This window comes from Acomys russatus, chromosome 30 (assembly GCF_903995435.1).
Source record: "Acomys russatus chromosome 30, mAcoRus1.1, whole genome shotgun sequence".
NCBI classification, from domain to species: Eukaryota; Metazoa; Chordata; class Mammalia; order Rodentia; family Muridae; genus Acomys; species Acomys russatus.
In genome coordinates, this window is record NC_067166.1 from 11,773,089 (window position 1) to 11,845,177 (window position 72,089).

Consider the following 72,089-nt stretch of genomic DNA (forward strand, 5'->3'; position numbering starts at 1 on the left):
ATCAGAGGTAAGAGCAACCAGGAAGTTATCCGGTGGTACCACCTAAGTAGCACCCGCCCCATTTTCCCATCGCTCCTCGCACTATACCACACCAGAGGAAGAACTCAGAAAAAAGAACCTATGAGAAAAGGGGGAGAATTTTTAGTATAGGGTCCCCAACCTTATCTGGGGGAGCAGGTGAAGGTTAAAATATGCCTTATCCAAAGGCTGTGTTGAAAGCTTAGCCCTCAATTGGTTCTACTGGTTGAATCTTTAAGAGGTAGGGCTTGATGGGTGATTTTAGATCATTGGGAACTATGGACTCCTAGCCCCTTTGTGTTCCTCTCTTTTACTGCACCACCATGAAGTAGATATTTCTGCTCTGCCACAACCTCCCAACGTGAAATCAATGGGTCCACCCAGTAATGGGCTGGAACTTCTGAAAGTGAGTTTAAATAAACATTTCCTCCTTATAAGTTGCTTATCTTGGGCTACCAAGAAGAGACTTGATACCCTATGAGCATATACAGGGGGAGGAGGTCCCCCTCAGGAACAGTCATAGGGGAGGGGAGTAAGGGGAAAATGGGAGGGAGGGAGGAATGGGAGGATACAAGCGAAGGGATAACCATTGAGATGTAATATGAATAAATTAATAAATTTTTTAAAAAAAGAAAAAATAAGTTGCTTATCTTGGGCTTTCTACAGGAACTAGAGAGCTGGCATAGATAGGGCAGGAGTTTCACTGGAGTTTAGATAGCAGAAACTATTGAGAAAGTGGTAGGATCAAGCCACTGTATGGTTGAAATATTTAAAAAGGCAGGTCTTCCTGGAAAGTGTGAATGCTGTATTAGAGAAGAAAAAATATTGTTTATTTGTCCATATGAAGTTCAAGCCATTTGGTAAACTGGTTACATGTGTTTGAAGTCACGTCTTGACCCATTGAACTTGGGTTTTTTTTTTTTTTTCCTAAGAATTCCTGTATCACTTAAGTACTTGCATTGTAAAGATGATCTGTTGCCTTTAGCCTTGACTTTGCACAGACAATAAATTGTTTCTTTAAACGTTTTGCAGGCCTTCCTCCTATTTAATTTGGCCATTGTTGTGAAGAAGGACGTTGTTGTGAAGAAGGACAAAGCCAGACACACTTTTCTGGATTTGTAATTTAATTTCTTTTCTTCATACCCACAGAAACCTCTCTTTATGCCATGCTTAGCATCTTTCTGAAAATAGGGCCTGTTGTCCATCGTGTGGCCAGGCTTTGCTGAATTCTCCTGTTACTCTTCCCTGTGTTGAGTCAGGCTTTCAGTGTGAGATTGGTCAAGAAGAGGATGCCTTTTTTAAAAATTTATTTATTTTTATTATGTACACAGTGCTCTGCTTGGATGTGCACCTGCGCATCAGAAGAGGGCATCCATCAGGTTACAGAGCCACCATGTGGTTGCTGGGAATTGAACTCAGGACCTCTGGAAGAACATCTGAGCCATCCCTCTGAGCCATCTCTCCAGCCTGAAGTAGATGCCTTTTATTATTGAAATCATTTCTGTTCCATTTTTTTCCTCAAAAATATCAGGAAGTTTGTATTTCTTTGTTCTCCTTTATTTTCCTTCTGTATCCAGTGTTTTGTTTATAATCTTTTTATGTCATTCCTCCCACCCCCACCATTTCATTTTAGGTGATATCATCAAACCTACCACTCTACACATAGTTGTGGTTTTGGTTCAGCTTACTATTTCTAAACTGAGTTCCCTGCTGTTTCCTCTATGCTCATGCCCCCATCCTTTTCTATTACCTTTTCATTTTTCTCCAGACTTTTCTATTTCTTCTTTGAAATATGTTTTCTCTGACTATAATTTTTGCTATGGAAAACTTCACAAGACTGTATGGAAATTTTTTTTCTATAGGCAGTCTTTCCAATGGTATGGTTTACATCAGCTTTTTAGAAGGTCTCTTACCCATTCTACTCTGTTATGTATCATCGTCGTCGTCGTTGTCATCATCATCGTCGTCATCATCATGTGATCTATCGGTAACGATCAATTCTGATTATTCACTACCTTTGAAAGTCTTGCTGATTTATTGCTGAAAACCATGTGAGAGTTTGCTAGGAAATGCTGTGTAAGCCGCACACTCACATTAAACCTTTATTTCCTCTGCCTTGCAGCATTTCTTTCCCTGTTTCGGGCCCACAAACATGTCAGCTGAACATTATTCTCTTTTCTACCCCACCTCTGAGACTTCCCTTCAAGCTGGAGTTTAAAGAAGTCATTGAAGATCTTAGAGGATAGAATACTGAGAACTATCCTTTGGGGCTGGGTAGAGAAAATAGAAGAAAACAAAGCCTGGCCCTTTTGTGACGGTAATGCCTCCCGCCAGGCCTCACATTTCTCAATAACCCATAAAATGGAATTGTTTGCTTATTTTGGTATTTTATTTCCAAATATTTTTATTAATTTCTTTTTTACAATTCCATACATGTACATAATACACACTAACTATGCTTACCTCCCAGCCCCCTTCAATCTCCAACTATCCTGGTTTTCCTTTGCCCTTCGCTTCCACTCACTTTCTCAATTCGTGTCTGTTAGATTGTTTGTTTGTTTGTTTGTTTTTGTTTATTTGAGACAGGGTTTCTCTTGTAGTCCTGGCTATCCTGGACTTGCTCTATAGACCAGGGTGGCCTCAGACTCACAGAGATCTGCCTGCTTCTGCCTCTGCCTCCCTGAGTGCTGGGATTACAGGCATGTGCCACAATGCTCAGTTCATGTCTGTTAGTTTTAAAACTAAACTCTTATCCAAAATTTTAGTCTCTCTCCTCTCCTCTCCTCTCCTTCTCCTCCTCCTCCTCCTTCTTCTTCTCCTCTCTTTCTCTCTCTCTCTCTCTCTCTCTCTCTCTCTCTCTCTCTCTCTCTCTCTCTCTCTCTCTCTCTCCCTCTCCCTCTTCTCCCTCCCTCCCTTCTCCTCCTCCTTCTTCCTCTTCAGAATTAAGAAGTATAAAGTGAAAGAGTAAGAATGTTTATGTACAGACATTTCTGTGGGTGGACAGTACATCTCAGCCAATGAGTATGAGGTACACAGTGAGGGCCAACTTGCTGGCTTGGCTTAAGGGATAGCCCCATCAGGCCCCTCTGTAAACCACCACATCCTGCTTTTTCATGTTGGCTGTCTCCATTTCAAACACTCCCCAGTCTCCCTCTGGACCTTCTGCATCTTGCTTCCCTCATTTTTTTCAGACACTGGATGTATAATCAATTGCTACTTTCTAGAAAGACACTTTAGAACAGTGGTTCTCAACCTGTGGGTCACAACCCCTTTGGCAACCCTCTAGTTCCAAAAATACTTACATTACAACTCACAGCAGTAGCAAAATTACAATTATGAAGCAGGAACAAAAATAATTTTATGGTTGGGGGTTACCACAGTGTGAGGAACTGTCTTAAAGGGTTGCAGCATCAGGAAAGTTGAGAACCACTGCTTTTGAAAGGTCAGGGTGGACAGAGAGATGATGGAAGGTGTCTCCTGCGTTTTGTGACCAGTTTTCCACTTCATTGATGCAGTGGCACAGGAGTCAGTGCAGCTTCCTAACAACTAGTGAAGCATCTGACTGACTGGATGACTTTTCCCATAGAACAGTCACAATTTTCTAAACGGCAGTTCTGAAGGCGGTGTGGGCAGGGTGAAAGTTGTCACGTTCAACACTTTGATTTAGTAATAATCTGGACAAAGGTGCGAACCCAGCCCAACTCATCCCTGAGCTAGTAGACCTGAACAATGGCTCCTCCTCCCACACAAAGGAATGTGGCTAGACAGACAAGCTATCATCCTTAGTGAAGTCCACGGAAAGCACATTAGTAGATGACTTAGTACTTTTCCTATTACTGTGAAGACACCATGACCAAGGCAACTTATAAAAGAAAGAGCTTATTGGGGCTTATGGTTTTAGAGGAGAGTTGGAACCCATGGTCATTGTGATGGGGAGCAAGGCAGCAGCAGGAAGGCCTGGCACTGGAGAGTTCACATCTTGATCCACAAACTCGAGGCAGAGAGAGACACAGGGAATGGCTGGCGTAGGCTTTTGAAAACTTAAATCCAGCCCTTATGGACACACATCCTCTGACAAGGCCACACCTCCTAATCCTTCCCAAACAGCTCCACGAAAGGGGGACCAAATATCCAATATATGAGGCTATGGGGCCAGTCCCATTCAAACCACCGAGGCAGAGAAGCTCTTCCCAAGGTTTTAGTAAATAGCATCCTATTTCAATCAGGTGTCCCCCAGGGGAAGAGATGGGAGACAGACCATAGACTTCTCACACAGAGGTATGACCAACATGGGCACCTCTGCAGCTGCTTCAGGCTAGGCTGGGAACCTCTCAATGTTACTGCCTCTCTGAATCTTCAAGCTGTGATTAGCTCTCCTGTCTTTGGGCTTTGGAAGCATATTTACCCCTGTAGAGCAGCCTGTATCAGTGCTTGCCTAAACACATCTTATCTATGCATTTAGTGACACTACTACACCAATCTCTAAAAGACAGGAGCCATGCCAGTTTCCAAATGGCCATTAAGAGGTAGTGTATGCCTGTAGAGTGTTTTGCCTCTATGGGTTTTTTACTCTTCCTGTGCCATTTGGCAAGCTGGAAATGCTACAAATTCCTTTTTATAATAATGTATTTAAATAAATACAAAAAAAGCATGGAACACTAAAGAAAAGCAAGTTTTTAAAATGTTGGTAATATTCAAAAATTTTTTTAAAACATCTGCTATGTTTCTTTAGTAGTATATTGAATTGCATGTTTATATATTCTCAAACAAATTTAATAGCAGGTTTATGAACTATTAGAGTTTCTAAGCCATTGGGACCAGTGAGCTAGCTCAGCAGGTAAAGGCACTCACCATCAACCAGATGGCCGGAGTTTGATCCCTGTAACCCACATGGTGGAAGGAGAGAACAGAGAACAGACTCCTACAAGTTGTTCCCTGATCACCACATGCACACAAAATAGGCAAAGTAGTCATAAATGAAAATAACATTTTAAGATATTTACAACAAAATTATTTCTATTGGTGAAAAAGTCATAGATCCTGCTTAAGCCACCAGGCTGCTTTCTGCTCACATTTAAAACGGGAGAGAACATGATCCACTTTGATTAGGGGTCAATGAATACAGATGTGGTTCTTGTCTCCAAATGTATCAACGCTTGCCCTGGAATTCTGGCTCTGAAGCCTGGGTTAAGCACTCTGTACACAGTACCAAGCCAGCGGCTTCAGTGCAGGGTGCAGGAATGTAGCTCTCTATTGAAACAGCAAGCTGCTTGGGTGTCCTAGGTAGCTGAGGCAGGAGTTAATTATTGGGGGGGTAGGGGCTGGGAAGCAGGGAACTCCAGGGGCAGGGAACAGGAATCAGGCCTCTAGATTAAGAACTGAGAGTAGAAGGGCTGTAAAGGGGGATGGTGTTCCCAGAGGGTGACAGAAAAGTTGGTGACAGTGATGATAAGGAATTTCCCATCTGCTTCAAATTCTTCTTCTCTCTCCTCCCCTTGCCCATTGATTCCTCTCTTCCTGTAGTAGCAAGCATAGGAGAAAGGGCAGTAGACAAAATCTTTCCGAGGTTTCCCTCTAGTGGCTATTAAAGCAGTTCAGAAGGCCGGTCCTCTTTGGAATTCACTCAGAAGAAATGACAAAACATCGACAATGTTTTGTCAGGGTTGGGTTTCACAATTGTACTTCAAGCTATGAAATACTAGATAATTAAAGTGCTGCCAATAAGGAAATGATTATAAATTATATTATAAAGTGATTATAAATCATTATAAAGTGATTACAAATATATAAATGATTATAAATGAGATAGTAAAAGACACTACTACAAAGACGAGGTTGCCAAGTAAGACACATCCACTGGAGACCATATGCCTGATCCAAGCTACTATCATTTAGATGACGAACATAACAAGGAAACACAAACACAGGAGCTTGGGAAGGCCAGTGGTATGCCTTGGGACTTTTTCTCCCTGCATCAGAAGCGCTCTGGCCTGAGAAAATACATGAGTCTTCTCAAGAATGCTGTGTGGCCACCTAGTTGTCCAGAAGTAACTGGAGTTCAGGAAACATCTGAAAGATCTCCACTTTGTCCTCAGATATTTACATAATTTACAGGACATTTTCCAGAGATCTGTGTCTCGTAAACCAGGGGACTCCAGCTTTGTTTACCTAAGAAATCCTAGACACCAAAGTACACTCTGTTAAAAGCATTCCAGGGATAAGGACTCTCCTGCTAGGGAAAAAAAAAAACCAGTTAGTTCACCAGGAGGCCTGCCGTTAGTATCCTTACATGGTTCGATGGTTTGTTTACCATCTATCCCATGGAGGAATGTGCCCTCTCCCCAGGAAAGAGTGGACCATGAGTGGCTGTTTCCTAAGCACTCTACACGCACTAGATCCAGGTATTTTTGCTTTCTGTTGTGTTTGGTTTTAGGTATGCCGTCTTGCCGTGTATTCCAGGCTGCCTTTGAATTCATAGCAGCTCCCCTGCTTCAGCCTCTCAAGTACCGAGATTGTAGGCAGTGTCGCCAAGTCAGGTATACCTAGGTACTTTTAACCTTAAGAAGTAACATTGTCAAGTGTAAGATTTTGGAGTGACGGCAGCACAAGCCTCAAATGTGAATAATCTTGTCAACTACGTGAAAGAAATACAGAGAAACTACAGGGTTCCATGTTTAAAGGATGTTTTTTTTTTAGGATGAGTTCTCAATATGCAGCCCTAGCTAGCCTGGAACCCACTTTGTAGACAAGGCTAGCCTCAAACTTGTGATGCCCCCTGCTCCCTGCATCCCTGCCCCCATCTCTATCTCCTAAGTGCCAGGATGTATGTGCCACCACGCCTGGTTTAAGGGTATTTTTTTAAAAGTTGTTTCTGCATTCCCAGATTGGGGGTGGTTATTTTATGACTTACATTTTTCTACAGGAACCGTGTACATACTTTCAGTGAATCTTGTCCGTTTGCTTCCTGAAATTAAAGCATCCGAGGGAAGAGGGCCTGAATTAGACTGGTGTAGTCAAACTCTGACTTAGCCAGAGGCTGCTCTGAGATGTCGGACACATTAGCCTGTTCTCTCCACTGGAAACAGCTTAGTCCTCACATGTCAGAGTCCCTGGACATCACACACAGATCTATGGACCACACATCACACTTCTCTTGACCCTGATTAGTAGACTCTGGGATCAGGTAGCTGTCCCAGGACACCACCCAACTACCTGCTTTCAGAAGGCTCCTCACTCCTCAGGCATGTCTGCCAACTCTGCCTACTAGTCTCAGCCTGGAGCTGCCCAGGTGTCCTACCATTCCAGATTTGAAAGAAATAGAACAGCGCCTGGGCACCTCACATTCTAGCAACTAGGAATGTGCCAGGGAATTCACCCTCAATCAGAGAGGTTTTGGTCACCATCAAAAAAAAGGGAGGACTGAGGGACTGGAAAAAGGACTCAGTGGTTGAAAAGGGGGGTGCTGGAAGGATGTGGGCAAATAACATGCCTCGTGCTCTGCCCTCCAGTCAGGTAGCATGCATGAGGCATGGCATCTCCACTCCGTCTTTCTAGAAGAGCTATACATGGCCTTCTAGCGGAAGCGGGCTGCCTGGCTGTCATGAAGACCAGGCCAGTAGCTTCACATTGCTGCACACGTCCTGTGTCTTGACTTTTGCTGCCCTGAGTTTCAACATCCCAAATAAATGATCAAATTCCTTGTCCCAGGCCATGCTCAGCTGTTAGGGAAACCTTATCTAAATCAGCAGCTAATTTATACAGAGTCAACATGCCATCTCTCAGAACAGGCTCCACAGTATAAATTTATGAGGGGACATTCCTGGGCTCAATCTCCAGCACAACAAAAGCAATAGGCAAATAAAAACAAACATTCCTTCAAAAATACATGGGGTAGCCTCCCGGCCCCCCCCCAAACTGGGATGTGCTTCTCCTTCTGTAGAGTGGAATTTAGATACAATTTGTTATTTATTTTTTTATTTTTGTTGTTGGAACTGTGGCTCCCATTCCCACTCCTGGCACACTCCTTCCCATAAGATAAGAGTTCACCAAGTCATTTAATAGTAAAGCTGCCTCTTAATATTGGTTATCAATATAAAGGTATAAGTCACATGCCCACTGTGTAAGTTAGTCTGGAAATCCTGGCTGAGGTACAAGTTATAGCATCAAATAGACTTCAGTTAGGATCCACGTCTCTGGGATCAGGGGGAAATCAACCTTAGAGATTTTTTTCTGCATTTCAAAGCTCACCAAACTAATATCTTCCCCCCAGGTCAAATTAAATAATAAATATAAGCCTTTAACACAAGTCCTTTATATGATATATAAATAAAGTTCTTATTGTTGTTGTTGTTGTTATTATTATTATTATTATTATTATTATTACGACCACTATCTAAAGTACCATTTTAGCTTGGTATAGTGGTTCATGCCTGCAATTCCAGCATTTAGAATACTGGGACAGAAGGATCAAGGATATCCTAGACTACACAGAGACTGGCTCAAAAATATTAGCTATTTACTAATAACCTTTTATTAAAGGCATTTATAATACATATTTTAACTAAAAACCATACTAACACTTAGCAATATGGTCATGAAGATGTTAGTATGACATAGATGAATTCATTCAGGTAAAAGTTATGTTCCAACACTTGTGTGAGGCCCAGGGGAGGTTTTGTGTCCTGCATCACACAGGACAGAGCTGTCATTAGATGTGTGCCATGTTAATAAATCAACTCAAGAAGATGGACAGAAGTTGGCAACAAAAGTAGGTAGCAAGGCGGCCTGAGGCCTAGAGACATTGGCCCCAGCCTGTGCCTAGTTCTCTAAAACCAGCTATGGAGGCAGCACACAAATCAGAATCTACCATCCTCCACTGGGGCAGCAAGGCCTTGGCCAAATCCAGTAGGATTCAGAAGATCCTGTTCCTAGTTTATGCTGCATAGTATCAGGTAGGGAGACTAAGGCAGTCATACACTTTTCTAGGAGAAGCCATCATAACAATACTCAGAGGTGCCCTCTAATGTCCTTCTAGCCTACCAAGTGACATGTCTCAAAAAGAGTGTCTACTCACTGTCCCAAGAGGCCTGACGCCACTAAGGCACGTGCCTGGGTTGACTTGGATTAGAGGCTGAGGTTGAAGAAGAGGTAATCCCCCTCAGGAACAGTCATAGGGGAGGGGAATAATGGGAAAATGGGGGGGGGGGGAGGAATGGGAGGATACAAGGGATGGGATAAACATTGAGATGTAACAAGAATAAATTAATAAAAAAAATGAAAAAAAAAAAAAAGAAGAAGAGGATATATTTTGTGATTTAGATCAGATAATTAAGAGGCAGGGAAGATGATGAATGGACTTGTTTCAGGCGAGAGAAGCCAGTGCGCTTAATGGCCAGGGTAAAATAGGCCAGAGCCTGGGGACTCCCATGATCAAGTCACCTTGGAAAGCCTTTGTATCTCATGTTAAGTGAAAGATTGGGGCAAGTCATAGCAAAAACCCTGAGAGGTGGCCTCTGAGGACACTGGGTCCAATATATGCTAAGACCAATTTCCTGCCTATGGACATTTGAACTCACATCTTTACTGAATCATTTGTGTTCTGACTTAATCTCTTAGGAAACTGTGACCCAAGACAAAAGTCTCTGATAGTCTTCCTCTTCACACAGAAGTATATTTATTGCAGAGCAAAACGTCAGCTTCTCTGCACTCCAACAAATACTTCAAACCCAGTATCATCTGCATCTGTCCTCATAAGGAGCTCATCCATCTTGTGGCTTAACATGATGAGATGATGCTAGAAGACATTATTATTTCATGTTTCTATTCCGAGAAAGATGTCTCTCTTCAACTTAACTACTAGCTGACAAAAATAACGCCGAACATCTGCAAGAGATAAAACAACTTGAATCCAATTTCCTTTCACATAGATTAAGAGCGCCATTCTCCTGTCAGTTGTGTAGCATATAACTCAATTTTTTTGCAATATTTAAATGAGAGGCTAGTTTTTCAGGTCTGTCATGTGGATGACATAAATTTTTTAGTTTGTCCCTTCCACTGATGGTTGTGGATCTATGAGCCCCTGTCAGGATGTGGCAGATCACAAAAGAAAGGGGACTCACATAGGAAAAGACAGAAAGACCAATAAAAGCTGTTTTTTAAAAAAAATTCCTCTTTTGAGAAAACAAGCAAGTAAAACATACAAAGTGACAAGTCCTGCTGGGAAAAAGTGAGTGGAACCTAAGTCACCTGCCTGGTCTGTGATTTGTGATTGATTTGATAGTCCAGACCCCTCTACACAGAGGTAACAGTTAGAATTGAAACAAAAAAATTCTTCTATTGCTTCAAGTAAGTAAGTGGCTAAAAGTCAACCAGCAACAGATAGAGGTTGACCAAACGCTTGCTCAGAGTCACTAGGATCTGTTTCCTTAACTTTCGTATTTATTTCCTTTGTGTTGGTTTTATTCTTACATAGGCCTCATCCAAATAGGAGCAAATTTACTACAATATCTCCCAGCCCTTGGGTTCATTAAAGAAAATCGGCTTCTTGGACCATTTTCAGGGGTAAGTCATAAAAATACCAAAGGCTCTTAGGTCTTTAAATCAGTGAAATTTTAAATCTGGGAATTGTCTGCATGGGTGATAGAATAACTAAGGATGGAGGAGGAAAAAAAGAAAGAATGAAGAACTTAAGACAGTGGGAGAGGGCCACCCTCACTCTTGGGCTGACAAGATGGAGGAAGAGGGCAAAGATGCTGGTTTTATTGTCAGATTGCTGGAGCATAAGTCTGTATCAGAATCTAGAAATAACCACTCGTGGTGACGCTGCCCAAAGCATAGCTTCCACCTGCTCTCCTAGCTCTTCCCTGTTTCTCTCCTTGGACAAGTCCAGCTGGAAGTCAACGAGTGAAGCAGCCTTGGAGACATGATTACTTATAAGCATGCCAATAGGCAAGAGAGAATCTGCACATGAGGCCACTGGTGCTTATCTCTCATGGTCATCTTCAACCAGGATCTGTTGACCTCCTTTCCCTAGTCAACAACAGGCCCCACAATGACATCCTAAGAAGAGCTCCTTAACTTAGTGCAGCCCCTGCTCTGGTTAGTGCCTGGGCAGCCTAAGTTAGCATGCCACTGAGACTGAGGGATTCCCCTTGGTCAGATAGCTAGCTGTGAAGATCATAAGGAGTCTTACCCAGCATGTATGGGGGATAGGAGAGGGTGACAAAATTCTCAACTCTTGGTGGAAACACCACTGGAACTGATGGAGACTTCTAGCCTGAATGCTTCCACGGGCGAAGAGCTTTCATCCAGTAGAGGCTGGTATGAATTCAGGCTTGCACAGTAGGGGCCTCTATACCAGTGAGTAGCTATGGAGAAAGGTATACACACAGTATGCCAGCTGCAAAGGCAAGATGTGATCTGGAAGCAGCTAGAATCAAGGACTGAGCAAAGACAGATGAGAGACAAGATTCTCATTACCTTTGAATATGAGAAATGGGAAGGCCATCAGACTAACTGTTTGAATGACATATATAGATCAAATGCTACAGAAATAACCAGAGTTGTGAATGTGAGTGTGAGTGTGTGTGTGTGTGCATGCCCATGTGCAAGTACACACACAGGTATGTTTATATACCTATTATCTGGCTCTGTGTCTACTGACATGTAATTGTAACCCTCCACCTTGGTTTGTAAACACTGTTTTATTTTTCAGAGAACGTGAGGGGAAATTGCTGGTTTCAGTTTTAGAGGACTAAGACAAGAAAAGCATAATATAATCTCAAAACATCATGCATCTAAGTTATGCATTCCCAAAGAATGACAGGGGCCTGAGGAAACAAGAAAGAACCCAAATTGAAGAGGTTTCTTGTGACGCAAGTATAAGAGAAATTGAGCGATATAATAAGCAATAATAATACTGCGCTATAACACATTGAACAAAATAGGAGTCTAGCGGTCTATGCAAATACAAATAAATGCATATGTCTGTAAACAATAAAGGGAAAGTCTACTTTATGGGAGATTGGCAACTAGTCAGTATAAAAGGGGTAATGGATTTAGAACACTACTGCTCGGCTCTTTGGTACCGGCAATGTAGTAACTGACTTACAAAAGAATCATCACTGAATGTTTAAGTTTGTGAGCAAAAATGTGATGACGCATAGGATGTTTACACAGTCTCAAAACACCCCCCATATACTCATATACAGCAGAAAGCCAAAGACAGATCTAGCAAATTGCATCTCAACAGAGTGAAAAAGTTAAAGTAGCCAACAATGGAGCAAATCAAAGTCATGTACACCCTAGATCTCCTGTGGTGCTCCTCAAAAAAGCTCGCTATGCAAATATAATCTTAAGGAGATATCAGACAAAAGCAAATTTAGGTGCATCTACGTAGTAACTAGCTTAGATGTTTCAAAAATATCAAGGTCTTGACAGGCAAGGAAAGACCGAAAAACTGCCTCAAGTTGAAATAAACTAAAAGAAATGACAACTGGATGCAATATGAGATTTGGGATTGGGTTCTTGACCCATAAAAGTCATTATTGTGAAAATAGAGAGAATATGTAATATACAATGGCACAAAATCAGTGCTAATATTTACTTTCATGAGTGCTTTCTGGCTTCATTAGAGGATGTTTATTGTTTAGTAAGTGTACATGAAGTGAGTGGGGTCAAGAAATAATTTGTAATCAAATCTCAATTTATTAAAGAAAAGAAAATGTGCAGTATGTGTGCATGCATGAGTGTGTGTGTGTGTGTGTGTGTGTGTGTGTGTGTGTGTGTGTGTGTAGAAAGACATAAGAAAGAAGCCAGCTTGTTGACAGTGGGAATCAGGAAGTCCACCGCTCTCAGTGAGTGCCGCATCTCTTTGCCCTTTGTTCACTTTTTAAAGAATCTCTTGGGTTCCTGCCCCTCCCCCACCCCCACCATGCAAATACTTTTATATGCCTGTAGCTCACCCTTTCTCTGGATGCCTCTGTGTCCTCATAGGACTGGGATTTGTGACTGCATGTAGCAGCCATACTGATACACAGGAAGAGAATCTAGCTTTGTGGTGTCTAGAAGTGTATACAATTTGTAGAGTGCTTTTTAAAGAAATGAATATGATATTTCAAATTCCCGTTTAGAAGAGTTTAAGATTCTGTGGGTGGCGCTGACCAAAGCTTCAGTCTAGGTGTCAGAATAGCAAGCAACTTCTACAATGTTGAGACAGATCCTACACTGCCCAGGGCACAGATGGGACGCGCTGAGCAAACAGAAATGGTCTCTTTCTTTCCTTGCTTCTGGGAACTTTCTCACCAAGGGAGTAAAAGTTGAAAATGTTTTGGAGGAAAGCAATGTGAGAACTATCCAGATTTTAATGCTCTCAATAAGAGGACACTCTTAGCAGACAGACCCGGAAAAATTTACACACACACACACACACACACACACACACACACACACACACACACACACACACACAAATCTTACAGTTACTAATTCTGGTGTAAGACAGCAGAAGCATTCTGAACTTGGTTAAAATTATGTCTTAATTTCAAGCCAAAATGTATTTAATGATTTTTTTTAAAATGTAAGATTCAACTTTTAAAATCAAGTATCCAAGCACAATACAATCTAAACAAACACTAACTTGACACTTAACATGCTGAGGAACGGTGGTAAGAAAAACACTAAAATTCTTTTTTTTTTTTTTTTTTCTCCCTGTAATTAGGGCTGCATGTCTCCATCCGAGCAGAACACTATGTGTGTGAAAACACTGTGATTCCTAACACACCACAGCCTTGAATCTGAGTCAAGTTGTTTGAGGCGGCGTTAGTTATCTGGAGTGCCTACATTGTGTGCACAGAACCAAGGTTGAAGTAAAGTCACGTGATACAAGACAGAGGAACCCCACCAGAAACACTTTAGTTTCATTGTGCAGCCCAGTGCCAAGGTTGAGAAAACAGCTGTTCATGTGCCTTCCTCTCCAGCCCTCCCATTCATACGACAACAGGCCAAGAGAGGTCCTCGCCTATTCAAACAGAGGATGTTGTTTGTTATGTATGACGGGAGGAAAAATAGAACTAAAACCCGGGGGGGGGGGGGATGTAACTTGAGCGTCACACTAGAAATGCTGCTCCCTTCACTCGGCACTTCACCAAGATGAAGCTTACTTCACTTTTATGTCACAACCCATCACAGAACTGAGACAGTTCATAATGTTATCCGTCACACTGTAATAGTGTCCTTGGATGCTACAGAAGAACACATGTGGGTATGTTGTCAGTTTGTTATTTTTCAGTTCAGGAAAAATTTGACTATGGGGAGAAATTTCAAGAAAATCACCCAGCCTCCAGCCTATACACAGAGTGTTAACAGCACATCTGTCAAGGAGAACTGCCAGTCACCTCATCAGCTCTACGCAGGTGACCAAAACTTGCTTTCTGGCCTTTGCTTTTCCCGGCAGACAGCATCCACAGGAGTAGGTTTTATCCCCGGAGCCTGAAGCAGCAAGTCCACCAGCCCCACAGCCAGAAGAAGTCCCACTGCGTTTGATCTTCACATACCTGGCTTCTCCTTATGCTCTGTGATTGGCTCAGGTGTCAGCTCCCCATGGATGCCCTTTCAGGTCACTTTCTCATAGCCATGCCTACTCCTAGCAGCCACCCTTTGTCACCCTGTTGATTCCGGTCATAAAGCATACCACAACACAGAGCAGCTTGTTGCCAGTATCATCCACCTCAAAGCAAAGACTTCATTTCCTTTTCATTACTGTATTTCAAGCCAGCGCATGGCCAGGCACAGTAAGTGCTCAAACTCTGCTAATTTAACAGCCACATTAAGAGGAGGAGAAACAGCCTCATCAGCAGGCAAGTGCCTCACTTCCTATAGAAAGTGCTCTTTGCGAAGCACGCTAAGGGGATCATAAGCTCAAATAGGACCACATAGCTTCAAAAGAAGCAGTGTACCCGTTCTCTTTCCAGTTTGTTCAGCCGTACTGAAATCTCCATCATGAAAGACGCATATGAGAAAATCCGGTCACTTTTGTCACAGTGCCTGTAAAAGCGGCCGGGGGATCAATGGAGAATTCATGGTGGGCAGTCAGGTAGAAAAACTGGAAGGAATTGGTGATGTAGAGCTCCTGTCCCAATGCAGCTGCTCGACCAGCCACGGTCACCTGGTCACCAACCCAAAGGAATACAGGTTCCTAGCCAACCTCGACCTGTGTTGATTTGGACCATAGTCGTTAGATGAGATACAGTGTAGAAGGAGCTTTTGAGGGACTGACAGACCAAAAGGGTCATCAGAACTGCTGCCATATTCTAGATTATTCAGCTACAGCTCTGCTTATTTATTTACTTTTATCAGGGCCATCCTGAGTCCTGGATGGGAGAAAAGTGGATGTCTCTTCAACTTGTGCCTTAGAGCAGTATTATGTCCCTATAAATACATTCTCAGTTGAAGATTATTAACCTAGCAAGCATCACTCCTTAGCCTAGCTTAAGCATGCCCTGAACACTTGCATTCATCCACAGTGGCTCAAAACCATATAAAGCAGAGGCTATTTCAAAACAGGTACTGAATGTTAAAGGAAACTTACTAAATAGCCATCCCATAACATGTTGGCAATGCAGAACACAGTACAGTCTCGGCTGTCTGCTTACAATACTGAGGCAGTCTTTTAAATAAATCACCTGTGTTAGATCAGTTGTTCTCAACTGATGCTGCAATCCTTTTCCTAACACAGTTCCTCATGCTGTGATGACTGCCCCCCAATCTTAAGGTTATTCTCATTGCTATTTCATAAAAGTAATTTTGCTACTGCTATGAGTTGTAATGTAAATATCTGTGTCTTCTGATGGTCTTGGGTGACCCCTGTGATGGGTCATTCGACTCCTCAAGGAGTCACACCCATAGGTTGCAAAGCACTGTGTTAGAGGCTCCAACATTTTGTGGTGGCTGTTGTTTATGTTTTATAGACCATACATATTCTTAGCTGAAAAGGCCAAAAGCCATTGCTGTTGGGGCCCTCAATTGAAGCTACAGGTTGACTAAAGTTATCTGTCTCCAAAAGGCATCATCCAGGCCCCAAAGGCCTTATGTGCAATGATCATGACATATATCTGTGTGCACTGAGGACAGCAGCAGAAAGATGGTGCTGAAATCCCATGTCAGAGGCAGTACAACATGCTCCCCTCTACAGGGAAAACTAAATTAGAGGGTCTCCGATTCTCCTGCTCCTCACTTCCTGTATTTCTGGCCCTCCAGACAAGCTATGGCATTTGTTTTCCCCCTAAGGAACTTAGAATGCTATGTAGCCATAGCTAGCTTGGGAAGGTCACTGTTTTCTTAAAACTTCACTGTTTTTTCATTTGCCAAGGTTTGCAGCTTTCAACGACAGTGCCTTCCCCAGTGCACCGTCATTTCTCCCATGGTCCTTCAGCAAGGGAGCAGCACTTTCCTCCCCACATTTTGCCAAGTCTGCCACTAGGAGTTTTCTGGATGTAGAATGCCCTCCAGGGAAAGCCGCGGCTTGGAAGTGAACTGTGAGGAATTCAGGCAGATACTACATTTTAAATACACTTAGTCAATAATCAGTAATTTCCATCTAAAACAACCATGATTTGGTTGGGGGTGGAATGTGTGGCCTTACAAACCTCTGTATGCTTGAAACAGTGACTTAGAAGCTGCTCTTGCTGAAAAGTGCTGACTGTTCCCTTGGACTCGCTGAAGGCAAGGAGAAAGCCTGAGTCTCTGTCTTCACTTTGTATGTCTCCTTTACTTTGGGTCACATTCCTGCTCAGCTCTGGGCTCGGGGATGTTACTCTCACAAAGAATTTCTCTCTAATAACCGATGTATGGCAAGCTTTCTCACCCCACAAAGCTGAAGGCGCAAAGATAAGAGTGACTAAGTAAGGTAGTTAAAGTCAACTTTTACAGCATCCTCTTCCAGGAGCCTTTAAAAAAAAAACAAAAGGTGCCTAAGTGTCTGGAGCCATCGTCAATCTGTAATCACCTTGGAGTTCAGGGGCAGCATAGCCTAAAGTCAGATCACAGTGGGAACAAATGCCCTGCTACGGGCCGGGGAGCGAGGGTGGGGGGGTGGGGGGGTGGGTGTCTGTATCCCAAGCAGGACTAGTCTCAGTGGAAACCAGATTCCAGATTGTCCCCCAAGTGATAAGGACATCCCTGAGCCTTTCAGGAACAGGCCTAAGATAGCAATCAACCAGACCACAGTTTAGCCAAGAGTGTTGATAATACAACACTAACTCCTGTCCTTGCCCAGACTTCCTCAGAGATCTTCAAACAGAGGGATTATGTCAGTTTCCCCATGGTGGGCTGAGATGCTTAGGCTTCCTTCATCTTACCACATGGCTGTGTTGATTAAGATTCCCCCCTTTTTTTTTCACTATTCTGTTTGCTTTGGGGAAGTGCCCGGACCTGACCTGTTGAGCCCTCACAGTCTAGATCCCTGTTACATTCCAGTTACCCACATAGCTTCAAGTCAGGCTCGATGTCTTAAGTTTAGACCCAGGTAAACCAAGTGGTCAAAAGCCATAATACTTCCTAACAAATTCTCAAATGTTTCTAAGCAAATTTATTGTTCTCTTCCTAGATCTTTCCATTTCAGTATTTTACGTGAATTGTAGGTGGTTTGGATACTTTAACAATTTAGACTTTGATTTTTAAAAGAAGTCCAGATGAGCCTATGAGTGAATTTGGGGAAAGATTAACCAACATGGATGCTTCATGTGTCGCTTTTATGGAAAACAATACAAGCATCTTTGTATACAAGACAGATAGATGTCTGAGTCTTTTCAGGGAAGAATATGATGGGTGTTGATATTATTGAACTCTTCCGGAGCTCAAGTATGATTTTGAAGGGTGGCCATGGACCCTGGCTACCCAAGGGAATACCTACATGCATAATGAAGCTATCATATTAATATATATAATTTTGATTTATTCATTTATTTGTTTGCTGGTTTTAGCTACCTACCCACAATTCTATACTGGAGCAAGGAACCTGCAAATTCCATTTCTCCTTTTACAGAGAAACTGGGGACTTGTCTCTTCTGATTGCTCCCTGGCTGCTCTGTCCATGATCCTCCATCTCTGATAGCAGAAGCTAGTTCTACCAGCAGTCTTCCATCTTTGGTGCCATCCCACATTACCAGCCTCAACACCTTCCACTCAGTGGTAGCAGCGATTGGCAGGCAGAGCCACCCCCTGAATCCCTGAACCCCTGAGCCCCTGGCCCCTGCTGTCCCTACCTCAGAGCTTCTGAGATGTCCGTGCTAGCCAAACGGCTTTGAACCTTCAAGGACTTGCCATAAACTGCAGTTGGGGGAGGCCCCTATCTCTGAGGTATAGTCCTAGCTCCACAGGGCCATTCTCAAATTACCTAGGTTCTTAGGACCCCAGTCAGACCCCTTCCAGCGGTCACTGACTCTCTGTTTCGTGGTTTTGTATTACGGTAACACTTATTAATCAACTTTTTACATTCTCCATCGATATAGCCAGTGTGGTTTCCATCTATTAAATTGCTTCTTGGGTGTAATAGCTGTCTCAGGGGTAAAGTAAATTAGGGAAGGGTGGAACAGCACACAGGCATTATTTAATAACCAGATAACTTTGGGTATCACTGACTTAAGCAAAGTTAAGACAGCTTTCTCTGAAAAGGACTTCCTAGAGCCTGTGCAAACGCTGCTGTGCATTGAGGGTTTACAAGTGAAGGACATCACTCAAATTAATTGACCATCATGCTTAGTGTGAAACGTGTTATGAAATTAATATTCCGCAGAACAAATGTTCACAAATGCTGGATTCAAACAGCAGGAAGATTTGTCCACAATCAGCACCTTGGGGTACTTCACTCCATTTAATGCAATTCCTTTAAGACAGAAAAGCAAAACCCTGACGGTTGCACTCTATACATTTCTTGCAGGCCAGCCCCTTCTCCTGCCCAGACATAGCAAAAGAAGACTACAAGCGATTATTTTAAAAAAGAAAGTGATAACATCTTAGTAACACTCCCAGATAGACAGTATTTTTTTTTTAATTATAAAACATAATTATAAAACTTTAACCTAAGGAATTGATGATCTCTGTTTCTCTTTATAGCAATGTGTTAGGCCTACTTTTTAGTGGGAATTCTGTTTTATCTTCTGGTTCAGGCAGCCACAGATAGCATTAAACCTCCAATTTCTGACAACTGAGAGCACCATAGACTGAGAAAAATCTTACCTCCTTTTTATATCTAAAGCATGAAAGGTTTACATTTTTAACCTCGAGGGAAATTTGAAGCATAAACACACAACAAGGCTGCTGTGGAAATTAAGTAGGAAGCCTAAGAATTTGTCTAGTGGGCGGAGCTACTTCCTGTCCTCTGTTATTCCTGCTTTCTCATCTCCAGTATCTTCTTCAGTGCTTATGGTGGGCCTGCTCATTCTGCAGACACAGCTCAGGTGGGATTTCCACTAGGGAGTCTTGTTTAACTGCTGTGACTCATCAAGCTCCCCCCTTCTCTGAGCTTCTAATCTGGATATGCCAACAATGCCTTCACATCACTGTGTGCAAACATCCAGTGCTGTGTATTCAAGTGTACTACAGATGCTGCGACTGCAAGGAACACAGCGTCCAGTAACCACCCCACCGTTACAGGGGCTGTAAAGGAATTTGCTTCTAACTTCTGAATCTTCCTGTATAAAACTTGGAAACACTTAATATCGAGTATTCACAGTGATGGGAAAAATTTTCATGGATCCCAAATTTCCCAGACTTTGGTGAGATATAAAGTCTAGGTGAACACCTGCTTATTTTAGAACTCGGTGCCTTGCTTGTAATGAACACTCATCAGATGGTAGTTATGGGTGATGATAATGATCATAGAATTAGAATATTTGGGATTCCATCTGGGATCCCAAATGGCTTAGATGAAAGGTGTGCTTGGTTGAACAATATCTAAGTTCCAATGATTGAAAATTAGGCTAAGTAGTAAGGCAGAAGGAACAGCAATTTGGATTCAGTCACAGTGTGGCTCTTTAAAGTCCCCACTTACTGTATGACTTTAGGCAAGTAGATTCATGGATCACTTAATGGCAAGGCAATGTCATCATTGTGCACACACCATAACAATGCTGTAACGCCACTGGGTGCTACAGATTTATGAAACCACCTCCTTATATGCAGTCCAGTGTCGGCCAAAACATCTGTACATGACAGATTCCAACTTTCCCTACAATCAATGTCCTTGTTTATAAAAAAAAATAAAGATGACTGGACAAAGAGGCACATGTCTATAATCCCAGTCCTTGGGAGGTGGAGGCAGGAAGATCAGAATTTCAGGGACAGCCCCAGTTCGAGGCCAGCCTGAGCTTTATGAAACCTTGAAGAGATGGGTAGGTAGGGAGATGGGGGAGTATTCAAGTACTTGGTGTAATGACTGATCACATGAAATTAAGTGCCAGTCTGTTACACATTTGATATACAGTAAGTGATCAGCACCTTGAAACCATAGTTGCAATTGCTACTGCTATTACTTAGAATAAGTTTATACCCAGGTGAGCAAAATTGACAGCCATCTACCTAGAGGGAGGAAACTCACCTGCCTGAGACAGAGTTTGTTCCTACAGGCTTAAGCATTGCTCCTTATTAAGGCACTCAATCCATCAATCTCTCACCAACTTTTACTACTTAATGTGGATTTTACAGCTTAGGTAGCTTAATAACGCATTGATTCACTCTGGTGGCAACCATGTACATCTGGGTATCAGAGTATCTCATATGTACCAACGCAGCCTTTCCTTTAGTGGGCTAGAAGTCTTCTATAATGTTTGAGGAAAAAAATAGAGGTAAATAAAGGATCACCAAGGTAATTAAAACACTGAAGTGAAGGGACCAATGGACAGCAGTGAGGCTTTAACTACCCAAGCGTGTTGCCTGGAAACCACCTGCATTAGTCACTTTTACACTGCTGTGAACAAATACCTGACAGAAACAACTTAAGGTAGGAACGGTTTATTTGGGCTCATGGTTCAAGGAGACACAGTCCACCATATTGAAGAAGATACAGCAGCTGGGGCTCTACCAATAGCAACAGGAGCTTTTGGCATCCCTTATCATTCTTGGGGGGTTAGGAAGCCAAGAGCTTGGACTGGAAGCTTGGACCAGAAGTAAGGCCAGGCTATAAACCTCAAGGCTCACCTCTTAATAACTCACTTTCTCCAGCTACACCTCATCTCTTAAAGATTATAAAACCTCCCAAAACTGCAGCAGTAGCTGAAGACCAAGTTTTCAAACACATGAGCCTATGGGGGACACTTGACACTCATACAATAACATTCTGCCCGTCTCCCCTGTAGGCTAATAGCCATCGCAGAATGCAGAATTCATACAATCTAATTTTGAATCTTCATGGTTTTAACAGTCTCAACATAGTCAAAAGTCCAAAGTCTCTTCTGAGACTCAAGTCAAAAAATCTTAACTATGAGCACTTGTATAAACCAGAAAATAAGCTATGTATTTCAAGTATACAATGGCACAGAGTAAATACTCTTACTGCACAGGGGAAGAACAGAAAACTAGAAAAGAAATACAAACAAATACACAACAACAACAAAAAAAAAGACCAAAACCCAACAGAGGAAATATACAACCCTGTATTTCCATATTCAGCATCTGAGGTGTTGATGACATCACCTGGGCTCCAATAGGCTTGGGTAGACCCACCCCTACAGCTCTGTTGTCTAAAGTACACATGACCTCTCTCTTGTGCTGGATTCCTTTCATGCTTGAAACTTTCCTCAATAGGTATCCTACATGCCTGGCATCCCCAACACCCTAGATTTTCTATTTCTATTTAGACTTGACATTTGTAGATTCATAGCTCATCCTCTCAGGACCTTCCCTGCTACATGGTGCTTGGCCTCATGAGCTTTCTCTGGAATCTTCGCCCAAGCCCATCACTTGTACATCTGGAATGTCACCAAGACTACCATTATGTACATGATGCCAAGTTGCTGCCAATCTGAGATGAAGTCTGCCCTCCTTGGACAATGATTATAGCCCTCTATGAGTACTTGACTCGCTAAATATTTCCCAAGGCAAACATGTTCAAGCAAAGAAAAGATGTGGTACCCTCTCTTCAGGTTCTTTTCTATAAGCCCATTTGATAGAAGCACTTTTCTCAGTTCTCAGTTCCTCTTACCAGATGACTCTAGCTTATATCAAGTTGACAAAAAAAAAAAAAAAAAAAAAAAAAAAAAGCCAGCACAGTGAAGACGGCATGGTAGGTGTGGCCCACCAATAACAATGGAAATTCATAGCATGGCTTACTACAACATCTTGCAGACTTTGAAGCCTAGAGCTTGGGCTTGAAGCTTGTACCAGAAGTAAGGCCAGTCTATCCTCAAGGCCATCCTGAGTGACCCTCCTTCTGTAGCTAAATTCTAAATATTCCACAACCTCCCACAACTGGCAAAAGAGCACATGCAGGGGACATTTTAGACACCAACCATAACATTGCCCCATCTGACTCAGTAGGTGAGGAAACAATGCGCACAGAAGATTTGGACGAATTATGACATTAAAAAATATGCTTATGTGTAATGGTATTCTGCCTGCATATATTTCTGTGTGTCATGTGTGTGCCTGGTATCACCCACAGAGGCAAGAAAAATGGGGTTGGATCACTGGAACAAGTAAGTAACTTACTGTTGTGAACCACTATGTGGGTGCTGGGAATGGAACCTGGATTCTCTCAATGACAATACTCTGCCTTCTGATAAACACTCTTCAGCCCAAGTTGGAGGAAATTTTGTAAACAAATCAATATCTGACTTTCTTATCCAGAATAGCAAATAAGTTTTGAATTCCACAAAATGTTGTGTAGCATCCATCTATTTCACATAGAATAGAAAGTCTAGCAATGTCAGGAGAAAGCCAGTCTGCTGCCTATACACAGCAGAAACAGTGGATTCATCCTTCTAAATATGGCTGAAATTTTCTCCTGAAATATAATATGGGGCTTAGCTACTAAGTTAGTTTTGTTGCTGTTGCTGTTACCATTGTCATTGCCATCATCATCATCATCACCACCCTTCTTTTTCTTGTTCTTCTTCTTGTTCTTCTTGTTCTTCTTCTTGTTCTTCTTCTTGTTCTTCTTCTTCTTGTTCTTGTTCTTCTTCTTCTTCTACTACTACTTAAAGGCTGAAGAAAGAGATGGCTCAGCAGTAAAGGGTACTCACTGCTCTTGCCCTCATTCTTTATAAAGAACAGACTGTTCAGCATTTAAGAGTGCTTATTGTACTTACAGAGAACTGGGGTTCAGTTTTCAGTACCCACATCAAACAGCTCACAACTGTAACTCCAGTTCCAGAAGATTCAATCCCCACTGTCCTCCATGGGCACTTCCATGCGCATGGTGAACATACGCTCACCTGGGCACACAGACATATATAAATAAAATTTTTTTTAAATCTTTAAAGAATTAACTGTTATAAAGTCAGTGTTAATGAAACTAACCAGTTGCATGCAAACCATAGTTAGGATAATTAAGCAGGCTTGGCTCAACGTAGATTTGGCCTCATTCTCCCACCCAACCATTTTGTAAGTCTTTGCGCTTGAAAAACTACACAAACAGATGTCATTAAAAAGCATCAGTAAATCATTCTTTCAGTAGTCCCCTCTCAATTCACCCACATTAGTAAGACTTAACGGAGTTTCAAAGACTTGGCAGTCTGATTTAAATACACTCATACGCCCCTAAATTGTCTTGTTTCCTTTCAGTGCTGCCAAAGAATTTCAGCCTTCCCTTTGCCCACTTTTTTTTGGGGGGGGAGGAAGGGAAACTTGGGGCTACTTTAAACCATTTACTCTTTTTACCCAGAAGATTATCGAGTTATGGCTTCAAATTGGAGTTAATAACCTGGCATGTTTTATAATTTATGCACATGTGGCATCTGATGAGAAGTGATCAAGTTTTATGATCTATGTCTGCGTTGGCAGTGTATTGACAGGGTTTGGGTATTTAGCTACAAATTTAATATGGACAGATTAGCCAGTTCTTCCTAGGAAGGCTATCCCAAGCAACCACCCAATAGTTACAGAGTCCCTCCTAATCCCTCCAATATCCCCTCAATATTAAGGCTGAGTCAAGGCTGTGTGTGCCCTCCATCAGAATAATAAGAGCAACAATTCTTCATATTTGTATAATGCTTAATATTTTTTCAAAGCACTGTTGTTAAATGTCAAGCCCTCCCCAACCGGGTGCAGTGATAGGAAACTGAGAAAATTTTCATTTTCCTCATTAAAATAAAGCAAGAAAATGTTAATACCAGAGGAAACAGAGCTGCCAGCCTGCAGTCCACATTCATTAGCCAAATACTGCTAGAAATTGCTGAACTGCAGGTTGCACCAGGCACTGCGGACAGCTGAATCTGTCTTGTTACCTCTCTGCAGTTTCTCCAGAGAGTGTGGCTGCTCTTCTCTTTACCTCTCCTCCACTGATACAGTAGTCACCTGTCAGGGGCAGAGTGCGAGAAGCAGTGTGCTGCAGCATCTCCTCAGCGGGGGGCCCTGCCTGCTATGATCAGTGTTACTCAGCAAAGCCCACTCTACTGCCCTCCAGGTTGGAAATCCCACGTCTGATTCAGCTGTTCTCAGCACGAGTGTGAGGCCATCCATGTCAGTGCAGACAGGCCATGACTCTTCACCTGCCGAGTGGCTTTGGGACATCCTCCTGTACTCACAACCTGACATACCAAATTCCCTTCCATCACAACTTTGCAGAGGTCCCTGCCACCTGCAAAAGCAGTCACAATGAGCTCTGTTACCAGGAGCAGAGTCTGCAGGACTCTGTGAAACATAGGGAAAAAAACAGGAAGCAGGAAGCAGGTTAACCCATGAAATGTCCCCAAAGCATCCTTCTGGTCCTCATGTTTGTTCCATTCTGGACCTCACATTGTGGGTGTGGCCCCTTCCCAGCTCCAGGGACTAAAAGTGCATCTGGTTATCCATATTCTTGGCCTTGCTGTCTTCAATCAAAGTGCCCTCAGGCTGTGGCACTTCTTCAGATCTCTACACCCTGTTGTAAGACAGCTCCCCCTCTATCCATACCTTATGGAAATCTCTGGGACCCTGTGGAAGCCTGCTCTTTCCTCAACAGCTGCACTAGTGCACTGAGAAAAAGCACTGGATCCCTGATCACTAGCATGTGCGCTGACCGCCAGCATATACACACTGTCTACCCCTATTTCTGACAGATCTGGTCCTCACGGATGCAAGTGGCATTACCCTCCTCTCTGCCTTCTCTGTTCTCTGAAACTGGTCGTAGCATGAGGCCTATTCTATCCAATAAATAGAAAGCAGAATTAATGCTGATACTTCCAGGGGGCACTCTCACTGGCAGAGGATAAATCAGTATACCCCCAACCCACGTCTGCAATGATACTGAACATATGCATTGAGACAAAGCCTCCATTGGTCTGGCCTGGGGTTACTCTGATTAAGCAATAATTAACGAAGAACATATAGCATGAACAGGAAACAGAGACATACTATGTGACCACTAACCTTTTGAATTGTTTGTTATTGTGTCATAGCCCTGCCTAAGATGACTAGTCCCTGAATGGAGGGAGAACCAGATCGTGGAAACCGAGTCAAGTGAGTGGGTAGGCAATGTAGGTATTGATCTGACTGCAGTTAAAGAAAGAATACCAGCCAAGTTTGACCAGATACACTGCTGCCTTTGCTGCCACATGCCAAAATAATACGAGAGGCACGTGGCTCGTCAAGATAACCCCACTCCCTGAAAGTGTCATTTTGGAGAGGGTGCACATTACACATTTCCTTTGCTACAATTTTCAGAAACAAAGGAAGAGGAAAAGGGATCCTGCCAAGCAGCGTTTATATTTAGCACGCGCCATATGCACATGTGCGGTGCAGAGTACAAAGACATGTGTGGTCCCGCCAGATTGAAATCAGCAGGATGGAGAGCAAGGGGAGACAACGCAGACGTGTGAGACTCGCCGGAGCAGAAACGGAGGCACTTCTGAGAACAGAATGGCTCTTTGTGTCTGGTCTTCGTAAGGTTCTTCAGTAACCACTTCAGAACAGTCTAACTGAGCCTAAGCTTTACCTGCAAGGCCAGGTGTGAAAGGCAGGCTCTGAAGTCAAATAGTCTCTGAAGTGGAGGGCAGTTACTTAGGGCCCAGCAGATTCTTGTTAATGTGCTTTGCCACATCTTCCACTTAGAGTCACAGAGAGAGAAGAAGGATTGGGCAGAGGGGAGGGGGCACCAAAGATGATGTCTACCAACACCATGTAGCTCAGGATTATGAAGGGAGCGTGAAAAGGAGGTGTTGGGACCCTGCAGACAGAAATGCATCTTGGCAATCACAAATAAAGGGAGAAAAATGCATGGCTACTCAGCTGGCTACATGGTGGTGTGACCACCTGACCTCTACTCAGCTGGCTGTAGGATGGTGTGACCACTGCTGGGAACGGTTGAGCATAGGGGAAAAGAGGGTTGCTGCCCGCCCTTGTTTCCTCAAGGAGTTTTCCTAAATATGTGACTGGTTGTTCATGACCCTTAATGTGGTAAAGTGACTTAGAAGGTAGACATAACTGCAAAGTAGACCCAGGATGTGTTTCTTCTTCTTGCTTGGCCAGTGCTGTGATGGCCACATGGGGGAAAAATCTGTCTTGTCTACATGATATTCAAGTCATCTTCCGCTATCATATTTCTTTCAGGAATTGAGGTGTTGTTTCATTCACACTTTGCCTATCAAATTCTTCAAATTGCTGTTATTCCCTTCTATTCTTATTTTTTTCCAAGTACTCAGAATAGTCTCAGAATGGTCAGTGGGCATCATCAGAACACATCCCAACACACAGAAGCGTGCAGTTGGCATAATCAAAGCGAGTTATTCCTTTCCAGGATCTAGACTTGCTAACAGTGAAAAGTTTTATGCCCTACAGTAATTAGACAGAGGCCAAATCTTACAAAAAGTGCAGCATGCTGTGGGCTTGATGTTTGCGCCCCTTGCCCTAAAATTCATAAACTAAAAATTTTAACTCCCATGGGTAGTACTGAGAGGTAGTGCTTTGAGAAGTGATTAGACAACGAGGCAGAACTCTCACGAATGGGATCCTTGGCCTCACAAAAGATGCATGAGGTAACTCATTCACTCCTTTCATCGCGTGGGCGAGAATAGGAAAAGGAAGAAGACGCCCGTTCTGCAGCAGAGAATGAAGCCTCACCAGGTGCTCAATCTGCTGGTATCTTGATTTTAGACCTCCCATTCACTCTATTGTTTTTGGTTTTGTTTGGTTTTGTTGTTGTTGTTTTGTTTTGTTTTGTTTTTCATTGATGCTCAAATGAACATTCTGAAACAAAACAGTCTACTTTATGGTGATTTTTTTTAAAGTTTTTATTATAATAGGGATATCTATTTCTGTCTCCTGACTTATGGAATGGAATGAAAGGCTTGACCACATCCCACCACTGCAGGTCAGAGCTATTCTCACATACATTTGAGTTGTTCCAATGGAAACCAAGAAAATTAACTTCTTCGGAGAGTTTATATAGAGGGAAGAAGAGACCATAGATCCACCAATAGAGTCTGGTTGCCCATTATGAAGATCACTCCAGTAAAATAATAGCTGACACTGAGACTCTGAAACCTGCCTGGAGGCTTAGAACCACAGTGGCAGAGGGAAGTTACAGAATTCTGCAAATCTCTGTACTTTGGTGTGAGGTACATCCAAAAGAAGCTAAGCAGAGGCCACAGCAAGAATATTCCTTCTCAGTTTACAAGCTGCATGATGGATTCACAGACAGCGGCTCCAGCTCCAGTGATAGCCATATGACACCGCTCAAAATGATGGACAGATGTGTTGAGTACCAGAAAAAGACTCTGTGGAGTTGTAGCTTTAAAGATCTGGACTTGCAGCCCACCTACACTGCATCCTGCAATAGTTAGAGCTCACTGTGGGAATACAGCAGCTTCTCTGGGGGAATCCGGAGGCACCTGGAGAGAGAGAAAGAAGTTTCTGCTCCAATCCCTACGTCCCCGTGGCACAGTCTTCTGGGGAGTAACCACAGAAAATTCACTGCTAGTGACTTACAACCAGTTTCGTGTTTCTTTTGATACAAGGATTTTTTTTTTTTTTTTTACTTCTACAGTTGTCACTTGAACTTTGCTAAATGCGGGGTACTGCTTGTGATGCATGCTTAGCTGCATAAAACAGAATTAGCTGCAAAGAGTCATTCTTCCCTGCCCCCACCCTCAGGACTTCCCTGAGGTAACTTCCAACTTCAGAATTGAAGTGGCACATGCATCTACTCCACAATAAAAGATTTCAGGGCACATACACTTTCAATCTCACCTTTCTAGAACCCTTAGGAGGACATGAGCTCTGAACAAGTGCTGAGAACTAAAGATCCCCACAAAAGTACCACCTACCAGCTGTTAGTAGTACAGACCCTAGTGCTGGCTGGGGAGACCAAGGCAGGAACATTATGAGTTCAAAGCTAGCCTGGGCTACAATTTCAGACCCTGGCTAGGATGGAGAAGTACTACACACACACCCCATGAGGTTCCCTACTCCCTTGGCAAGGCCTAACACTCTACAGCTACTGATTGGCTCATTCGACCTTAAACCTGATCCCAAGTGAAACACAGACAAGAAAATACAGGTGGCAGGAACCACTGACTGGCCACTCAATATCCATTCCTCCCTTCCCTCACACTGACAAAGCATCAATAAATGTGAGGTGGTTCACAGATTTGAGAGCAACAACTAAAACCACTGGAAAGGAAACAAGACAACCTAGTTTAGAGTGGTGTCCGTATGCTTAAGCCAGACTTCAAAGGCTTTGAGAAACTCTGTTAAACACTTAGAAGCAAACAGCAAACAGAATTTCTCCAGAGGTAGAGATTATTTTAGAACAAAGTGCAATAATGTTACTAATAATCATTACTAGTAATTTGAGTAATTGCTATTAATCATTAATAAATTAATAAGTCATATTATATTAAAATTAAGAGCTTCTTAACCCAAGCCCTGGCATACATGGGGAGATGCTCCCTAAAAACTAACCCTTACTGTGGAGCCAGTGGCTGTTGATAGCCAACAGGGAGGAAGAATAGTTGTTTATTGACAGTGTAGCAACTGGTAGGTTTCCTATGGCCCCACCCCCATGCACATATGGACATCAATAAATGGACAGAGGATATTATTTTTAAAAAGAAACTATGAAGTTGGGAAGGGGGAAAGATATGTAGGAAGGAATGGAGTCAATGTGGTCATTTCTCTATTGCAGTCATGTAAGAAATTCTCAAGGATAAAGAAAAATTGAAAATGTAGAAAAACTAAGAGATTCTGTTCATCAACAGGCATCGCTGACAATGTGGCACGACTGCTGTGTGGGGGCTGCAGGCCTGTGGTCCCAGATCCTGGGAAGCTGAGGCAGAAGAATCACAAATTCAAAGTCAGCATGGACTACATAGTGAGATGGTACCCTAATAAAAAAGTGGACAACAAACAATAATACAAAAATACCTCCCCCAAAGAACAACAATGTGGAAATGGGCCCAAGACTGAAGCTCAGTGCAGAACATTTACCCAGCATGCATTAGGCCCTGGGTTTGGTTTCTAGCACAGCACATAAATAAAAGAAAAGCAACAGCAAAGAAAACCATGAAAGAAGAAGGCCATAGAACAGAACTGTATTGCCTCTCTGCAACAATATGCCATGTCTAGAACAGGGGAAAAAAAAAAAAAAAAACTTCTGAGATGAAAGCAGAAAATGAGCTTACCCAGTAGTAGCAGGGAAGAGACAGGAACAAGCACTCCTTAATAACTAATTAGCATATGAAAGACTTGCTGTATATCATTAGAAGGAAAGAGGTGTTTGACATAATTACAACTTTCAACTCTGAGACTACCACACATTGACTACAAGTACTAAAACAAAGTCTGCAAGCCCAGCTGACACACAAACAAACAAGATCTCTTGGTGGTGACAGTTCTAATTATTAGTGAGGCTGTTGAGCAGTTAGAACAGCTGTTATCAACATGTGGGTTGTGATCCCTTTTCGGGGTCACATGACCCCTTCACAGGGTCGACAAAGACAATCAGAAAACGCAGATATTCACATTATGATTTATAACAGCAATTATGAAGTTGTAAAGTTAGCAACAAAAATAATTCTATGGTTGGTGGTCACCACAACATGAGGAACTGTAGTAAAGGTTAAGAACCATTGAGTAAGAACCTTCCCACGCTGATGGAGGCAGGGTAATCTGATATGGCATGAAAGCCTAGCAGGCAGTAGATAATAAAGCCACATGTACTTAGCCTAAAGCCCAGGTATTTCACACATGGAAGTAGGTTAGACAAAGACAGGTACGTATATACACCAACATATTTTGAATAAAATTAGCCAACTGAAAAATTGCTTTTGTCCATTAAATGAATAATCTATAGGTCAGCATTTTGTCTATTAGAGTGCTGACCTGTACTGTACAGATGTTCCTCTAGGGAATAGACTTGCCTTTTAGTCACAGTAGAAAATCCCACTGTTTTTCGGCTATAAGACAGCGTGGAAGGAGTGGGCCTATGTATGTGGGTAGGTCTGCGCCCACAGTCTGACTCTAGGTAAAGATCTGGAACCAGAGTTAGAATTGGTATCTGTCTTAGTCAGTGTTCTATTGCTGTGATGAGACACCATGACCATGGTAACTCTTTTGTTGTTGCTGCTGTTGTTGTTGTTGTTGTTGTTATTGTTTTCCAAGACAGGGTCTCTCTGTGTTAGCCTTGGCTGTTCTGGACTTGCTTTGTAGACCAGGCTGGCCTTGAACTCACAGTGACCCGCCTGCCTCTGCCTCCATAGTGCTGGGATTAAAGGTGTGCGCCACCACACCCGGCTTGACTATGGCAACTCTTATAAAGGAAAGCATTTAATCAGAGCTGGCCTACATTTCCTGATGTTTAATCCATTATCATCATAGGAGGAAGCATGGCAGCACATAGGCAGACATGGTGCTGGAGAAGAAGCTGAGAGTTCTACATCTGGATAGTCCAGGCAGGAGGAAGGAGAGAGACACTGGGCCTGGCTTGAGTATTTGAAACCTCATCACCCACCCCCAATGACACACTTCCTCCAACAAGGCCACACCTACTCCCATAAGCCACACCTCCTAGTAGTGCCACTCCCTGTGGGGGTAGTTCTCATTTAAACTGCCACAGAATCAAAACCCAAGTATGATGACATGTGCTGGTCAGAAGAAACAAATTTGCATGTCAAGGGGATTGAGTTTAGAAATTCATTCTTAAGAGGCTGTTTCCATTTGAGTCTGCAATGCCGTATACTCGTGTTCCTGGCTGGTGGTGCTGTGGGGGGTGGCGGGGGAAGGAGAGATGCTCTGAAGCCCAAAGAAGAGGCATAGTTGGGGAAAGCATGTTATTGGACTCTTCCCAGATGTCCCTGCTTCCTCTTTGCCCGTGATGTGAGGGGCCTCCCTCCACACACCCTCCAGGTACCCCGCCATACCTTGTGTATGGTGATAACACTAAAACTCCCTGCAACCGTAAGCCAAAGGTAATCTTTCCCCCCTCAGATGTTTCTACCAGGTGTTCATTTACAGTGACATATGGGGGTTGGAGGGGTGGGTGACGAATGACAATTTTAAGTGGCCAGGAGACTCTAGGTCAAATGAAAGGGGAGAAAAAACTAAGCATTAGGAGTCTGGCCAAATACTTTCAAGTTTTCCATGTGTTAATTTTTTTTTATTATAAGGATAACCAAATTGAAAGATTTAGGATAAAAGGCAAAGACTTGGGAAAGGCTTTGTTAGCTGGTGAGGTTTCTTGGGGTTGACAGAAGCACCTTAAAAGACACAAAGGAATGAATTCGTTTTCCCCAGCATACTTACTCTTAAATTCCCTTAATGTATGCTTGCATGGCTATTTTTTGGTTGCTTGAGGCTGTGTGTTCATATTCATGTTTACTCATGGGTATTCATGTTTATCTTGCCTCTTTCTACTCAAATACTGTTCTGGCTTGATCCGTGGCTTTGAAAGGAAGCTGAGATGGGCAAAACCGACCCAATACGTTTAATACCTGGTCCCCCTTTCTCCTTCCTGCCTCGACTCTACACGCCACGGCCACACTTTCATTCTCTTTCCTCCCACAGAAACCGGAATCCAGGGAAAGAGTTGACAAGTCCAATCATCACCAAAGCTCACCTGTGGTACTGCCTCTGCATTGCACGAGCTGCACTCAGTCACCAATAGTAAAGACACAGCCAGGGTGGCTTCAGAATTGGGGGTTTCTGTTTCTCCTGTGGTGAGAAGTCTGGGAGCTAACAGCATGCATTGGCTGCAGACATTCAACGTCTCTGTTATTATCTTGACCTATTGACACGTTAAGATGGCTTTTCCTGCTCCTGCTATCATGTCCATGTTCCTGTATGAGAAAGCATGCCAGATGGAAAGGGAGTGACCAGCTAAGCCAACTCACCTCCTATAGCTTTTCCAGACATCTTTCTTAATCATCCTTGCTACGTGGGTGGGCAAGCCATCACTATCCATTGCTATCCAGAGCACTTGTTTACCTGCCTGGGCACCTTGTCACATGGACTCCCATCAGCTCCTTATGGCTCTGAACTCTGGAGCACAGCCATGGCTGAAACCTGGCAGAGGCTCTCACCAAGTTCTAGCTGAACTCTTGACCAATGGAGATGGTAAAGCAATACACTAATGTTGGTTTCAGGCGCATGCTTTGCGGAACTATTTATACAGCAGTAGATAATGAATGTAGTCTCACCACCTCTCACCAGGCCTGCCTTCTCCATCTGGGGGATGTGTGGCTACAGACACAGAGTAAGCTCACGAGCTTTTGAAGTTGTTTTGGTGTAAACTGGTGACCCTCTAAACCTGGGCCCCCACACCCTTCATCCCTGCAAAGCTATCACCTCCATACTATCCCCCTCCCAGGCCTGTGTTCCTCTGTCTTGGTTTCACTCTCTGTTAGCAGAACACCTTCCTCGATTGTTCCCTTAGGAAATATGCATGGAAGTGACGCTGCCAGAGATGGGGCCTGCCGAAAATACATTTCTCCATTTCTCTCTGATTGGCAATTGCTTTAAAGATAGAATTCTGGATTGGAAATAACACGGAAGGCATTATCCCAGCAGAGCTGCTATTGAGACATCAGAAGAAATTCTGATTACTGGTACTTTGTACGTGACCCACTTCTCTTCCTCCCACGTGGAGCTGTCTAGGATTCTTTCCTTGCCCTCAGTGTTCTGAATTTCCCAGCAATATGCCTTGATGAAGGTCTGTTTTCACTTTTCTCTGGAGCATCTGGAAACTCAAGTTCTTTGGATCAAGGGAATTATCTTGAGACAGCATCCACTTCATATTCTCTCTCTCTCTCTCTCTCTCTCTCTCTCTCTCTCTCTCTCTCTCTCTCTCTCTCTCTGTCTCTCTCTCTGTCTCCCTCTCCGTCCCTCTTTCTCTCTCTCCACCCCCCCTCTCTCCAGCAATTATTATCTGCCCGCACATCTAAATTGCATGCAATCTGAAAGAGCCATGCCATCCAACAGGCAACAGTGAACAACTTACCTAGATTAGGATCCCATCATCCTCTGCAGGTGGTTGGGGACGCTGCCGAGTTCTGATACGATTTTTGATGCAGATGCTCTCGGTTCTTCTGATGACTTCCAGGTTGCAGTGGCCCCGTGGCCCCCTTTGCTTTCCTCGCAAGGGAAGCGGCACTGCAATCATGTCTGCACCTCTGCTTTCCCGCCCGCCCCCTCCCTCGTGCCACTTGCTCAGCCATTGCTGTACTTTCTCCTTTTGTCACTTTTCTTAGAGGCTGGAGAAACCACTAGTTGCAAGAGGAATGCAGAGCTTGAGCTCGAATGACCGAACAAACAAACAAGGCTGAGGAAGAGAGCTTCCGGCAAGGACATGCAGATTTCCAGGGTTTCAGAAACAGCTGGACTGGGGACTATGCAGCACCTACATCAGGCCTTCATCTCCTGTCTTTGCTTTTCTCTGTTCCTTTACTCTTTCCTCTGGAACGTTTCCTCCCCCCACCCCCACCGCCACCTGGAGGATTTATCCTTGATCCAAAAATCACGGCCATTCATAACTTCAAAGCTTTTCAATTTACAGCTTTAGTCAGGTGACGAACCAGATCAGTCCACAGGATTGCAAATTCCCACTTCCTGGACAATGACTTTGGCTAGCCATGCCCAAAGGCACCAACCACAGATCAATCAGCTGCAGGTAGGAAACTGGGCATGGCACAATCGTGCTGGCTGAGTTGATGACAGAAAGGACGAGGGCTCCGTGTCTTCTGATGCACACTGGAGAACTCAATAGACACTTCTTCTAAGAGTTCTTTTCAGTACAGATGTTGAGATGAGCCTTCACACACAGACTTTGCTCTTCTGTGAGACATAGACAAGGGTCTTCACGTGCCTAAGGGTCATGTTGGCATCCACAGCCTTCCGGGACAGAAACCGGGCTAGACCACTATTACCTGTCTCCTCTGTTCCTCACGCACACACAATGGCATCACATTCTTCTGGAAATAGTCATTCTTAGTAAAGTGTGGATCTATCTACACATACAGACTTTCTATACTAGACTCTTATCAGAAATTAGCCAGTACCTACAAGCTATCACCAAATAATCCCCACCCTTCTGTTTGATATCTGTGTAGATCTGATCAATAGATCTGGAGGAAAAAGATTGTCTTGTGCTGAGTGGATGCTGGCCTCCCAAGTGGGCTCTGATTTTAAGCAGGGCAAAACCTTCAAAACTGCTAGCTATGGTATTACTAACAACACAGAATCTTTTTTTTTTTTTTTATGCCAGACTTCTCTTACTACTGTAATTGCAATGCTGAGTTCTTAGATTTTTCTGGATTCTTTTTGACTTCTCATGAGTCATTTAATATTGCACTTACCTTTTGCTTTGTTCTCAATTCCTCTTTTAGCTATTGCCCTCTTTCTCTTTCTCTCTCTCTCTCTCTCTCTCTCTCTCTCTCTCTCTCTCTCTCTCTCTCTCTTTCTCTCTCTCTGGCTCTCTCCAACTTTTTGTTGAAACGATTATCTAGAAGAAAAACAGAATTTCTTCTAAAGAAAGCAAAACCGAAACTTGCAGTTGTGAAAGTGCTTTACACTATTTTTGTATAATTACTTTCGTTTTCTATAGTGGAGCAGCTGAGAAAAATTGCTCTAATTGTGTAATTTTCTGCAACTACTCTGGGACAAAAATCTGGGTAATTGGATTTTTTTTTAACTAACAAGTTGTCACAATTGGATAGTTCTTAAACTATTTGTGCTTATGCTTCAGAAATTTTCAGTTGGGTGTACAGTGTATTTTAAATGTTTTGCATCAGCTTGTGGCCTCAAATTTGATTTATTTTAACTTTGGGCTTTAAAATAGATTGGCAACTCTGATTATACATTGTCTTCTTCGGCGAGAGGACCTTCGCTAAGTTTCGAAGTGTGCTCATCTCTACCCCACAGTTTGCTGTTGCCATGGGAGCTGAAATCCTAGCATGTGTAACTCCAGCTCCCAAGTGGCTCCGTTTCCCAGAGTGCTTTGCTGTTACTATGGAAATGACTGCCCATTAATCTTGCTGTCCTTTTACTACCAAAGCACCTTTAACTGTCTGAAGCAATCAAGTGATGTTACCTACAACAGAGCAAGGAAGGCGAGGACGGCTCCCTATTCGACAACTGCTGCACTGATTTTAATCAAGATTTAATCAAGGAGCCGAAAGAACTAAAGCTGCTGCTTCAGAAACATACAGAGCAGGGTGCTCCTGCAGGCTGAGCACGCTCTCTTGTTCTTGTTTGTGTCCTTGGTCAGGACCTCGGAATATGCACACTCTGTTTTTGTAAAGCTATATTTGTGTTTTGTAAACATCGTCAAATACTATCATAGAGTGGAGGAGGGGGTAGGGGGCTGTTGTGGCCACTCATTTTGTGTGTGTGTGTGTGTGTATGTGTGTGTGTGATAAGAAATGTCTTCCTTACTCTAAATTGTCTGGAGGATGTATTTTGGAAACAGTCATGAAAACTACTCCCGTCCAAGCCTGCTTGCTGATTTAAACAAAGCCTGATTATCCTACCATAGTTGAGACATTGTAAACATGAGTCCCAAGAATATTAGCTAATGAGTTAGGGATGGTTTTATGAACTTTATCTTTTCTTCCCACCGCGAGTTAGTGTTTGTGCAATTTCTTATTTTACTGTGTAGTTATTTGTCTAAGAACAGAACTTATTGATAATTCCGGAAGGAATTTTCTGGTCATCGAGGGAAGAAAGCCTCTGAAAACAAATAAGCCTTACTTGGGCTGATTACCCGGCTCTGAGCACACCTCGTAAGGATCGGTAGACGGGTTCTGGGAAGTGAGGTGTGTCCAGTGGCTGTTTCTGAACATGGGAGATTTCAAATTTCATAAATATATGAAGGGCAGGATCTAGCTGGTGCCTACAGCACACAAAGAGGCTGCGTTTTGGTCAGAAATCAATCAAATGGCATTGATGTTCGGTGAGTGACAAAAGTGACGAAGGAGAAATCGGTGGAAATGATCACACACACCTTTCTCTCCAAATAGACAAGGGAAAAGGTTCTTGTGCAATCTGGAACATTCTAAATAACTTTGCCTGCTTGCCTTCTACTCTGCCTCTAAGAAAGAAGACAGGGAGGAAGCAGGAAAGGAGGAGAAAGAGATGGAAGGAGGGAGAAAAAGTGCAAGATCTGAGATTCATTCAAATATCTGCCAGGAAAAAGTGTGTGCCCACAACACTACCACTTTTACAGTAGTTAGGAAAGTCTTTCATAGAATGAAGATTCTAGAGGTTCGGTAAAAGGAGAGGAAAATATTTAATTGGCAATTAAAATCTTAAAGCACAATGTGACAGTTTTTTCAGCATTTCAGCTTCATCTCAAGCTTCAGCGGTCTGACTGATGTGAGTTAGAATCCATCATGGTGCCCCCAGTGCTATCTTTCCATCCATCCCCTTCTGTATCAGCTGCCAGTGGCTACGACAAGCAGATACCACAAACTGAACTCTTACAGGAGGGCTTTGTGACTACACAGTTTGGAAGCTAAAAGTCTGAAGTCAGGACAGGGCCAGGGTCATGTTCCTGAAACCCATGGAAAGGTGTCTTCCCTGCTCCTTTAGCTCTGGTGTTTGCCAGTGGTGTGTAGACATACTCATCCCCATCGTCGCATGGCTGAGTTCCCTCTTGTGTTTTCAATCCAACATCTTTATGCAACCCTGTGTCCAGTCTCACCCATTCCACAACACTACAGTTATGCCGGATCAGGAAGCCCCAACTCCAATATGATGTCATTTTACTAATCACCTCAAAAAATGGCCTCTTCTTTAAAAAGCACACATCCTGAAGGATGAGAGCTTAGGACTTTTCAACTTGTGACACCCTTCTCCAAAAAAAAAAAAAAAAAAAAAAAAAAAAAAAAAACTATTAGGAAACATGTGGCGGGATGTTAGTGGGGAATCCTAACAGTTACTGGATATCTTTATTTCTTCAGAAATAAAATTGGGGAACACAAATTATTGAGGTTGTATTCAAACCCAACTTATTCTCCTGCCCAGGAGGCTGAATTAATAAACATGAGGACAATGGTGACCATGAGGACGGTGACAGCAGCTAACACCTGATGCCCCCGAGGCTGGTGGTAGTCTAACTTACAGATATTGGTTCATTTCTTTCTTATGATCATTCCGTGAGCAAAGTTCCTTTACCCGTTTTATATATGATGAAGCCAAGGCACAGTAAAGTTAAACAACTGGTTTGAAGCAAATTGCCCAAAAGAAATGTAACTGCTACATCTTAATAAGTGTAGGCCAGTTTCTGTGTTAAAGACTTCAACGCAATCACCCCGAAACCTGGAGCTTCTGTAAATGCAAGCCCATTTCTGTGTTGAAGACTTCTATATAAGCACACCAATATCTGGAACTTATTGACTTAAAGAACAATTTTTCACCCACACAATGAAAGAAGAAACAATATAGATGGTTTTTTATATCTTTTCATAGGTCCCATTTTCTCATATAACAGCCCTAGTCAATCTCTGCAAAAGAATATGAAGAGCATTTTGACTTTAACAGGCTGAATCTTGGGTGCTTGATACCAACATTTCCTATTTTTTTATACCTACATAATAGATCTATATCTAGGGATATTTGAAATATGGTAGTGTAAGTTCCTTTCCCAGTAGAAAAATAATAAATTCTGGGTCACTAGAAGCAATACATTTCAAATGTGTGTACTGCTTGCAGGTTATTATTTATTGAGATCTAGAAGAGCCAGGACGATTCATAGCAATTAAGATATCAGTAGAGACAGCTCTTATCCTCTTGAGGTTTCTTGGATGAATTAGAGAAGCGTCCTGGTTTGACTTATTTGTCCGTCCATGTGTTTAATTAGTTCCACTAGGCAACAACAAAACAAATTCTATGTGGAATGGTCATCAGATCTTCAGTGTCCTAGGATGACAGTATGTTACAGCAGCCATCTTCAGAAACACAAAGCCATACAAATGTGCTTCTCTCAAAGTGGTGGGGGGCAGAAACACATTTGTATACAAAATTTGAGACTTATCAGTTGTGATAATAGTTATGAAACAATAAATCTAATTAATTAAGCAGAACATCCAAGTATGAACATTTAGAATGAACATGCTGGGGAAAATGGCAAACTTGAGGTCAGACAACTTTTCCCCTTTTACCGTAAAGTCTACTTTAAAAGAAAGTATTACATTTCTGGCAGTGATTTCAAACACAGTTAATCATCTCTCGATGGTGCCAGCAGGTGAAACCGAGCCTTCAACATACTTTCAGGGCATTTTGTATTTCAATAATAACAGGTAAGGCAGGAGGCATGTCCTCAGAAGGATCACAGGGCCTTACTCTTTTCTTCTTCTTCTTCTTCTTCTTCTTCTTCTTCTTCTTCTTCTTCTTCTTCTTCTTCTTCTTCTTCTTCTTCCTGTTTATTCTTCTTCCTGTTTATTCTTTTTCCTGTTTCTTCTTCTTTGTGATCATGGAGAAAACAGTTTAACTCAACCATACACTCTGGCTGTCTTTGTTCCAAACTAAACTAATAGAGTACCTAGTCATGAACTAGATCCTCCTAAACCATGAAGCAAATGAACTTTTCTCTTTATAAAGTAATTATCCAAGGAACCTCATTGTGGTAACACAATGCTAACTAATGCTCATAGTTAATGAAGTGTTAAGTCAACTTTACAGTAGCTCTCATGGATCAATGGCTCCATTTAGGGCAATTCTCCTGGCCTCTGAGTGGTAACTATTCTAGATTCACTTACTAGCTAGAAGATCTCCATGTTAGCTTTACAACCAAATGAACGAGAGTTATCATGTACAAAGGATGAAATCAAGCCCTGGTAGTTTCCTTCCAAGCCAAAATAATAACTTAGAAATGGCCTTACACCTTAGAGTCACAGTGGTTAGTGCCACTGGTCTCAGTGTCTTGGGGCATTCCACACTGGAAGAAACAGAGATTTGTCCTTAGTACAAAACAAAATGTACTCTTTCCATGTCTGCCTTCCCTCCCCATTCTCTAAAGACTGTCAGAATTCCTGATCAGATTCATAGCATTGCCTTGGATAAGAGGCCACAGCTTAGCACAAAGTGTGTGTGACAGTAGATGGCAAGAAAACAGCGAGAACCACACGCCCCACACAGACCACCTCTCCCAGAAGCAGCAGCTCTGGCACAATGATGGGATGGCATTAAATACACACTGCAGATGTAGCCCATAGACAAACTTCTCAGACCACAAACAGGCAGCTGCTGTGTGGTGCTCAGCTCCTGCTGCAGACGGGTCCAGACATGAGCTGTTAGGAAATTTGCCCTTCTCATCGTTATCCCCCAAAACTCACTTGTGACTCAGCATTCTGTTCTTCCCTGCAGTTACCAAGTTTGCTCAACCGTTTCGATACTGTGACAGGACAGTCATGTTCAAAAACTGCACAGTCAAGTTACCAAAAATACCACCCAGAGAAATGAAGAAAGCAAAACCCAAAGGGCTCAGAGCTCTTAAGGAAGTTCATAATTTTGTGTTGGGCCACATTAATTAATTTTTCAATGATTTTATTTTGTGTGTTTTAAAAGCTGTATCTTCCTGGGTACATGCCCCACAGTCTAGCTCTTAGTAGGGGCAGAGGTGGGACAATAGTGAGCTGAAGGCCATGTCTGGAAGATAGAATTCAAGTCCAGTTCGGGCAACTTAGTGATAAGATGCCTTATCAAAAAAAAAAAAAAAACTTACTTACTTCCAGACTGGGATATAGGGCAGTGATAGAGTAGGAGTCTGACATATAGCAAGACCCCAGGTTTCCCCCACACTGAAAAACAAAGGAAAAAGAAGATGCATCCTAGTGACATAGCTGGCTATTACTCTCCTTGTAGACACGTGCTTTCATGTTTATTGTCTGTGCTGGGTAGTTTTATGTCAACTTGACACAAGCTAGAGTCAGTGGAGAAGAGAGATCCTCAATTGAAAAAAAAAAAAAAAAAAAAAAAACCGCCTCCAGTACGATTGGGCTGTAAGCAACCTGTAGGACATTTTGTTAGTAATCGATGTGGGAGGGCTGGGGCCATGGTGGTGGTGTCATTCCCCTGGTCCTAGGTTCTGTAAGGAAACAGGCTGAGCACACAATGGGAAGCAAGCTAGCAAGCAGCATCCCTCCATGGCCTCTGCATCAGCTCCTGCATCCAAGTTCCTGCCCTGTTTGAGTTCCTGTCCTGAATTCTTTCAGTGATGAACAGCGATACAGAAGTGTAAACCAAATAAACTCTTTCCTCCCCAGCTTGGTTTTTGTCGTGGTGTTTCATCACAGCAATGGTAACCATAACTAGGCTATCATCTGAATTTATTTTTAGAAAAAAAAAAAAAAAGGAAAAGGAGAAAGGAAATAGGAATTTTGAAAGCAGCAAAAACTGCACTGCCAAAATTATTGCTGCACTGTGTGTGCTGGGGAAACCTGGGTAATTGCTTCAGCTACCCTAGAAGCCATGGTGCTTGGAGGATATTGGTGTCCGTGTTTTGAAAACAAACTCCCTTTAGTCTAGTAGAATCTTATCACTTAGAACCCAGTGGTTTTTTTCCATATGTGCTGTCACATTTTCACTCATTACAGGGGTAATTAAAGTGATGGGGTCACTTAGCTGAAAAGCCAACGTTACCCCAGTGGATTCTAACATTTGAAGAGATCAGCTTGGCCTTAAAGGATCGCAGTGATGTCTGTCTTTCATCTAAGACTTCTGCGACTCGGAATAACCCAGCTTGTAAATATGAGCTGGCGTGATGAGACTGAGAGTGCAAAGATATGCTTTGTTCAAGTGTGGAGCCAAAGACACCTCCACAGAGGAGAGGAAAAGAGCCTCCTCTCCCCCCCAACCCAACCCCCTGCCCCATGCCCCTGTCAGTAACTCCTTAGCAACCGCATCTGTGTGGTATCACTTCTCTTCATGTTTGCCTGACTCTGAGCTCAGTGGTTTGGTAACTGTGAGTTGCTTTCCAGACATTACTACTTCTTCCGGCCCATCTGATATCAGGCTGTATGGCATGTAAAGTTTTGATTTCTCTTGGATATTAACTTCCTAATTTTTTCCAACTCCTTGTTCATAATAAATCCCAGAACACTATAATACATTAGGTCCCCACACACAACTTAAAATGCACTCTTTCACCATCTGTCATTTGAAGATAATCAGAAGTCCTTCACTACAAAACAACAAAACAATGTGTCTTGAAAGGAGTAAATGACAAATTTCCTTTCAAAACACAATAGAGAAATGTGCTGAACACACTGTGTCGGCTGTGACAATACTGAAAAATAACAGTACTTCACTCTCCATATGCAAACAATACTTGGCTCATCCGACCTAATAATTTACCCTGAACGCCATCACGTTCAAGAGCCACTGTCATGGTGGCCTATTACTTAGTTTAGTTGCATTTGTGCTAATAATCATGGTTATGGATAGAGTTTACCAGGTGCTTCCCACGCCCTCTACACTTAACCACTTCTCTGTATCTTCACACCTTACTGTAAGATGCCGTTGTCAATAGCTTAGGTGAGTACAGCAGCTTCCTAGCGGCCTTTCTGATTTCACATTTAGCCCCTTTGCAGTTCATTCTCCACACAACAGCCAGAGTAACCTTTTACAAAGCATTCCAGATGACGTCACTTCCTGCCTAAAACACTACCCACTATATTTGGACCCCACTCCAACCATAATACCTTATACGAACTCTCAAAATCACAGCTATTCTGCAGTCCATAGCCAAGTTGGCTTTCCTCAGATTCATAAAGCCAGGCCCTGCCTCATGATCCTTGGTTCTAGCTACTTCCTTTGCCAATTCATCTCCTCTCCCTCCCTCCTGTCCTCCTTCTCTCCCCCTTCTCTCTCCCTCCCTCCCCCTCCCTCTTCCTCCCTGCCCCTTTCTCTCCTGCCCTCCCTCCTTCCCTCTCTCCCTCCTTCCCTCCCCTCCTCTCTATGCCCCTCCCTCTCCTTTTCTGTCAGTCCCTTCCTCCCTCTCTCCCTCCCACCCCATCTCTCTTTCTCTGGCATTTTGTGATTAATTAATGCAATCCAACCATACAATCACATCCTACTACAGCGTTTCTGTTTTAATTGCACAGTCTGTTTTTCTGTCTGTTCTAGGTCTTTCTCCTGGACCATTTGTGCCATGAGACTAGAAGCATGCTTGTCTTATCCACCACTAACACAGTATCTGGTACACAATGGCCCTCCATAAGCATGTGATAAATGAACAAGTGAGTGAGCACACAGGAACATCCTGAGCTAAAAACACTGTACTAACAGTGGAAACATCACTGCTCTATGTGAGGAAACCAAACCTTACACAAAGCAAGCTGTGTTAACATGCAGAGCATTGACTCTTGGAAAAAGGTAGAGAAGGTGACAGAAAGAGTTAAAGGTGTAGGACCAGTGTACTAGCTGGTTTTGTGTGTCAACTCGACACAGGCTAGAGTCATCAGAGGGAAAGAAGCCTCAGTTGAAGAAATGTCTCCACAAGATGCATCTGTAAAGCATATCCTTAATTACTCATCAATGGGGGAGGGCCCAGCCCATTGTGGGTGGTCCTATCCTTGGGCTGATGGTCCTGAGTTCTATAACAAAGCAGGTTGACCAAGTCAGTAAGCAGCAGCCCTCCATGGCCTGTGCATCAGCTCCTGTCTCTAGGCTCCTGTCCTGCTTGAGTTCTTGTCCTGCCCTCTAGTGATGAACAGTGTTGTGGAAGTAGAAACCAAATAAACCCTTTCCTCCCCAACTTGCATTTTAGTCATGATGTTTAGTTGTAGCAATAAAAACCCTAAAGCAGTAAGTAAGCAAGCCAACATCTGTATTGTCAAGTGAAGAAGAAAGTTAGGCTCATTCACCACAGATGATAGCATCATTAACAAACAGAATGTTATCACCATGGAAAAGGGAACAGTGTTCCCTGGGGGAGTAGGAGAAGCCATCTTCAGAACTTCTTTACCTGTGACTATCTGAAGGAATCATCTGACCCATTTGAGGAAAACTTTCGTGACAGTCCTTACTCTGTAAGAGTAAGAAACAAGCCTGAGAATGTGGTTAAAAAGTAAATATTTCTCTAAGAAAAACAAGATAGTTTATACTCAAATCCAGAAGATCATGAGCCAAAGAAGCTTCAGCACTGAAAGAATTTTTGTTCTGCTTTTTCCCCTCTGTGGCATTATGAGAAATTTTTAGCTCATTGTTCTGGGCAAGGCAGTCAGACAGTCAGACAATCAGACAGTCAGACAGACAGACAGGCAGGCAGGCAGGCAAGCAATACTTTCCCCTCCATGGAGAGGCAACAAGAAAATGATAACATCCCAATAGCTGAAGATTCCCTAATTCTAAAAAAAGAAAGAGCCTGTTTTCTAATTATTTGGGCTTAAGTTTTTAAGGACCATCTAGGCCTTCAGGGATAAATTATTTTTTCATTCAAGAAAGTCTGTGTACAGCTCTCACATGAGCAGCAGTGCACTGGGCTCAGAGGACACCAATGCAATTCTTGCCTTCAGGGGTTTCAGAGACCACAAGAAAGTAGACACACAGGTGGCTGTGGGCAGAACCTTGTAGGAACAGCCTTCCTACTCCCAGTGCAGAGCATGTACATGAGCAAGCATCATTTAGGCAGCAGAAGAAGAGAAATCCCAGTCACTAGCCTTGGTTGGGCCAAAGGGATTCTGGGTAAGTCTACAAAACACATTCTGAAGTATACTTTATCGGTTTTGTTATATGGCATTCATGATTCATGCAAATTATACAGACCATCTGGTCTAAGCCTACCTCCTGAAGGAGTGGGAATAAGTCTGGAGGAAGCCACCCACAACATTTATCTCTTAGTTCTATTCAAGCCAGAGGAGCTACATTTTTCTCAGATCTGAGAAGTACCTGGGGCTTTGGGGAGAGAAAAATTCCATTTAACTAAAAGCACTTTCCAAATGTTTATAGTATACGCATATAAACAGTTTACATTATTTGGCCACCTTCCCACTGTTTAACCTCCATGAGGGTAGAAAGAGACTAAAGAAGGAAATGCTGTGAAGAGCACAGATGAGGCTTCTAAATAAAGGGCTCAGGGTGGGGGTGGGGTCAGAAGAGCCTACAGGAAGAGCAATGTAGAGTTAGCTAGATTCTGAGTGAGCCTGGGGGGAGGGGGGGAGACAATCAAATACAAAGATGCCAAGCCAAGAAAACACCCAAATCCCCTGCAATCATAAGTACATATGTCCTGATTTTACCCTTAGTTTTCAGCATAAACAATTTCTACACATTCTCATTAGAGTTTAATCTCAAAACACCTTTACCTTGTTAGGCTGGAGCTGAGAAATAAAACCTCTCATCCAAGTTTGTTTTTTTTTTTTTTTTTTTTATGTTTTGAAAAAAACAGGGTTTTTTTGTTTTTGTGGTTTTTTTTTTTTTGTTTTTTTGTTTTGTTTTTTTGTTTTTTTGGCCATCTAATGTGAGAATTTAGGGTGCTTGTGTTCAAGTGCCCAATGTTCACATGCTAAGAAGTTAGCACTTTAAAGTGTTGGTTCACTACAATTCTGTCCAGCCAGCCCAGTAGGACATTCTAAGGGCATATACTCTGTTTGCGCCTATGATTAGTCATGTTTCATTTTTCCAGAAATCACACTGTGTGCTTAAGACACGTCATCTTCACAATAACTATGCAGTGCACTGGAATTGTGTGTGTTTGTATGTATGTGTCTGTGTGTGTGTGAGAGAGAGAGAGAGAGAGAGAGAGAGAGAGAGAGAGAGAGAGAGAGAGAGAGAGACAGAGAGAGAGAGAGAGACAGAGAGACAGAGAGAGAGACCAAAGCTCAAAGACACTAAGTGATTTAGCCAAGGTCACCCAGCTGCACAGTGGCAGACTCTGACAGCTGTAAGCTTTTTCATAAGACTTTGAGTCATTTGTCAAAACTAGCCTAGGTTTCATAGATCACATTAAAAAAACACATAGTTCTGAGGGTTACAAGGTGTTTACTGGAATTAATTTATATAACAAAAGAGATCTCATGCAAGAAAAACTGTCTCATATGTGGAGTTTTTAAAAGCCAAAGTCATAGAGAGAGAAGGTAATCAATATGTTGGTAAGGGTTTAGGCAGGGAAGAACATAAAATTTTAATAGATATAAGAAATAAGTTCAAGAGATCTATTGTACAACGTAACAGCTATCGGTGGTTACAATGTATTATATGTTTGAAATGGCTAAAAGAAACATTTAAGTGTTCTTACCATAAAATGTAAGTGTATGAGATCATAACTATGTTAATTAGTTTGATTTAGTCCTAACACCATGTGTATATACTTCAAAACATCATATGCACCATAAGTTCATATAGTCCCCATTTATCAATTTCAAAAATAATTTCTTTAAACGTGTAAGTGAAAACAACAATTTTGAAAGCAAAGAAAATGTAAAACTACTGCAATCACAAGAGTAAATTTCAGGGCTTGTATTACAGAGATGCATATCATTTTCTGTACTTCCTGCGTGCATGAAGTATTCTGAAAGAAAATAATTCTTGTTCCTTCAGAGAAACAAATCTATGTTTAAAGTTTCACTCTTTAAAATTCTTACATTTCAGGATCAGAAGAGAATCCCTTGCCTCTGTGGCTCAGGACTGGAGGCACAGGGAGAAGAGGTGCCGGCTGGGCTGACTAATCTAGTCATTGTGTTTCCAATCTGAAATCTCTTCCTAGGCTTGTGTTTTAAATGATCACTTCCTGGTTTGGGGCCTTTAAGAAGATGTGGCAATTCTCATTCAGAAGGGCAATAGAAAAAATAGAAGCAGCTGAAGAGAACAAACAGGACAGGAGCCTACCATAGAGGTCCTCTGAAAGACTCCACCCATGGGGAGTAAAGGCCACTTCTTTCATGGACTCCGGTGCCCACTCATTGATCTCTTTCCCGTGGTGGGGCAGCCTTGCCAGGCCACAGAGGAAGAGGATGCAGGCAGTCCTGATGAGACTTGATGAGGCTGGGCTCAGATAGTAGGGGAGAAGGGCTACCCCTTTCTGAGGACTAGGGCAGGGGACAGGGGGTATGAGAAAGGGAAGGTGGGCCCGAGAGGCAATTAGGGAGACGGGGCTATAATCGGGATGTAAAGTGAACAAATTGAAAACAAAAATAAAATAAAATAAAAGCTGTGGCACGGCCGTAGGAAGTGGGTTACTAGGAGCAGGACTTTGAAGCTTATGCCTGATTCTGGTTCCAGCCTGTGTTTTCTGCTTTCTGCCAAATGAACACACTCCACAGCACACTCCCACCAACGTGAACTGAACTGTCCCTCCACAATGTACCAAGACTCTGAAACTGACTTGAAATAAGCTCCATCTCCCTTTAGTCACCATTGTCATGTATTTACCACAGCAATAAATTTTTTGAAGTAATAAACCACTCTAATCTCCCATAAACAAGCATTCCCATTTGCTTTGTCCCTTCCTCCTAGACTAAAGTCTCCTTCCATTGGTCTCCCGGGCACAGGAGCCACCCCATCCTCTGACCTGAATATGTATCTGCTTTGATTTCTCATGATGTAACATGCTCTTTAGGGTTAGGCGTTCATTATGTTACCTTAGAGAGTGTCAGCGGCTTCTCACTGTACATAGCAGCTGTGGTACACGCACAAGACCAAGGCAGTCAGCATTCCAGCTTGGATGGGGAGGGGCTCATTAGGCCTCGACCCTAACTGTGCAGGTGTTGGCAATAGATGACCAATGAAGAAGGGAGAATCATTTTCCTCCATCCACAGTGTGGTTACTGATAGTCTGGCCCTGTTCCCAAGGACTGGCATTCCCATGCACATGTGGTGGCACTAATTGGGTTATTTTATAAAAAAAGAAGAGGACATGAAAGTTGGAGGGGGACATGTTGGAAAGCCCTGGGGGCAGTGACAAGGGAGAACTAAAAGTGAATACAGTCAAGACATATTGTATATGTGCATGAAATTGTCAAAGAATGTTTTTTTTTAATTCTTAAAAAAGAATTTCCATTACATGTGCAAATTACTTTCTTTTACTAATATAATAACAATAATTTATATTCACCATGAAAAATTAATGGAAGGAATTATATCAAAACATGAATAATAGTTCTTGGTGGCAGGAGAATTACAGGTAATCAGTTTTCTTTTTTGTTTTCCTTTTTTTTTTATGTTAGCTATAATTTTCAAATTTTCTTCAATGACTTTGGTACTCTTTAAATAATTGGGACAAATTATTTTAAAACATTGAAAATCTAAATTAACTAGCTAACATGAAAGGAAATCTTGAAAGGGTTTGATTCCCCCTCAGAAGTCAGTGCCTTTTGTTTGGAGAAGTTGAACTTCACAGAGTTCTTTCCTCAATTCCACCACTAACAGTACACAACAATGTTCTCCTGAGTACTTTACGAATCCCTTTATTGTCCTTTGTCCTCCGTGACTAGTGCCAGCACTCAAATTCCTTCAGATTTTACTGTGCTAGAAAGAGGAAAGTCAAGAGAATCAAACATGTCACTTTCAAATTGGACAATTTTGCAAACAGATTACCAAGGCCGAGCTGCATATATCAAACACCCCAAATGACACTGTTGTCCAAGGCTACGGGCTTTCCAATCTGATGTGTTCGGCAACTAAGGTTGACAGAAAATGAGATGAATAATTTTAAAGGCAAAACAAAGATGAAAATAAGACAAGTGTGTATCCTGAAAATATGAAGAACAAATAAGTCCATGGTGTCTCCGGCTGTCATGGTAAGTTGGTCGTAGTCCCTGTTTATCAATAACAATGATAAATAACATTATTTAACTTTTCTTGCAGAGTGTTTTTCTATCTCTTCTGCTAAGAGTGATTTCTGTTGTCAATTGAGAAAAGCCCAGGCTAATATAAGCCATACCAGCTGTGAAACACTCTTTGAACGTTCATATATTAGTAACATGAATGTCCTCCTTCACCCACTAAGGCTACAAAATAAGGCCCCATTTCTTCTCATATCCTCACCATCGTGACCCTGGGTTCTGAAAGGCTGCAATGAAAGAACAGAAGTTTCTGGATGTTCTCTCCCGCCTGATTTCTTAGAGGATTTGGACATTCGCTGGCCATTCTTAGTTTTCACTTGTTGGTTTTACGGCTCTTCTCTCTCAAACTTGCAATCACAGAGCTCGCAAGCCTCGGCATTCCATCTCAGCAGCTCCTCCACAAATTCCTCACTCTGTACAGATCTGACACAAAAGCAGACTCTGGCATCTCCCTGACTGCCTTAATGGCATAATCAAATCTCAGCAGTGTTGACCCAAGATGGTAAAAATTTGGCGTTTATAAAACCTCATTGCTGTGTCACCTGTCACTCATAAACATCTATTCTAGTCACAGTCCCTACATGGCTGTCCAGTGACACCCCCACATAATGCTAAAGTTGAATGAGCTCCACTCACCTTGTCTTCCTCTGTCTACCATCTTTGATAAGACCACCCCGTGGTCATAAGCTCCTGATTAGAGACTGAATCAGTGATTTCCTTCTGTGGTAGTTTAAATAGGAATGGCCCCCATAGATTCATGTGTTTGAATGCTTGGCCCATAGGGAGTGGCAGGATTAGGAGGCGTGGCCTTGTTTGAGTAGGCGTGGCCTTGTTGGAGTGGGCGTGGCCTTGTTGGAGTAAGTGTATAATGCTGGGGAGGAGGCAGGCTTTGAGGTCCTTATATACTCAAGCTACACCCAGTGTGGTTCACAGTTGCCTCTGCTGCCTTTGGATCAAGATGTAGAACTCTCAGCTCCTTCACCAGCACTATGTCTGCCTGCACACCGTCACATTTCCCGACATAATGACAATGGACTAAACCTCTGAAACTGTAAGCCAGCCTCATCTAAATATTTTCCTTTCTAAGATTTGCTGTGGTCATGGTGTCTCTTCATGGCAATGGAAACCCTAAGATACCGTCCCAAAAGTCATGCCTGTCTTTTCCAAGCATGACTAAGAACAGCAATAGCTGGGATCTTCAGGGTGTGTGTCAACCCACTCAAAGTAGAAATGAAGTCTCCATGGCTTAGAGATGGCTGCTACAACCCAGGGGTGGGGCACATTTCTAACGGTCCAGGTGGTTCATTCTCAATTAGCTCTATGGCAGCCGCAGTGCTAGATACTACCTGCTGTCTTTAGAATCTGAAATGCTGGATTTCCCCGACCCTGCTGCCCCCCAGTGAAGCTCATATGTCTGAATGCCTGCTTTCCAGCTAGTAGCACTGTCTTGAGGGAGTGTGAAAACCTTATAAGTAAGGCCTACTGCAAAGGGCCACTATAGTAGTAGGATGCTGAGGGTGATGGCTCAGCCCCACTTGCAGTCCCATTCCCTTTGTCCTCTCTGTTGCTGTGACAGAACCAGCTACCTCTCATTCCCACTGATTGGGACGTGGACTCAGATGTTCTACCATGCCGCCTTCTCTACCATGATAAATCTCCTAAAAGCCATGAGCCAAAAGAAGCCTCTCCTTCCTTATGCCTTTTCATAGCAGCAACAAGTCCCACTTCCTTCTTTCCTGAGTACATAAGAAGATAGGTTTCCCCCAGACTCCCTTGGAGCTATGTTATATATTGAACCATATTGCCAAGCTCTAGCCCATGGCCTATATATAAAGTCTTTTGGCAGAGGTAGTTAAAAGTCCTTGTGCAACCTTCCAACTCTCTTTCCCTCTGCCACAACTATCACAGAAATTATATTTCCCAATTGTAAATGAGTTGGATACTCAAGGTGTTTTCTCTAAAAGAGCCACATGGAGTTAAAGTCACCTTGGAGATATGTGTCAAGGGCTAAAAATAAAAATTTTTTCTAAGTTCTACCACTTAACAGACAATGCATTGGGTATGAAAATATGCAAAAGGATGTATCCTGCCTGTGTGGTCTAATGAATTTTATTTTATGCTCAAGAGTTTGTAATTGATCTTTAAAATGACTGTAAGAGCTTGAGCAAGGTTTTTTTTTTTTGTTTGTTTGTTTGTTTTTTTTAAGTAAGAAAGTCATATTAATCAGAGTTCTCCAAAGGATACCTGTGCTGAAGTTCAAAGGCCTAAGAGCCTGGGGCCAATGGTGTGGATTCTAGTCTGAGTCTACAGGCCATGGAACCAGGAATGCCAAGAGCAGCTCAAAGCTCAGCTCAAGCAGTCAGAGAAAGAAAGCTTAACCCTCCCATCTTCCACCACTTTGTTCTATTCAGGCCCTCAAGGGATGGGTGGAGCTCACTCCCATTAAAAGGATGACCTGCTTTGCTCAGTGTATTAGTCAGATAGATGCCAGTCTCTGCCAGAGTCATCTTGAGAGGTTGCTTCGTGACTCTTCCTGGAAAAACAAACATCTACTCACCCCAGGCAGAGACCAACAACAGAACCAAGAAATGATTCCACCCAAGTGTGGCTTAATACACCAATAAATGGGAATGAAGGGTTATTTGCAGACAGATGTGCGGGTGACTGCTCACAGATACTGCATCTCTGGAGACCACTCCCCAAATTGCAGGCAGCACCTCTAGCAAGGGTATTTATGTAACTCTGGAGGGACTTGTGGGTCTTGTAATTCTTATGACATCTTTTCATTTTCCTGGGAGTTTCATGAGACTCCCCTGCTCTACCAAGAAGAAAGCAACTACTTATTTAGACACATAAAAAAAGTGTATCTAACCAGATATATAGGTACTTTCTGATCTGAACTAGTTGACAATGGATTAACACAGATGTACTGTGAGCTGATTTTTTTTTTTTTTTTCAGAAAGAAAAGAGTTTAAAACTATGCAAAAAGTAGCTGTCCAGAGGAGTGGTCGAGACAGTATAGAAGTAGCACGTAGGCAAGAATAGCAGGTGGTGGTTGGAAATACCGTATCTAGATAAGGTTAACTGGGATAGGGAGACCTGTCACATATATTTGGGCAGCAACTTTCCCTGGTTCGGTGATCCTGAACTTTTTAAAAGGAGAAAGCTACCTGACCACCAGCGTCTGTCACTCTCTGTTTCCTCACTGTGGGTGCAGAGTGACCATGCTCAAGTTCCGGCCATTATGTCTTCCCCACTCTGGTAGACTGTACCCCTCAAACTGCGGCCTGACATGAACCCCTCTTTCCTTCCAGCCTGAAGCTGCATGAGTATTTGATCACAGTGATGAGCACAGTAGCTAATGCCATATATACGGTGAAATAAGCTCTAAAGAGTAGGTTGCACCTGCATGTGAAAGAACAGCTCCAACTAAGTTCAGGCCGACTGCTCATCACGGCTTCTCAGCCATGTCCAATGACTATGCCTTTTAGTTCAAAGAGGCATGATGGACTCTAAGCTCTGATTGGCTAGGCTCCTATGCCTTCCACTACCTCCACCATGAGCCTCCCCCCCCACCTCAAATTCTTCCATGAGGAAGAATGTAAAATTGTTTTGTTTTTCATACGAAGGGAATTAATAATGACCTTTTAGATTTCTTAACTGTATAGAAAACGCTGCCCCTATAATTATTGACAAGTAACAATAGAGGGAAAAGAAAAAGGGGAAAGCACAAAGAACAGCGGTTGGAGTGGACATTTGGTGACACTGTTCCTGACCCCGTCTTTAGAGAACTGTGGGCTCCTACATGGGCCAAATAACCCTTGGCTCCCTGAGCCCAGCGAGTGCTGAGGAAAAGCCCATCAGAAGAAAATGAAAGGCGAGTGGGAGCGAGCATTCACACAACGTCCTCACACTGTTGCTCTTGAATAGGAAACAGTACAGAGGGGAAGCTGGAGAAGACACACGGCCAAATCTGGTCACCTCCAGCCTTGCTAAATGGAATACACAGAGATTCACCACAGGGCAACTCCATAAAGCCACTCTGGATGCCATTTTGCTAATTGTGTTTGCTATGACACCAGGCACCGCTTAGCTGAGCTCCCAGAGTGTCTCCGTAATGGCAGTCACTTGCCAGGAGCAAGAGGGATTTTTATTTGATATCCATACAAAGCAGCAGCAAATGAATTTCCATAATGAGAAGCAACATAATGATGTGGAGACGTACAAACTGCCATTGTGTTTAATAACAACAAAGCCTTCCCGTTTGAATTAAATTTGCAGGAAGATTCTTACTGAAGCATCATTGTACTGAAACCAACTTGTTTGGAAAACACACACACACACTCACACACACAGAGAGAGACACATACACACAGACACACACACAGAGACACACATACACACACACACATACAGACACACACACACAGACATACATAAACACACACACACAGAGACACACAGACACACTCCCAAGTATTTCATTTATGATTACTGGAAAGACTGGAGGGTTTTTTTTTTTTTTTCCTTCTTTTTCTTCTTCCATTTCATTCTCGCTAAAATCGACTTAGTCGCAGCACTCCACAGCTGCGATTTGTGAAGTAAATGGCAAAGCTAAATGTGCCGAAACCCAACATGTTCCCCAAGCAACAAAGGGATGGAAGGCAAATGTTACAGTATTATTGACAACAGCGATAATGCTTGTATAAGCATCTGCTTCATAAAGGAGAGAAACCTACATTATAAACAAAAGGAGTTCGCATCAAGGCCCTCCACCCTGAATCCTGCCTGGGATTTAAATTTTCAAGTCAGTTAGAGCAAATATTGCCACTTTGAATCTTTTCCCTCCCAAATTAAAAATTATCTGATTTGCATCCTGGAAATCTCCCTATGACTATCTCCTCCCTGTTTCCTCCCCCCACCCCACCCCACCCCTACTCTCTTTCTCTCTCTCTGAAATGATTTCCAGAATTTACCTGTCCTTCACTGAATGGAAATAGTATTGACTAACCATGGCTTTGATTTTGATCCTTAATAAACCTGTCTCTATGTTTATTATGAGGGTATAGTCCTATTGGCTGACTGTGGGTGGCAATATGTCCTGCGCTACACTGACCAACCTTAATCTGCAATGCTGCAATTTGTACCTGCGCACACCAAAACACAAATGGTTTCATTAATAGGAAGACTTAGAACCAGGGAGAGACCAAAAGATCCAAAGAAGTCACTAGCCTGGAGTCTTGGGTCTAAATCGCTATTACATGCACTGGAAGCAAGACAGCTTCTTTGCGTGTGCCTCAGTTTTCCCAGCTGTAAAACAGGCATGAGATCTGCTCTAATACATCTTGAGTAGTGAGTCACATTGAACTGATGTTTTATTTGTTTGATGTTAGAGACAGTCCCGGGATGTTGCCCAAGTTGGCTGTGAACTGATCTTCCCATCTCAAGGCTCCCAAGAGCTAAGATGGCAGGCATGTGCTACCGTGTCTGGCACTACAGGTGTTCTGTAAACTTTTGTTATTATGACACATGACAAGCAGTCTTTGGATAAGCCTAACGTGTTTCTAGAAAATCATGTCATTGTAATGATCAGTGTTGGCGTTTTTTGTCATTTTATCATCCGGCAAGTATTTTTTGAGTCCCTGTTTGATCCAAGGCATAATCCTTTGTGCTGTGAAAATGCATGTGTCACAAGGCCTGAAGGAGGTGACAAGCCACATGTAGCCATAGAAAAAGACGACTTGAAACAAGCCACACCTAAGCAACAAATAACATGAGAAATTCAGGGAATATATATACTAACTTCAGCACCCTGCCTTTTGGGTTTGAATCCTACTTCTGCCATTGATTATTTGGGTGACACTGGGCAAATTATTTAACCTCTTTATGCTTCTATTTCCACATCTGAAAAATGGAAATGATAACTATAACCACAAACAACAGTCTATAATTATAAACCTCCCAGTCTGGCTGTAATCATCATAACACATCTATAATCCTAGAATAGTGACTACTCATATGTACAATATAGTTACGGTCACAGGAGTCATGAGATAGGTTTGCGGTTCAAAGGAACCACACCCGAGACCTCTAATGGATTAGAAGCCTCCTTCTATGTCAAGTTTCTCCTGGCCAAAGCCTTGTTTCGGAGCTATCCACGAGTCTCCCGTCTCTCTATAGATTGCCATTTACAGTTAGCTTTAAAGTTGTGTTGCACTTTTTTGATTTGAGGAAAAAAAAAAAAAAAAAAAGCAAACACTTTAACGAGTTGTTGGTCCTACAAAGACAGATCTAAACCATGACTGGAACTGTGATGTTTCTGACAGTGAGAAGCTAGACTTTTCTGGGCAATAACTGAGTCGTCTCATCCGGTTTGCATGAGATCCCAGGGCGCCACCTGGATGAAGAAGAGGCCAAGGCAGGGCGAATGTGAGGAACTGGTTAATGAGTGGCCACTTCTGCCCCAGGAGCAGGTAAGAAAAACTTCTGTTGCTCTGTCTGGTCGTCAGTACCTACACCTTCAAAGGTGAATAGATTCTAAGTGAAATGATCCTGGAGCTCTGCTGGGGAAGTGGTGATTCTTTCAGAACTCCCCATCCCCCTCTGTCTACATCCCAAGTGCTCCAATTATAGGGGAGCACCACCACATGGTTTGTGTTGTGCTCAGGATCGAACTCATGGCTTCCTGCATGCTAGACAAGAGCTATACTAACTGAGCTACAGCCGCAGCCCTGGGGGTCTTTTCTGAATTGGAAATGTCAATGAGCGGTACTTCTTAGGTTTGCTAAGCACACGGGTCCATCAAAATGTGCCTCCCCTCCAAGTGGTCTTCAAGGTCCACTTCTTACATAGATTTTTCTATGTTCACTGGTGTTGCAATCTAATCCCCCATCTCAAAAGGATCTGGCTTTACTGCATAAAAAATTCTTTACTGTAGTTATAATGTATGCCTGTGTTGTGGGCAGTGATGGCCCATATGCCTGTAGTCCCAGTACTCAGGCACTCAAGAGTCTGCGGCAGGAGGATTATGAGACCAAAAATATCCTGAGCTACACTCAAAAAACAAAAAAGAAGAAGAAGAAGAAGAAAGAAATTAAGGAGGGAAGGAAGGAAGAATAGAATAGAAAATGAATTTGTTCCTGTAGGTCATGTTCACGGAAGGAGAGGAGTCAATGCAGGTAAGATGGTGGAAGGAAAGGCATGGGTCTTCACCTTAAGTGTTGGGTCACCTGCTCTGTCCTGAACTCTAGATTGGAAAACTGCGCTACATTTCTGTCTTCCGGAGTTACCAAACCCTGCAAAAAAAGGCTGCAACAGCTGCAGAACAAGACCAGAATGGTTCCTAAAAGTCCTATCATCCAGCTTTTCGGCAGGATAATCTCCATTATCTGAAGTCCAAAGACAAGAGAGATTTGTGTTTTAATTTCTTCTTCTACCCCTTTCTTCCCATGAACACAATCTAGGCTATGCTTTGGGCTAAGCAGAAATGGAGCAGTAGCCTAGAAACACCAAGGTCAAGATCAGAATGCCCATGAGGAACAGACAGAGCAGCTGACTGAGTGTAGCCCAACGTCTCAGCTCTTGGTTAGGAAGTTTTACAGTAGAAACATTCTACTCCAAAAACCATAACCTGTTGAAGTGAAATGTCCCCCAAGGATCCACTTACTTCATTCCCAAGCTGTGGTGCTACTAGGAGGTGAGGCCTAGTAAAAAAGAGGCCATTGAGTCATACCTTTAAAGGTCATATTGAGATGTCCCTCCCCCAAGCCCTCCTCTGTATTTTGTTTCCAAGCCCAAGTATGTGGTAAACCATTTTCCTCTACCATGCACTTCCACTATAGTATGATGTGCTTCCACAGGCACAGGGCAATGGACCAAGTGATAATGTGCTGAAACCATGAGCCAAAACCAACCTTTCCTCTTTTTCAACTCGTTTAGCTCGGATGTTTTGTCATAGTAATGGGAGGGTGACTAGCAAAGCACCTGTGTCCTCAAGAGCACATACTAAATGGTTGTTACCACACATTATGCCTGAGCAGGACAGTAAGGCCAAGCCTCTCGCAGGAGGCAGGGCTGAGCCCTGAGGAAGGCTGTCTCCGGGGCTTTTTTTGTGCCCTGTCCTCTTACTCTGCTCAACAGACTCATCCACTCACGGTTGCCAGTTCCATCTATTTGATGATGGTTCAGTTTTTCAGCCCCAAGCCTCACCCTGGAGCTCTAGAAGCCAATACCTATTGTTCTTAGGGTGCCTTGACTTGGAAGTCCCACAGACTCTCCAAGGGTCCCTTTGAGTCTGTTACCTCAGTAATTTCTCACATCTCCTCACTGCCCTCTGCTGGCCAGAGCACCAAATCACCCTGAGATTCCTGCTGCCAATTTTGCGCCTTCCCAAATCTCCCACAGCCAACGGGATTATTCTCAAAGAAGAAACCTGATACCAGATAGGTCCCTGGAAGTTCCCTTCAATGCCATCCCACCCTAAACGGTGAAGCTCCAACTGCTTTCAGGGATATCTGTGTGGTGTGTTGTGACCTGGTCCCTGCTTGTACATCCTGTCTCCATTTGCCCTCCATCTCTTCAACACAGACAGTCACAACACCCAGAGAGAGCTTACTGCCATTCCTTTGTGTCTATATTCTCACTCACTCCAGTCCTTGTGTACCTTGAAAAGTTCTTTTCCTCGTTCCTCAGCTCCTAGGCGGCACATCACTTCTGCCGAAAGTCCTCAGAACTACCCAGAGCCTGCCCTTGTCCTCTGGCAGTGAGTGCACCTGCGAAGGCCCTCAGTGATGAGCCAATGATGTCTATAATCGCCATTTCTTTGGGTTCTGGTTTTGAAACAGCCTTATGGAGCCCAGGCTGCCTTCAAACTCAGTATGCCACGGAAGCTCACCTTGAATTTCTCATCCTTTTGCCTCCATCTCTTGAGTGCCAAGATTAGAGATGTGAGTCAACACAGCCTGCTTGTAGCTGCCATTTCATTCCTGGAAAGAAAGAATCAAAGTAAAGACTATTAAAACAGAAGGGAGTAACCAATGGGAAGAGTGTGGGTAGAACACGGAGCCCCCTCCCTTCCTGTTTGCCCCCTTCCCCTTCCCTTACACTGTCTCAGGGAAAGCAGTCATTGCATCCTAGCTCAGGCATCACATGTCGATAAAAAGATAGGGATTACTTAAAAATGGTGGCCCAGAGTGCCAGGATATTGCGAGTCTAGAGTTCGCTGTCTCCGCTTGCTTTTTATCATAAAACAGTATCTTCCTAGACTGTGTCATCATGCGGACCACTAGGAAGCAAATTACGTTCTCCCATAGGAGCAGTTTTATAATTAAAGGTTGTATGCCCGAAAAAGGATTTGGCTTTATGTATATAGTAGACATAAACAAAGATATTTCTCAAAAGCAAAGATTCAAGTAACTCTAAACGTCTATTGTTCTTTCAAATAATAAAGCTCACCAAGCATTATAAAGGACAGGGCATTTGAGGTACACACACATTGATTACTGAGGGACTGCAATGTGCCATAAAGGCCCATTAAAAGATAGCCACTGTGTCATAAATTAGAATAAGAGGCTAGCTTTAATGCAGTCGTTACACACCTAGTTAACTATGGAGAAGCAGCGAAGTACCATGGTTAGAGTGTGGTGCTGAGGAATAGGAAACCCAGCCTCAGGCCTGCTCTTGCGCAGTGAACTCTGTGAGGGCAGGGGCGGGCCCTAGTGAAGGCTGCATAGTGCCTATACAGGGCATGGCTCAAAGGCGTTCTTAGCATGAACACATCTGTGGGAGTTGGCACTTTGGGCAAGTAAACCACACTGAGCCTATGGCTCTACATTTGTAAAGCAAACAAACCAAATATATAGCATCCTCTAACTCCGAAATTCTAAAACTACCCACTTTGAAATCAGAACTCTTCTAAGCATAGTTGACTGCCACCTTGGTGGACTTCAGTAAATAAAGCCACCAGTATTCAATTCATACCTTCGTGTAGTCCCTGTGTACAACTGGGGCTTGGCCATGTGAGTGGCTTTGGCTATTGAAACTTCAGCAAGCACAATAAACAGGGGCTTTAGATGATCTGTATATTGTATTTATTATATCATAAGAACTTCTATATTGAGACGTGTTTCCCCAACTATCTCATGGACCCCAGGCACCATGCTGTGAGGACCCCAGGTACCATGCTGTGAGGACCCCAGGTACCATGCTGTGAGGACCCCAGGTACCATGCTGTGAGGACCCCAGGTACCATGCTGTGAGGACCCCAGGTATCATGCTGTGAGGACCCCAGGTATCATGCTGTGAGGACCCCAGGTATCATGCTGTGAGGAGCCTAGGTACCATGCTGTGAGGACCCCAGGTACCATGCTGTGAGGACCCCAGGCACCATGCTGTGAGGACCCCAGGTATCATGCTGTGAGGACCCCAGGCACCATGCTGTGAGGACCCCAGGTATCATGCTGTGAGGACCCCAGGCACCATGCTGTGAGGACCCCAGGCACCATGCTGTGAGGACCCCAGGTATCATGCTGTGAGGACCCCAGGCACCATGCTGTGAGGACCCCAGGCACCATGCTGTGAGGACCCCAGGCACCATGCTGTGAGGAGCCTAAGCCCCATGGAAAGGCCAACATGGCAGAGAACCAAGACATTCTGACAGACAACCTAGCTGAGCTCCCAGCCTACCAACAAGACCAACCACTAGTCACATGAGTGAGAATCAGGAGCAATGCAGACCAGTGGATCCCCTAGCTAGCAGCAGCCCCAGCTGAATTTGTGTGGAGTAGAAACTCCCCACTGAGCATAGTCAACCCACAAAGTCAAGAGGTAATCAAAGCATCAGTTTCAAAGCAGTAAGTTTGAGGGGCAGGGTGTTATGTAAGAACAGCTAATGACACAAGGACCTGAGGGGAAATGGAGCTGTCCAAGAAGCACTAAATGATGTGTGTGTGTGTGTGTGAGTGTGTGTGTGTGTGTGTGTGTGTGTGTGTGTGTGTGTGCGTGTGTACCATTACTGTACATGTAAACTTCCCTAACTGAGAAACAGTCATATTCCATCCATTTTTTTTAATTGAAAATACTGGCCTAGCATTCAGTAAATATTTATCATAGATCAACATATTTCCTCTTCCTGAAAAAAAAAAGTCTTCCTCTCTACCTTCTCTTTAATAGGTAGAGTTGTTCGAATGCACAATCAACTAAAGGTCATCAGGAAATGGGGCATGCTGTTCAGTCATCCTACCCAACTATCCAATGACAGTTCTCAGAGCAGGCCCTTGTTCCCGACAATCTATAAAAGCAATCACCAATGAGGGCAGAGTCTAAGCAGGCTGTCTAGTGAGCCAGAACTTTACTTTTCTTTTCTTTTCTTTTCTTTTTTTTAAATAAAGAACCCATTGGCATTCCAAGCTAAGGGGAAGTAGGCAAATATGTATGAGATTATAGCTTCCTTGAGGTAAGTTGCACTTTCAGGTTGGCATAACAAAATTCTATCAATAAGATAGCTTATAAACAACAGATTTTTTTTTTCTCTAGGATTTGGAAAGTGAAAAATGCAAGATCAAGGCACTGGAAGGTTTAGAATCTGATGACTCCGTTTTCTGTAGGTAGTGCCTTTTTACTATCTCTTCACATAGAAGAAGGGGCAAGGTAGGGCCCTGGTGGTAGGTGGAGCTCTTTGTAAGGGCACCGCTATTGTTCTATTTGGGGTGCCCCTAAGGGCATAGTGATGTGAAAACACAGTCCTCAGTATAGTAATGTTCAAAAACAGTGTAATCAGAAAGAGATAAAAACCTACTGTTGATAGGTCAGTGAGGACAATTGTCTTTGAAAGGGATTAATGTGGTTCTCACGTACTAGGTTAGTTCTCAAGAGAGTGGCTTGTCATGAAAAGGCAAGATTAGCCCACCTTGTTCTCGGGCTTCCTGTCTCACCATGATCCTCCCTCCCTCACATACTCTCATCATACATTATATCACGTGCCACTCACCAGGAAATGGACGCATGCAATCACTCACCCTATCCATGACCTCATTACCTCCCCGGTGATCATCACCTCTCAAGTCCATTGAGTTTGTGACTTGTTGCACTTAACCGAACAGATGCGACTGGGCAGGGACAGTCCTACAGTCTCTTACCACCCGGGGTGCCTGTGATCAGCTGTAACAGAAAATGGCATCCTTCCAACACCTGGCTCTTGCAGGTTACCACAGGACGGACGGATCCCAGAAGTGGGACACTCTGATGCGCACAACAGCCAGGCCGTCTAATCTGACACCTAAAGGAATGTGGTTTTAATTCAGATCTCTAACTTGGTAAAATAGGTTGGTGTCTATTTTGGGCCTTCGTTTCTCAGAATATCTAAGAGGGGGCATAAGATGTAGGTAATATTTAATGATTGCTTCCTGGTGCTAGGTCCCTTTCAAAGATCTTTTCAGGCGCTTTCTGTTTAAGACTCACATGCAATCCTGTGATAGGCACTTCACAGAAAAGGGCTGAGGCCTAAGGAAGGAACACTTCTCCAGAGGACCAACATGTGTGACTGATGGAGCTGGCACTCAGACCCAGTCACGTACAAACTACATCTCCTCACCCCTGCACACCACCCAGGTTGCTGCTGTGTTCTGTTGTATTTCAGAGAGCCCAACATGGACAGAACCACAAAGGCCATGAAGGAGGGAACGTCCCTTAATGTCCTGTAGCTGGCATCTCGGGTCGGTTGTGTCCCTTTGTATCCCCCATTGTGATATACTTGGTTAATAATCTTAAACTATATTTTTTTAAACCGACAGGCTGTCAGCATACCCAACCAAACCTGGCACTCCACTAAAATGTACCCTACACTGGAGTTGAAATCAGTTTGTCGGCTGTACAGTCCTGCTGTGTAGACAAGGCTCGGAACACCAGCCCTCCATTTTCTCCCCAGCTGGTGCACTTTGCCTAGTGCCCTGAAACTCAGCATCCTTCCTTTCTGCTTTGGGCTCTGTGCATGTATTGTTATTATCAATTAGCAGCAGTATGTGTTATTGATACAGCACTTCGTGTTTGTAAGCCTTAGCCTCTGGGTGTTTCTGCATGGCTGCTCTTTACGGCTGCAGATATGTTTGTTCTGACATCACCTTCCCAGCATTATTCCTATGGGCTAAATGATGTGCTTGTGGCAATTGCAGGGGAGCATTGCTGTAGAATGTGAGATGAGCAATAAAGAGAAAGGAAGAAGAACTCTACAGGTTTGCTGCCTATGGGGCGTCCAGCAAGAGGCCGAGGGGACAGGGCAACTTACTTTAGTTGCCTCTATTTATGATCATAAAAGCGTATTATTAATGATGCTGTTTTACATTTCATAGCTCTTGTTCAGTTAAAGAGCTCTCCAGGGCATGAGGATGCAAAGTCCGTGGCTTTGCCTTCCTCATGTAGGCATTGCAGTTTTTTTCTTCTCTCAAAGATGTTCCTACTAATAACAGCAGAAGCAATGATGGTGGCAAGAGTGAAAACTTACGGGTAAGGAGCAGGCATGGTAATGATTCTCTCAGCTCTTCCCTGTATTAAAGGGAGCTACTCTTTGTCTCCAGGATCTAGTCTGTCCCCTAGAAGAAGAGGGTGATGGTTCAGCATCTATCTGCAGAGGCCGATGCCTGCCTATTCGCACCATGGGGACAACTGGAGCAAAATCAAACTGCTTACATCAACAGGGAAAGGCTGGAATGAGTCCCAGCATGAAGTCTTAAGATCCGCTCCTGGTTCATACAGGGAAATGTAGGCTTCAATGCCTAAAGACACTAAAACCGTAATGCAAAGAATGTGAAGCACAAAATAAGGTCAAAAGCAGGAAATTTGGAGGAGATGAGTAAGTTGAAGTTAAAAAAAAAAAAATACAGATGTGTGCCATGTGCACCAGAGAGGTGATGTTAATGGCCACATTAGCAGCCCTGGGCAAGCATCAAATTCCAGGTCCCCCAGTCCCTAGCCCCAGAAGCTCAAGTGCACTGCAGAGAACAGGCTGCCTTTGGGGCCTCCTACCTACTTGCTATTAAGCCCAGATCTCCCTAACTGCAGAGCCTATTTCTTGAAGATCAAGATCATCTGCTTGAATTAGATTTTTCAGGTACCTGGAAATTCTAAAGGCTATGTTTGGTCCTTAGGTTTGCCAGCTTTGGTGGAGAATCCAAGAAACATATACTTTTCCACTTCACCATTAAAAAGGATTAATGGATTGGATTCCACACATACAGGGGTTGAGCGACACTTTGTCTTTAGTTTTTTAATTGTTTAATGCATTTTGTTCTGTTTTGTTTGGTTTTTATTTTTTTATTTTTTGGGGGTTTTTTTGGTTTTGTCTGTTTTTGCTTTGTTTTGTTTTGTTGTTGTTTTTTGAGGGAGGATCTCATGTAACCTGGGCTGACTTCGGTGTCCCATGTAGCCAAGGGTGACTTTGAAGTTCTGATCATGCTGTTTTGCCTTCCTAGAGCTCAGGTCATAGCCTGTGTCACCATGCCCAGTTTCATACAACACTTGAGGATGAACCCAGAGCTTTACGTTTATAGCACATATCCTATTCCATATGCTAAGTCCCCTTTTGTTTTATTTGTTGTTTGTTTGTCTTGTAGGTTGGTTTGGTTTTTCAAGACAGGGTTTCTCTGTGTAGCCTTGGCTGTCCTGGACTTGCTTTGAAGACCAGGCTGGCCTCGAACTCACAGAGATCTGCCTCCCTGAGTGCTGGGATTACACACAGCTATGATAAGTTGTTAGCAACAGTATTCATTTAATTAGCTTTTTAAATTTTATTTATTTATTCACATTACATCTTGATCATAGCCTCCTCCCTCCTCTCCTCCTGGTCGCACCCTCCCTGCCTCTTTCCCCATCCCCAGTCCTCTATTCCTCAGAAAAAAAGGGAACCACCCACCTCAACTCATCAAGTCTCATCATGACTGAGCTCATCCTCTTCCCCTGTGGCTTTGCAAGGCAGCCCAGAGTCAGGCAACTGAGTCCCTGTCAGAGACAGCCTCTACTCCCCTACTAAGGGTCCAACATGAAGCCTGAGCTGCCCATCGGTTACATCTAAGTTAGGGACCTAAGTCCAGTCTGTTCATGGTCCTTGGTTGGTGCTTCAGTTCCTGTCCCCTCCAGGTCCTTCTATCCATCACCTCACTTTACCACAAGACTCCCTATGCTTTGCCAAATGTTTGGCTCTGAGTCTCCGCATCTGTTTGCATCCGCTGCTGGATGTAGCCTATCAGAAAGCAGCTACGCTAGGATGCTGTCTAAAAGTACAGCAGAGTATCATTAATAGTGTCAGGGGTTGGCCCTCTCCCATGGGGTAGGTCTCAGGTTGGGTCAGGCATTGTTGGACATTCTCTCAATCTCTGCTCCATCTTTATCCCTGCACATCTTGTAGGCAGGGTGAATTTTGGGTCAAAGTTTCTGTGGGTGGGTTGGTGTTCCCTTCCCTCCACTAGGAGTCCTGTCTAGTTAGAGGGTGTTCTCTTCAGGCTTCATGATCCCTGCTACTAGGAGTCTCAGCTAGAATTACCCCCATATCGTCCCAGGATCCTACCTCCAACAAAGGACTAATATCCAAAATATATAAGGAACTTAAAAAATTAAACATCAACAAACAAAAATAATCCAAAGAATTCTGAACAGAGGAATCTCCAATGGCAAGAAACACTTAAAGAAATGCTCAATGTCCTTAATCATCAGGGAAATGCAAATCAAAATGACTCTGAGATTCCATCTTATACCCATCAGAATGGCTAAGATCAAAAACTCAAGTAACAGCACATGTTGAGGGGAGGTGTAGAAAGGGGAACACTCCTCCATTATTGGTGGGAATGCAAACTTATACAACCACTTTGGAAATTAATCTGGTGCTTTCTCAGAAAATTGAGACAGTTCTACCTCAGGACCTAGCTATACCACTCCTGGACATATACCAAAAATATGCTCCACCATACAACAAGGACATTTGCTCAACTATGTTCATAGCAGCTTAATGCATAATAGCAAGAATCTGGAAACAACCTAAATGTCCCTCAACTGAAGAATAGATTTAAAACACTGTAGTACATTTACACCATAGAATACTACTTAGATATCAATAACAAAGACATTTTCAAATTTGTAGGCAAATAGATGGAACTAGATCGTCCTGCGTGAGGTAACACAGACCCAGAAAGACATGCATCGTATGTACTCACATAATTGGATTTTAGCCATGTAGGACAGGATAAACATACTACAATGCACAGATCCCAAGAAAATAAGTAACAAGAAGAGCCCAAGGAAGGATGATTAAATCCCACTCAGAAGGGGAATAGAATAGACAGCAGAAGTGGTTACAGAGAGGGAACAAGGTAAGAGAGGGAGTGCAGAGGGAAATGAGGGTGGAAATCAGACCTGGGGAGAGTGGGACGGGAGGACTGAAGGCCTGCAGAGAGAGGAGAAACCATGGGTGGAGGCATCTCTTTTAGTTATCTTAATGAACACAAGGGAGAAATATGAGTGTGTCCTACAGATCAGGAAATATACAGATAAAGAAACTGTGGCACACAGATGTTAAGCAGTCTGTCTGAGGCCACACTGCTCATATGCAATAGAGCCAAGACTCAGACTCAAGAAATCTGGCTCCTGTGTGTGTTTCTACCCACGAACTGGGATGTCTCTTTTGTGGGTGATAAATTATGCTTGGAACACTAGGGAAATGTTATCAAAGCAAAGAGCAACTTAAAGTGTATGCTGCAAGCACCGAGCAGAAGAAGGTGCTGACCCCAGGTTGGAATAACAGGATGGAGGAGATGGTGGTCAAAAGACAAAAGTTCTCATGTAGATGAGAGAAGTAATTCTGGTTTCGGATTTTCCTTGCAATCTGTCGTGTTGTGAATGTGGTTAGTTAACATGGTGCACCTTCGCTTCGGAAGCACTGAGAGTACATTGCACATGCTCTAACCACAGAAAACAGATAAATAAAATGATGGAGGTGCTAAATAATATAAAATATTCCTTGCTGTTTTCATAATCATGAAGTCAGTTTTTATCCTATAAGAAAATATATCTGTAGCGCTATGAATGTAGCCTACTGGTAGAAAACTTGCCTAGCATGGGCAAGACAGACCCTAGGTCTACTCTACAGCATAGCATACTGCCAGACAAGAGTCATGTAACAACAGGGCTGGAGAGATGGATTCATGGTTCAGAGAATGTACTGTTCTTCCAAGGACTCTCAAGTTCAATTCCCAGCACCCACGTCAGGTAGCTCACAACCATCAGTAGTTACATAAACACACACACACACATACACACACAATTGAATAAATATTAAAAATAAAAGAATAAGATAACAAGCCTTAGTGAATGATTAAGAGAAGAGATGACAGCACAGGAGAAGGTCCAACCAGCAGCCTACAGCCAGCCCAGGTCATGTCAGAGCCAACAGCAAGTTAGAGAGGCTTAAGAGCTACTTATAAAACAGGAGCTTGGCAGGGGCACAATCACAGGCTCAGAGTCTTCTGCATGAGGCATGTGTCCTTCACTTTTTCCTTCCACCAGGGTCTTTATCAGGTAAAGAGACAACTATTTTAAAGCCACAAAGAAGATTGCATGTCACTCTGGGCAAGTACAGCTGAGTCTTTTGTGAGTTAATGACCACGTACAGGTCAGGATGGCAGCAGCCTGCTAGTTCATACCTAGTGATTCCCAGGGGATTCAGCATTCAGATTTCTGTCTCCTAGCTTCCTAACAATACCATAGTCCATACTTGCTTCCTGTGACTAAGACCCGGGCATGGCTATGAGGCTCTCAAAACTAATTTGGTAACAAGTCAAGAATGGAATCAGCCACATTCAAAGGGTGGAACAGCATCAGGAATCCTAAACTAATAATGAAGGCAAGAAGACAGATGCTAACCCATGGATTTCAGCATCTTTGTTGTGGTGAGGACCAGTCTCCACAAGGACTCCCAAGAAGGAACCAGTGAGGAGTCAGTCAAAGCCATTTAGTACACTATGGAGATCTCACCCAAAGTATGGCAGATGACTTCAGGTAACAACAAATAAAGCATGTGACTGTGACTTCCCAAGACCACAGAACTGTGGGGTCTCTGATGAGAAAATAAAATGCTCCTGCTTAAATCTCCTTCCACCACTGACTTGTGTGTGAGCCCTGACATCACCACACGAGAGAGTAACCTGAAAGGTAAAAATGTCCTTAGGATTTAATCTAAATCTCATAAGGTTCTGTGTACCTTAAGACAAGATTAACATTTGCTATAATCTTTGATATAGTGTCAGAAACAAGCCAAGAATAGAGCAGGACTGGGGTTGGGGGTTCCTGCATCAGGGAAAATGAGAAAGAAAGACATCTTAGAACACATTAAGGTTAGACTCCTTCCATGGAGAAAGCTGCCTAGAAGGATATGTGTGTGTGTGTGTGTGTGTGTGTGCGCGCGCGCCTGTACTCACACATGTTGATGAGTGTCATCTCAGACTCGATCCACCTTTATTTTTTCAGTCAGGGTTTCTCACTAGCCTTAAACTTGCCAATAAGCTAGAGTGGCCAGTAAGTCATGAAATCTATGTCCCTCTGCCTCTTCAGTGCTGACCACAGGCACACACCAGCAGGCCCAGGTATTTTTTTAAATGCGAGTTCTGGGGATTGAACTTGATCCCTTGTGCTTACAAGGCAAGCACTTGACCAAGTGAGCCACCTTGAGCGGTGCTCCTTTGTGATAGGAGCTGAAAAAAAATTAAACTGGGTCTGTTTCATGTAACTGTAGCAAAACCCCTACTGCTGGGAAATGGGTTTTGTTTTCTTTTCTTTTAGTTATTTTGGCTTATTTTTTGTAGTGACTAGAGAGTCCAAACAGCATGGTGCTAGTATCTGGTGGGGCCTACAGCTACACTGACATGGCAGGCGGTATCACATGGTTGGAAGACACTGGGGAAGAGAGGAAACAGAGTGAGAGGGAACCAGGGTTACTCTTATAATAATCCTTTCTCTCAGGAATATACTCTGTGCCTTTAAGATGCAAGTAATCCCTTCATGAAAGTAGTCATGGCAAAAGCACTTCCCAGTAGGCCCACCTCCTAAGGACTGTGCTGGATAGTTTTATGTCACCTTGACGCAAGCAAGAGTTATCTGAAAGGAGGGAACCTCAGCTGAGGAAATGCCTCCATAATATCTGTAAGGCATTTTCTTAATTAGTGATTGATGAGGACAGGCCCAGCCACTGTGGCAGATGCCATCCCAGGGCTGGTGGTCCTGGGTTCCATAAGAAAGCAGGCTGAGCAAAGCCATGGGAGCAAAGCAGTAAGCAGCATCCACTCCATGGCGTCTGCATCAGCTCCTGCCTCCTGGCCTGCTTGAGTTCCTGTCCTGGCTTCCTTCAGTGATGGACTGTGATGTGGAAGCAGAAGCTACATTAACCCTGTCCTCCACAACTCGTTTTGGTCACGGTCTTTCATCAAAGCCATAGTAACCGTAACTAAGGCAAGGCTCTACCACCTTTTAACACCAGTACCTTGGGACCAAGCTTCTAGCATATGAGCCTTTGAGGAACAAACCCCTACGTAAACCACAGGAACAAGACTTCACGTAGCTCTATGACCACACTGTTGTTTGCAATACATTGCTTAGACTACTCTACCATGAGGATAATTGATCTTGATTAGTTTAAAAGAAAAAAAAAAAAACTTGTTGCTCTCATTTGGCTAAGATAGGCTGATTTGCATGTTTATAAACATTAATACCTGGATTGAATTTCCAGTCTTCTTTATCACCCAGCCTTTTCAACACCTCAGTTTTCCCATGTGTGTTGACCACCTGCCAGGGCAAAAAAAAAAAAAAAACTACCAGGTAAGCACAAAGTTTTCTGTCTTTCAGATCAGACTTTTCACCCAAGTTTTGTAGAGAGAAAATGGTCATTGGACATAGTTGCAATGATCACATTGTTACTCCTTTTTCTGTGCTATCCTGTGAGTTTACAAAGACCACTCTCCTCTCCGGGTTTGAAGGAAGAAAATAGCTGCATGTCAGCAGGCTAGACCACGGAAGGGAGAAGATGTGATCTGTCTGGGTGGATCAGGACAGCTGGCCAGAGGTTATAGCTTGCACACACACACACACACACACACACACACACACACAGAGAGAGAGAGAGAGAGAGAGAGAGAGAGAGAGAGAGAGAGAGAGAGAGAGAGAGAGAGAGAGAGAGAGAGAGCGCACTCGCTTCTCTGGGTGTGTGCTTCTTGCCTCTGCAGGGTCCTTCTGTTTCAAGAATGGGGCTTCGTGAGTTGATCCCTCTGGAACAGCTAGCACAGCTAGGCAGCTTTTAATGGAGAAAGACACAAGAGGGACCAACAACTATTTGAGCCTTTCCTCAAGTGAACACTCTTCCCCAAGCGCCCCCCAGCCCCCATTCTACATTATCAAATGCTACGGTACTTTAAACTTCTCCCATCATTAAGCCTTCTGAGTGAAATATTGAACTGATTAATGTGGCATTTTCCACTAAACTGTTTCAGGAAATGTTGCACCTTACCAGTGGGATGCTTTTGAATAATGTAATCTCCTTAGTATAATTAAAACTAAGTTCTGAAGTTAGTACCTTTTCTCCCTCGAGGCACTCGTCAAAATGTCAAGTGTCCCTTCTAGGAAAACTGCAATCCCATAACACAAACAAATATATTACCCACTGCTCCTCGCGAGCAAGAGGCCCCTGTTGCTTTGCTTTGCTTTTTCGTTCTTTCTTTTTTCTTTTTCTTTTTTCCCTCTTTTTTTTTCTTTTTTCCTTTTTTTCTTTTTTTGTCACCTCACTTCAATCTTGAGCAAGAAGCATAAGAAATATGATCGCCAAAAGCCTCACACCGCCCGACCCATGTTCTGTGCCAATGCCTGGCTTGCAATAGCCAATATGTCTTTTGACTGTCTTTAACGGATGAACACTTCTGTTGTTGTGTTGTTGTGGATGCATAGAAAACACTGTGGATATCTAAAGTCATTTGCCTTCCTGGGACTTTTGTGTGGTTTAGAAGGGGGAACTGGGAGTCAGGGATGCAGCGCCCTCTTCTGGCAGAGAGGAGTTTAGAGCGCCTCACAGGTCCTCACAGATCCACTGGCTTTTTTTTTTTTTTTTTTAATCGGCTTGGTAGAGTGTGATAAAAATGATAATCAGTGATCAACATTATTGCCAGCACTTTCAAACATTCCCCCCTGCAGGTAAATGACGTCACATGGATATGACGTCACAGGGCTGCTTTCAGAAGCCCTGGTCGTATGGTTCTAGAGGAACCAGATGGAGAGCTGGAAGGTGAGGAGAAATGGTGGCCGAGCCTGCCTTTCTCTGGCACAAATATTAAGTTTGTGAGATAAGTACATCACGCAGGTTTAGGCTACTTACTCCTGGCCATCAGAGAACTTGGTGTCTTCTCACCAAAGATTGGCTTTTTCTAGAAGAACCTAAGAAGTGTCAAAGGTTTGCAAATAGCAGCCCGTGATTTTCTTCCATTAGGAGTGTTCTTCATTTTGTTTCCTAGAAATAATATTAGCTTCTCCCCTAGAGCCTACATCTGCCATGCAGGAGCCTCATCCCTGGATACGACTGGCCCTGCCAGTCTCCATCTGGGCAGGAGGTGGGAGGAAGTGACATTGGGAAACGCAGACACTTGGAGGCAGAAGGAGCCCAGCAGGACTCTGAGAGAGAAACATTCAGAGCTCGAGCGTGCTTCTTACCAAATAATGTTTTCGTTCTCTGAAAAACACGCTTCTTCTTTCCAGTCTGAAGGCCAGGCTGGCTGCCACTTCTCTTTGCCTGCCAACCCAGTCATTAGCAAAGAATAAACGACAGCAGGGCTACATAAGAGAAAAGGAGCGGACAGCCACCAGGCAAAGCAGTGAGGCCCTCGGGGTCAGTGAGGACAGAGTCCCCAAGTGCCAGGCTGGATGTGGCTCTCGAGAAGCAGGCCGACTTAAAGGGGGAAGGTGAAGCTAGGCCCAGCTGAGAGACACAGTCTTGACTGTGCAGCAGAGCAGAGATACATGCCGGGGGAGAGGTATGCCTAAAGACATTTGCTGCTGAGCATGTCTGTGGCTGGGCCACCGGCTGAGGTAGACTGTTTCCTATACCCAGCCAATGACAGAAATGCTTAGAACAAATAATTCAAGAAAGTTGCTTCCTGAGCATCCAAGGCCAGGCTGTTTGGATGAGAGACTCTTCAACATAATCTACAGGAAGTCAGCAGTGTGTCGGAGAGAACTGTAGATTGGCACGTTATGTTCCAAGGGCAAAAACACGTCAGGAGCTGGTCTGCCCTTGAACTCACAGTCCAGGCAGCCAGTCGTTCCTGCTGTCTGCTGAGTTCATGTCCACCTGCTCCAAGGGGTCTCTTCCTCTTCTTGCTTGGCCATGATTTTTGATTCTTTATCCAGATCCTGTTTAATGGTCAAATAGCCAGGCACGGTGGCTACACACCACCCCCCAGGAGCTTAATTGTCCTCCGTTCAAACGAACCATAAAATTGAATCAGCTATCCACTCTCATTCACAATTTCTAGAACAGCCCATTTGCTTCACCTGACTTAGGCTCATCTGTTTTCTAAGCAGGCCTGTGCTGGAAGGTGGTGATTGCAGTCACTCCTGTACATGGGGACACAGTCCTGAGAACAGGCCTGTGGCCTAGGAAGCAGGGCTGAGAATAAACTCACTTTACCAGTGACTCTGGGTGACTCTAATGTATAGCCGAAATTGTTTTTGTGAAAGGGTAAACTGATAAGTGTGTTTTATTTTGGAAAAGAAAAAAAAAAAAAAAAGGTTTGCTGGGATTTCTTTTTTTTTTTTTTTTTTTTTCCCCCATTTCTGAAGACCTTTCAAAGGAGCAGAGATTCAGAAAAAGACACTAACTTGTAACCTAGCCTATAGGGCAGCAGTTCTCATGACCCCGTAGAGGGACAAATGACCCTTTCACAGGGCTCACCCAACTATCTGCTTGTCTGCTGCATGTTCTTAGGGTGAGACTCTTACAGAGCTGGAACATCCTACTTTTAGTGACTAGTAAAACCAATGCTGAGAACAATCTGAGCAGAGAACACAGAGATACTCTCACGGTAGGCGGCTGGGCAGAAGTGTGGCAGACTTTGTTCGACAAAGTGATTTAGCAGGGCTGGAGTGACGTTTGTGCAACTGAGTCAAGGCTATATAGGTGGCAGAGGGGGAGGAGGGGGTGACCCTCGCTAGTCTGTATGGATGCAGCTAGCTAGTCACCTGCCTGTCCCTTGCCTCTTCAACAATCATGTTTCCTGGAGCTGTGTGCTTATAGAGATGATAGTCTCGGCAAGAGAACTGTGTCTTCTTGCAAATCTGTCCTCTCAAGTTTGCTGTAAAGATCTAACACGATAATGGATAGAAAACGGCTTTAAAAAAACCATGAAGTGCTAAACAAATGTAAGTTACCATAATTATTATGATTAACAATGTCATAAAGGGAAACCATTAAGTCAGTCACACAAATTGGCACATGTACTTAGCACCTAAAAGTAATCAAGTCGGGAGCCTAAAAGCAATTTGATAATCTTCGCCTTTCAAGTTCCTTTTCATTAAGCTTGTGTGGGTTTGAGCATCTATGAAATTGGAAGATATATTTGGCTCCCAGCTTCCTTGGCTTCATGGAAGGGATGCCTTCTC